General features: G+C 50.9%; 6 protein-coding genes and 1 pseudogene across 6 annotated transcripts in view; 5 read left to right on the top strand and 2 right to left on the bottom strand.

Annotated features, from left to right (window-relative positions):
* Window positions 1–9,958: 9,958 nt before the first annotated feature.
* On the top strand, window positions 9,959–10,900 carry LOC127206333 (olfactory receptor 13J1). Its single transcript, XM_051165621.1, has one exon. It carries the CDS (start codon window positions 9,959–9,961, stop codon window positions 10,898–10,900), a length of 942 nt encoding a protein of 313 aa, XP_051021578.1.
* An 8,095-nt stretch (window positions 10,901–18,995) lies between these two features.
* Window positions 18,996–19,943, top strand: LOC127206341 (olfactory receptor 13D1-like; annotated as a pseudogene).
* A 4,577-nt stretch (window positions 19,944–24,520) lies between these two features.
* Window positions 24,521–47,344, bottom strand: Tmem8b (transmembrane protein 8B). The gene is made up of 13 exons (XM_051157080.1): window positions 46,738–47,344; window positions 42,412–42,601; window positions 41,846–42,053; window positions 36,151–36,284; window positions 35,634–35,902; window positions 34,709–35,034; window positions 32,128–32,221; window positions 31,866–31,989; window positions 31,648–31,790; window positions 31,302–31,480; window positions 26,367–26,513; window positions 26,118–26,234; window positions 24,521–25,883 (listed from the first exon to the last, which is right to left on the bottom strand). Exons 1-13 carry the CDS (start codon window positions 47,243–47,245, stop codon window positions 25,548–25,550), a joined length of 2,775 nt encoding a protein of 924 aa, XP_051013037.1. The 5' UTR covers window positions 47,246–47,344; the 3' UTR covers window positions 24,521–25,547.
* A 2,425-nt stretch (window positions 47,345–49,769) lies between these two features.
* Window positions 49,770–56,766, top strand: Fam221b (family with sequence similarity 221 member B). Its single transcript, XM_051165052.1, is given in 7 exon segments — window positions 49,770–50,668; window positions 50,670–51,065; window positions 51,218–51,361; window positions 55,658–55,768; window positions 55,935–56,132; window positions 56,275–56,394; window positions 56,744–56,766. Coding segments are annotated over 7 exon segments (1,806 nt in total). The 5' UTR covers window positions 49,770–49,854.
* A 3,386-nt stretch (window positions 56,767–60,152) lies between these two features.
* Window positions 60,153–62,245, top strand: Hint2 (histidine triad nucleotide binding protein 2). Its single transcript, XM_051165640.1, has 5 exons — window positions 60,153–60,313; window positions 61,385–61,525; window positions 61,644–61,748; window positions 61,854–61,926; window positions 62,040–62,245. Exons 1-5 carry the CDS (start codon window positions 60,197–60,199, stop codon window positions 62,129–62,131), a joined length of 528 nt encoding a protein of 175 aa, XP_051021597.1. The 5' UTR covers window positions 60,153–60,196; the 3' UTR covers window positions 62,132–62,245.
* Window positions 62,246–63,141: 896 nt separating this feature from the next.
* Spag8 (sperm associated antigen 8) lies at window positions 63,142–65,422 on the top strand. Its single transcript, XM_051165063.1, has 8 exons — window positions 63,142–63,179; window positions 63,234–63,672; window positions 63,880–64,119; window positions 64,245–64,419; window positions 64,591–64,636; window positions 64,715–64,829; window positions 64,955–65,017; window positions 65,117–65,422. Exons 1-8 carry the CDS (start codon window positions 63,142–63,144, stop codon window positions 65,309–65,311), a joined length of 1,311 nt encoding a protein of 436 aa, XP_051021020.1. The 3' UTR covers window positions 65,312–65,422.
* A 314-nt stretch (window positions 65,423–65,736) lies between these two features.
* The window catches only part of Npr2 (natriuretic peptide receptor 2), a 19,598-nt gene continuing 16,565 nt past the window's right edge, over window positions 65,737–68,769 (bottom strand). The window contains exons 18-22 of the mRNA XM_051157091.1: window positions 68,624–68,692; window positions 66,501–66,675; window positions 66,332–66,430; window positions 65,984–66,075; window positions 65,737–65,869 (exon numbers count right to left, since the gene is read on the bottom strand). Coding sequence (XP_051013048.1) covers window positions 65,804–65,869; window positions 65,984–66,075; window positions 66,332–66,430; window positions 66,501–66,675; window positions 68,624–68,692 — 501 coding nt within the window. The 3' untranslated portion in view covers window positions 65,737–65,803. The remainder of the gene's footprint in view (window positions 65,870–65,983; window positions 66,076–66,331; window positions 66,431–66,500; window positions 66,676–68,623; window positions 68,693–68,769) is intronic.

The following is a 68,769-nucleotide window of genomic DNA, read 5'->3' on the forward strand; positions in this document are numbered from 1 at the left end:
TGTGTGTGTGTGTGTGTGTGTAGGTCAGAGAACTAGTAGGAGTCACGTCTGGCTGTTCACTGTGTGGGTCCCAGCAACAGAAATCAACACTCACTGCAGCCAGCGCTTTACCTGAGGAACAATGCCCCACTTTCTGTCTTCCTTTGTCTTTCTACCTGTCTCCTTCCCTCCCTTCCTCCCTCTCTCCTTTCCTCCCTCCTTCCTACCCTCCTTCCCTCCCCTCCACCCTCCCCCTCCACCCCTACCACCCACCACCACCCCACCCTCCCACCCCCCCCAACCCCCCACCCCCCCCTAGAAAGCCCAGCAATCCTCCTGCCTCACCTCCCAGGTGCTAAGATTATAGGCCTGGCCATTAGGGAGCCCTCCTCAAAGATGCCTTCTGACTTGGTAGCCACCTGTTTTCACATGAGCATTTAGCTGCCAGCAAACAGGGTCTCTCTGTGTAGCCTTGGCTGTCCTGGACTCCCATTGTAGATGAGGCTGGCCTCACATTCACAGAGATCCATCTGTCTCTGCCTCCCGAGTGCTGAGACACTCCCGAATCTGATTCTTTCACTGGCTTTTCTTTGTGCTGACTTATTATTGTTCTGTGGGTAAAAAAAATCTATTCTTATCCCTGTGCCGAATCATACATGTGTCAAATCTACTGTTTGTTTTGTCTCCATCAATGCTAACTCCTTGTTAGTCTGATTTCCCTCCTCTGTGATGCTGACTTCCTTGTGTTCTGCTTCTTATTGGTAGGGTGCTTTCTCATCTAAGGTTTCCAACCTCTGTGACCTTGTGACTTTGAGCCTTGTGACTGTGACTTGAAATTGCCTCAAGAAGTCCGGATGAGGGGCTGGAGGAAGTACTGGGGGTGGGGCCACCATCTGAGTTCTCCATTCCTTACAGAGACCCTCCAAGTCTCAGATGATAATGGCCAACTTGGATCAGGGTCTGCTTTCTTTGGAGTTAGTTACCTGCTGGCAGCCGAGGCCCTTCTTCCTAACCCTTCCTATCCCTTCCTCTTCTATCCCCTTCCTACCCTCCTTCCTACCCTCCTTCCATCCTTAGCCTCCTTCTATCCCTCTATCCCTTCCTATCCCTTCTATCCTCCTATCCCTTCTTATCCCTTCCTATCCCTTCCTTCCTATCCCCTCCTTCCTATCCCCTCCTTCCTATCCCTTCCTATCCCTTCCTATCCCTTCCTTCCTATCCCCTCCTTCCTATCCCCTCCTTCCTATCCCTTCCTATCCCTTCCTTCCTATCCCCTCCTTCCTATCCCTTCCTTCCTATCCCTTCCTATCCTGGCACAGCCACTCCCTCCTTCCCCCGCTGTGGTTTCTTCCAACAATCCCATGTCATCTGGTTGCCATTCCCCAGGAATTTCTCAGTATTTCAAGCTGGCTGGTGAGACTTCCTCTTGTTTTTCAGACTTTCTCTTTGTTCAAATGTGCACAAACTCTACCTTCTGCAGCTTTTCAGAGAGGTTTCCAAACAGTCTGCAGCCAGCAGACACAAGAGCTTATTTTCTGAACCAGAAGTTGGGACATAGTTTTCTAATTTCTGAGTTTATAATAGGAAAACCATCCTGGTTCATAAAAGTGAAATTCTATTTGAGCCTTTACTTTATTGAAGATGACATCTGGTGCAACTGGCTGTCTAGCACAGTGCCGGAGCACTCGCCTGGCACTCATGGGGCCTGGGTGGAGCATCAACTCTGCAAGACAAAGAGAAAATGATGGGGAGTCTCTATAAAGCTTGGAGAATGGGATCTGTTGGCGGGTACGCTGCTTGGTTTGGGAAATCTAGATATTATTATCTTTTATTTATTCTTTGGCAACTTCATACATATGAACAATGTATCTTTTGTTTGTTTGTTTGTTTTGGTTTTGGTTTTTTGAGACAGGGTTTCTCTGTGTAGCCCTGGCTGTCCTAGACTCACTTTGTAGACCAGGCTGGCCTCTAACTCACAGCAATCCTCCTGCCTCTGCCTCCCGAGTTCTGGGATTACAGGTGTGCACCAGCATGCCCGACTTGAACAGTGTATCTTGATCACAATCCCTTCCCACCCTTTCTGTTCTTTCTTTTTGCCCCCACCCCGCCCACTCTGACTGGTCTAGTTAGCCTGATCTTGCACAAGCAGGTAACAGCCACAGCTAGCGAGTGGGTGCAGCAGCCACGCCTTCTGGAAGACAGTGTTTTACATCCTCTGGCTCTTCCTGGAAGACTGGATTCTTTCGATGCAGATTTCAGACATGTCTTTCTTCAGGGTTTCCTAGTATTGAGAGACTAGTAGAGCCCCAGAGGCAATATACAAAATCACCGAATAACACCCAGATTTTATGCCTACCATATTCCTAGATCCAAGATTCCTGCTGCCATAGTAATCTGTCCCGGCCTGAGCGCCCTCCCCGGGGTCCAGGATTTTACATGGATTCCAAGCCCATCTCGAGCATTGGCTCAGTGGCCACCAGGGGGAGTCTAGGAGCTGGCCAGTTTGCCTCCGCTCCTCTCTAACTAATCCACAGGATGTGAGTGAGCACAGGGAACAAAAGGAAATAGAGAAATGTATATATATTTCTGTAAATCACTTTGTTGACATATCGGAAGAGCCATGTGATCACAACAAAGCCAAAGACATGTATTAATGAAAGCCAACGTTCATGCATGAGAAAATGTGATTTTGTAAAGCTATCAAGTACCGACCCAAACCGGCCAATCACTGGGAAGGTCTCAGAAGAGTTTTCATGAACTATGACAAACTTATTGCAAAATTTGTGTGGAAAAGAAATGTGCAAGAATAGCCTAAGGGGTGCTGGAGAAATGGCTCAGTGGTTAAGAGCACTGCCTGCTCTTCCAAAGGACCCAGGTTCAATTCCCAGCACCCACATAATAGCTCACAACTGTCTGTAACTCCAAGATCTGACACCCTCACACCAATGTACATAAATTAAAATTAAATAAAAATAAATAAATAAAAAGATAAGCCAAAGGATTGTTGAAAAAGCTAAAAGGTTTTGGCCTAGTTCAGAGCAGTTTAAAGCTGTCCATTTGCTGTAAGGTGACCACAGCAGTTAAAAGCAGGCTATTTGTAGCTGGGCGTGGTGGCCCACGCCTTTAATCCTAGCACTCGGCAGAGGCAGAAGCAGGTGGATCACTGTGAGTTCGAGGCCAGCCTGGTCTACAAATCGAGTCCAGGACAGCCAAGGCTACAAGAGAGACCCTTTCTCGGAGGGGGGAAAAAATCAGGGTACTTGTGAGGACAGTAAGAGATGTTTCTTTAGAATGGACTAGCATATCCAAAAAAAGACACGCAAGTATCTGTGAAATTAGTGGATGACAAAGGCAACTTAAAAACAAGCAAAAAAAAGACATGGTCTTGCTATGTAGCCCAGGCTGTCTTCAGACTGTCCAAAGGCGGCATTTTAAGGTCTACGATAAGATAGTCTTTGTAACACATTCTGTTATGGAAAGTAAATAAGCTTACCCAACTTTACTCAGTGCAGAGAAGAAGCAGTCTAAACAAGAGTCGAAGTTAAAAAACAAGTTGAAAAAGCTGAGGAAGAAAGATCCCCATGAGTTCCAGGCTAGCCTGGGCTACTGAGTCAGACTCAGTCTCAAAAGAGCAACAAGCCGGGCGTGGTGGCTCACGCCTTTAATCCCAGCACTCGGGAGGCAGAGGCAGGCGGATCTCTGTGAGTTCGAGGCCAGCCTGGTCTACAAAGTGAGTCCAGGATGGCCAAGGCTACACAGAGAAACCCTGTCTCGAAAAACCAAAAAAAAAAAAAAAAAAAGAGCAAGAAAAAAATTTTTTACATTGTCAGGAAAACTTATTGTTAAAATGTGTTTATAATTTGGGAACATGAAGAGACAAAAATAAGGAGAGAGAGAGAGAGAGAGAGAGAGAGAGAGAGCTGTGTGCTTCAAATAATTGAGCATTGACATAACAAAATATAGCAGTAAAAAGTTAAAATATTGATATGAAGAGATTAAGAGCACTGGCTGCTCTTCCAGAGAACTCCATGGGCTTACAGTGCCTGTAATTCTAGCTCCAGGGCAATGGATGACCTTCTTCTGGACAATTAGAACACCAGGATGCACATGGAACGCTTACATACACACAGGCAAACACCCACACACAGAGGAAAAGAAAGAGTTAGAAAGGTAGCTGACTTAACACTTTTGCTCCGAAAGCCAGGCATGGTGAGGCATGCCTGTCATCTCAACTGGGGCAGGAGCTTCCGGAGCTGAAGGTCAGTCTCAGCTACACAGCAAGTTGGAGGTCAGCTGAGTTAAGTGAGACCCTGTTTAAAAAAAAAAAATGAAACTTGCCACAATGTAACAGACGAAAGAATACTTTAAGGAATGAAGAGACTTGGAGGGGTAGGTTGGGGAGGCTCTGGGGGCTGAAGGGTAAGTACACTTTTACACTGTAAATTTCTATCTTCTTTGGAGCTTTTATTTGATTGCTCCACTCATTATTTACCTATCTTGCATTGCTAGATACTGAAACTGGAGTCATGTACACAGTAGGCAAGAGTCTCACCACTAAGCTAAAACCCTCGCCTGCTTCTCCCCGCTTCATTATTTCCAGACAATATGTCTCGTTAAATCGCCCAGGCTGGCCTTGAACTCTGTAGCTGAGGTAATCCTGAACTTTCCATCCTCCTGAATAGCTGGGGTTACCAGCCTGTACCACCAGATTCACTAGAAATTTTACAAGAATGATTTCTATATTACTTTATAAGTAAATTAATAAATATCATGTAACCCAGGCACAGGCTGGCCTTGGACTTCCGAGCCCCCTGCTTCCACCTGAAAAGTCCTGGGATCATGGGCGTGTGCCACCGTGCCCAATGTTTACACTCTGGCAATGGAGCCCAGGCTTTTATGCAAGCCAGGCAAGCGCTATACCAATTGGACCATATGCCTAGCTCCTATAGTTTTAAAATGGTTAAATGAAGCCAGGAGGTGGTGGCGCACGCCTTTAATCCCAGCACTCGGGAGGCAGAGGCAAGTGGATCTCTGTGAGTTCAAGGCCAGCCTGGTCTACAAAGCGAGTCCAGGACAGGCAAGGTTACACAGAGAAACCCTGTCTCAAAAAAAACAAAATATAAAATAAAATGGTTAGCCAGGCGTGGTGGTGCACACCTTTAATCCCAGCACTTGGGAGGCAGAGGCAGGTGGATCACTGTGAGTTCGAGGCCAGCCTGGTCTACATAGTGAGTCCAGGACAGTCAAGGCTACACAGAGAAACCCTGTCTCAAAAAACTAAAAATAAAATAAAATGGTTAAACAAAAGTTCAACAACAACAAACAATTCCAAGATAAAATGATATGATGTTTTGTTGCTGTTGTTGCTTGTCTGAGGCTGGGAATCAAGCCTGTGTAGGAAAGGAAGGCTGTACTTTTAGCTAACCCTCCCACACACCTTCTAACGCTGTATAAAGAGACCCTGAAGGGGCTGGAGAGATGGCTCAGAGGTTAAGAGCATTGACTGTTCTTCCCAAGGTCCTGAGTTCAATTCCCAGCAAGCACATGGTGGCTCACAACCATCTATAATGAGGCCTGGTGCCATCTTCTGGTGTACAGGTGTACATGAGAACACAGCACTGTATACATAATAATAAACCTTTAAAAAAAAAAAAGTAAAGAGACCCTAAGCCATCGGAGTTACGGGTTCTGGAAGCTGAAAGGAAGTTCAGTGAAGAAGTTCACCACCTGGATGCTGCGAGTTCGGGGAAGCAGGGCCAGGTGGAGGCAGGGAGAGCGGTCTCCAGCTACCTGGGCACACGAGTTCCACACTGACTGAGGAGATGTGCGATTAGGAGACAAAGTGCTACCCGGTGAAGCATGGCCGAGCTTCAGCCTCACTAAGTGACAGTGTGCTGTGGACCCTCTACAGCAGTCTCTTGCCCCCTGTACAGCTGGTCTTAGGCAAGATGGTCTTCAAGCACTGGCTTGCTCAGATAGCCCCCTCACACCCCACCTGGAAAGCAACATCTATCATTTCCCCCACTTGCTCTTTGATTTATTTGTAAACCTATCAAAGTTGCTCCGTATCCATTCATTAAGCATCTATCCACTCATTGATTTATTCATAAGTGTTCCTAGGCCGATTCTGGCTGGGGACTGACCTGCAAGCGTAGGTCCCTGAGCCACGAGTCACTTCTCCAATTTTTTCACACTAATTAAGCTCTCTAACTAGACTGTGTAATTGGGTCTTTGGGACATCCTCCCTGAAGCACCCCAAAGTTTGTAAGCTGGGCACATTTTGTCTCCTCACTTTAAGTTGCCTTGGGGGTTGTGCAATCCCTTGGGACATGGGGCACTTTGAATGGTGCCACCTCCGTTTGGCCCACCTGCTGCCTAGAAGGCTGTTGGCCAGGAGGGCATGGAGATCCTCCCAGAATGGGGAGCCCCTCCTGCCCTCAGTAAGCCACTGAGACCCACTCAACCTTGAGCTCCCCAGAATGTACTGATCAGACCTACTTCAGAGAAGCCTTGCAGAGTTCTGAGCCTTTAAAATAATTCTACCAAATTCTAAATGTTCCACTTAATTTTCTCAAGCTGCAAACTCTTCGTGAATTCCACAAAAAAATAGACATGTTTCCGTGGTTTGGAAAGTCAGGCTGGAGTGAAACTTCTTGCAGGGAGCCGGAGCACAGATCAGGAGGAGGCAGAAGGTAGGTGAGACACAGGGATGTGCGGAGAAAAGAAAATGTGGAGAGCCCCAGGCAATTAACAGGGCCTTGGCTTCCCACTCTAATTCACTGCCCTAGGAACCTTCTCTGGGCCTGTTTCCCCTAGTGAAAGGATTTGGCTGATGTGCAAGTTCTGCAAGGATGTCCCCCTAGGCTACAAGCAGTCCATAGCTGGCCAGTTGCCCTATTCCATTTACCTTAGTCCTAGGAGTTGCAGGAAGACAGCAAGAAGTTACCCTAACCTTGGCCTTCAGAACCCAAGGGAGGAGAACCCTGTGGTCTGGCAGGGATGTCAGCAGAGGCGAGGTGGGGGTCACCCTAAAGCTACAACACAAAGCCATGAAACACAACAGGAAAAAAGAATGTGGCTTGAGAGGTAAAGGAAAGCTTACTTTGTGAACTGGGCTTTTAGAGAGCAGAGGGTCAGGAGAAGAAGACAGAAGGGATGCTGCGGCTCTGAGGACAAATCTCCCTGGCCTGTCTCCTTCCCAGTTACAGGAGGGAAGACCGAACAGGAGAGACCTGGTACACAGTCTGGGGAGCAGACAGCGCATGCAGTGGGTTTCTGTCAGCTTGTCCCAGGCTCCTGGTTAATCCCACCCTCGGGGCTGCTCCTTCCTAATGGCTCCCCTTCAGCCCTCGCCAAGCTGGAGTCTCCACTAGAAATTCAGTCATCTTGCCTAGCTCAATAAAGCACATTGGCCATAGGTCCATAGGTCCAGTCCATGTGTGTGTGTGTGTGTGAGAGACAGACAGACAGACAGACAGACAGACAGACAGACACAGAAAGAGAGAAAGAGAGAGAGAGACAGACAGACAGACACAGAAAGAAAGAGAGACAGACAGACAGACACAAAAAGAGAGACAGACAGAAAGAGAGACAGACAGAAAGAGAGAAAGAGAGAGAGAGTCTATGCATATACACTCATGTGAATATGTGAATGGCCACACATGGCACATGAGCTCATGTGTAGGATGGACACTCACAGATGCATATGTACTGGTGTGGAAGGTGTTTGTGCACTCAGCTCCACGTGTGCACAGGGGGCAACCCCATGTGGGTATGTGTGTATTGCAGCGCGTAGCCCCTGGTCTCAGGTGCCATGTTCCCTATGGACTGAAGGGGTCAACTGCCATGTGTGTAACCACGCAAAGAAGGCTCTGAGACTTACGCCAGTCACTGGAGCATCAAGGAAAAGACGGTTCATCTCTGCACCTTGTCCCATTCCTGACACAGTGCTTATGTCTGGTAGCGCTCTGCTAAAAGAGATGCTCCACTGGTCTTTGTTCTTTTTGTGTGAGTTTGGGGTTTGTTTGTTGTTTTTTTTTTTTTTTGTTGGTTGGTTTTTTTTTTTTTTTTGAGACACGATTTCTCTGTGTAGCCTTGGCTGTTTGTAGACCAGGCCAGCCTCAAACTCACAGAGATCCTCCTGCCTCTGCCTGCCAGGTGCTGGGATTAAAGGTGTAGGTCACCACCACCCTGAGAGATACCGCCACCAAACACCCAGCCTCAGAGAATCCCCACCAAGTTTGGGTGGGGAGCTCACAGCTCATACTCCTCCTGGCCCCGTGGTGATGTGGACACAGTCACGTTGAGACCAGAGCTTCTTGAAGCCCAGGGACCAGATCAGAGCTGCAAAAGTGGCCCTTCATTCCCAGAGGTGGGGCTCAGTGTAGGGCTAAGCTCTGGGCTACCTAGCCTTGACACATGAGGTGTGGTCGAGATCCAGAGAGACACTTCAAGTGCCCCCTCCTCAAACAGAAGCTTGCATGCTTCTTAGGGCAGGCAGACAGAGGGAGCGGCCAGGCATGGAAGAGAGGAGATTTCTACCTGGAGTCAGTGCCTGGAAGCATCCGCATGCTCACTGTTCCCCCGATGCCTAGGCAGTATTTGGTAGTCCTAAGCCACTTCTTGTTTCTTGGACAGATTAAACAAAGAGCGAGCAGAAGGAAGAGACAGGCTCAAGCAGGAGAGGCAGAGAGGAGCCGGAGTTTGGCTTTGTGTTCTCTGTGATGGAGGCATCATCTCAGGTACTCTGAGACACTGAGGAGGGGATAAAAACTGGGGGCTTTGTTTTGTTGCTGTTATTGCTGCTGTTGTTATTGTTGTTGTTGCTTTGCTGGTGAGAGGATCATGGGGAGGAAGCCGGAGGGTGTCCGTCTAGGACAGCAGGTGTTTGGGGCTCCATATGGTAAGGTGTTACAATGCTGGGAAGCCGGCCCAACTGGAGACTCACCTCTCTGGGAGCCACTGTGTGAGCTCAGTTTCCCCATCTGCCACAAGAGATTTTACCAGTGAACCTGTCGGAGAGCTAATTCCTGTGCTCATCACCTTGGAGGCTTTGAAACCAAAGCATCCTTTGTTCTGGCCGGGAGAAAAGAAGACTGGGGGCTGGGCCTCGGGCTCCTAGAGAGCTCACTAAGGAAGCAACTTCTAGATCTTCAGCCCCAACAAAGCTGCTGGCTGGGCATCTTTCGGTCGTGGAGAGAGGCGTGTGCCCACTCACGGGCTTAGAAGCCAGCAGTGGCACACCAAGGCGTAAAGCTCAGGGTATGAAGAGACAAATCAGAGCTCTGCAGCTGAGGGATAAACGGGAAGGGCGTTCCAGACAGTGAGAACAGCACAAGCAAAGGCTCGGAGACTGCCTCAAAGCCAGGAGGGCCTTCAGAGACAGTCCCTCCTCCAGTGCGGTACCTGGGCCGGCAGAGCAGCTGCGGCAGCACACAGACCCTCCACCAAGCCAGAAACTCTGGGAGGAAAACAAGCCGGGTTTCAACAGCCTTCCAAGTGAGTCCAGCGTGTGTGCAAGGTTGAGGATGTCAGGCCCAACTCATCGGCTGGCTCCCAAACTCTTCATAGATCACTTGCCTGTGATCGATTAAGGGGTGAAAGGAAATCTAGGGTCAAACAAGTTTGGGGAGCACATGACCTACATTGTTTTTGGGGTGCTTCTGAAACTTAGTCTTTCAAAGGCTTTGGAGAGTCCTACAGTAAAGATCTCTATTTTTCACTCAACATGGCCTCATGGTAACTCCTCAGATGGCTTATTGACACTTTCTAGAACACGCATTTAGGGACACACTGCTCCAAATCATCCTCATTTTCTTACACAGATGAGCTAAAACCTACAGAGAGGGCGAGGAGACCGTCCCAAAGTCACAGGAAGTGTGTCCAAGCTAGAAAAGACCTTAACAGTCTCTCGGATCCCACTACCCGACTCCCTCTGCCTTTCCGCCCCATCTTTGTATCAGGCCGAAACCCCTGCCATATGGAGGCCAGCAATAATAGGACAGCGGTCTCTGAATTCATCCTGAAAGGATTTTCTGGCTACCCAGCCCTAGAACACCTACTCTTTCCTCTGTGCTCAGCTATGTACCTGGTGACCCTGATGGGGAACACGGCCATCGTGGCGGTGAGCATATTGGATGCCCGCCTCCACACGCCCATGTACTTTTTTCTGGGTAATCTTTCCATTTTGGACATCTGCTACACATCTACTTTCATACCCCTGATGCTGGTCCACCTCCTCTCGTCCCGGAAGAGCATCTCCTTCATTGGCTGTGCCGTCCAGATGTGCCTGAGCCTTTCCACAGGCTCCACGGAGTGCCTGCTGCTCGCCATCATGGCCTATGACCGGTACTTGGCCATTTGCCAGCCACTCAGGTACCCTGTGCTCATGAGCCACAGGCTCTGCCTGACCCTGGCAGGGGCTTCCTGGCTGCTCTGCCTCTTCAAGTCAGTGGCAGAAACGGTCATTGCCATGAGGCTGCCCTTCTGTGGCCACCACGTGGTCAGACACTTCACCTGCGAGATCCTGGCTGTGCTCAAGCTGGCTTGTGGCAACACGGCGGTCAGCGATGCCTTCCTGCTGGTGGGGGCCATCCTCCTGCTGCCTGTACCCCTGACCCTCATCTGCCTGTCATACATGCTAATCCTGGCCACCGTCCTGAGGGTGCCCTCCGCCACCGGGCGCCGCAAAGCCTTCTCCACCTGCTCAGCGCACCTGGCCGTGGTCCTGCTGTTCTACAGCACCATCATCTTCATGTACATGAAACCCAAGAGCAAAGAGGCCCGCATCTCTGACCAGGTCTTTACAGTCCTCTACGCTGTGGTGACCCCCATGCTGAACCCCATCATCTACAGCCTGAGGAACAAGGAGGTGAAGGAGGCTGCCAGGAAAGCTTGGGGCAGTAGATGGGCCTGTAGATGAGGGAGAGCAGGCCTTTGCATGGGTAGGGGCCTTGCCTCGTTGTATGGGTCATCATATAGGAGTGCAGGGCAGAGCATGGGGCTGTGGGGACCTATGCCAACACCAGGTCCATGACACGGAATCACTCACATGTCCCTTGTCCTGGCCCAGGCTGGTGTCTAGAATCTGTCCCTGGGCCTTCACAGTAGCCTTGGCTGGTGAGTGCAGTGGTTCACACCTATAGTACCAGCATTTGTGAAACTGAGGCAGGAGGATGGGAAATAAACACATAGATAATAGTCATTAGAATTGCCAGCTTCGGTCTCTCCTCAGTGGGCATTAGAAGCAGTATTTTGAGACCCATTTAAGGGGGCTGGAGAGATGGCTCAGAGGTTAAGATCACTGACTGATCTTCCAGAGGTGCTGAGTTCAATTCCCAGCAACTGCATGGTCACTCACAACCATCTAGAATGTGATTTGGTGCCCTCTTCTGGCCTGCAGGCATACATTTAAAAGATCTATTTATTCATGCATTTTCTGTCTCCATGCACACCCCCTGAGCCACCATGTGGTTGCTGGGAATTGAACTCAGGACCTCTGAAAGAGCAGTCAAGTGCTCTTAACCACTGAGCCATCCTCCAGGCCCTACTAAATAAATCTTTAAATGGCTCCTAAGTGCTCTCAGGAAGGAGTGTATGCTCTTCAGGGCCTCACTGCTGCCTGCCTGCCTGCCTGCCTAGCTCTCAGCCTGTTCCCATACTCTCCTGCCTCATAGCCCTACACACCAGCAGAATGTGAGCCTTCCCCTTCCCGACACTGCCCACCCCCAAGCTCTTCTGTTTTCTCCTGATGAGGCAGCTCTACCCAGCACACATCACACGGGCAGATGGACTGCCTGTCTTTTCAGGCCTATAACATTTGCTCCTTTCCTGTGTCCTTGGTTTCCAGTACCATGACATCACATCCAACTCAGCCCCAATATCCTACTCCAGACCCTGAAGTCCACGCAAGGACACAAAAATGTAGAAACACTCGTGGTAGCATAGGGTCCTTCTCAAATCTGAGCAGAGCTGAGACAAAGTCCATAGAGAGGCTAGGCAAGGCCAGGTCGTCTGGGAGATGACAGGAGAGGCAAAAGTTGGGTCCTGTCTAATCACAAGACACCAACCACCCAGGAGCTTCTCTCCAGCCCCCACCCAATAGCAGTTGCAGCCTCTGGTATTCCTGCCTCATCTGATTTGGGGGTGCTTGCTGGGTCCCTCACCACCTTATCGCTGGGCCCCCCACAGCTGTCTCCCCACAGTTTCCCTGACAGCTTATGAACACATCAAGCTACAGAGTCACAGAGTGTGTCCAGTCCCGCCCACCCGGGCATCAGTGCCAGGCCTCATCTGCACCATAGTGAGCTTGACCTCCAAGCAGCAGTCCCGCCCTCCTGCTAGTTGGCTGCAGGCCACCACAGTCCCACACAAGGCCTCCATTCCCCTACTGGGCCACCTCCTTCCTCTGGGACTCTCAGTGAGGCAAGCTAGAAAGAGAGAGGAAATTAAGGAGCAAGTCGAGGGCCAGAAGCCACTTCCCTGGGGATCTAGTTTGCATGTCCAGCTGGCTGAGAGTCAAGAAACTTCAACACAACTGATGAAACCTAGATTGCCTGCAGACATCTCAAACAGGATGTTCAAAACAATCAAGAACTCTGCTTACTTAGGGCCAGAATGTCCATGCCTTGGCCTTAACTGTTAGCATCCCTTTTTAATTTCTAAAGCTAAATAGCATACCTTTTTCTTGTTTTGTTCATTTGTTTGTTTGTTTTTCCCAAGACATGGTTTCTTTATGTAGCCTTGGCTGACCTGGACTTGCTTTGTAGACCAGGCTGGTCTCGAACTCTCCAGTGCTAGGATTAATGGCATGTGTCACTATGCCTGGCTTAAATAAAATGCCTTACCATTTCATTTGCAAAGGGAATACTTGAGAATGAGAACTAAGGGCTGGAGGGACAGCTCAGTAGTTAAGGGCACTTGCAGAGGAACCACACCCACATGACAGCTCACGGCTCGGCTGTCCGTAACTCTAGATCCAGGGAATCCGATGCCTTCTTCGGGCTTCCATGGACGCTACACACTAGTACACATACATATCGGGAGGCAAACATTCATATATATATATAGCAAAACCTCCCCCCCACACATACACAAAAGAAAAAGAAAGTTCACCATGGAAGCTGTAGTGTGTCACAGTGTATCACACAGTACACCCTTTCGCTCACACTTCCTTACTTGCAAATGTCCATTGCAATGAGTCATTGGCCTGGCTTGAGGCCTCTGGCTTCTACACCGTCAATACTGGATCCTCATGGGGACTCCTCTCAGATACCCTGCTGTTCCCCTGTGTCATGGAGATCCTGACAGCTTTGGATCTGCAGAACCAGCCCCTCTTGACGTGCTCCAGATAGGATAATTTTAGGGTGGACCAACTCAAAATCCCGGATCTGGGCCCAGGGGATAGCTGAGTTGGTCAGCCCACCAGCTCTTCAGCATCCACACCACCAGGGCAAGCTCTTCAGAACTGTAGACAAGTGGGGGTGGGGGGATGGGGACGGGGCAGCTCTCCTGAGCTCCTGCTGGCTTGCCTGCTTCCCTGGCACCAGGGCCAGCTCTGCTGTGCTGCCCAGGCAAGGTACAGCAGCCAGTGAGGGGGCATGCCTGTAATCTTAGCACTTAAAGAGCCGAAGGTAGAGTGATCAGAATTTAAAGGCAGTCCTCAACCACATGGCAAGTTTGAGATCAGCCTGGGTTGCATAAGATGCCTTCTCAAGGAAAAAAAACCAAAATAAGGGCACAGTTAAAAATTTGTATGCAAAAAAAAAAAAAAATTATAGCACAAAACACACTAATCCACAAAAATGGGTATAAAAATATATCAATCTCGATATCCAATTAGTAAACCCTGTTTAAAGAAACCTGAGTGGGCTGTGATGGTGTAATGTGATACAGACATGGGGAAACATTTCTTGAGAAATACTAAATGATAGGAAATTATCACAATATGATTGATGGGAGGGGGAAAGCAGACCAGGAAACATTGCATTTGGTGCCTCCCTAATCTTATTTTTTAATTATTTGTCTCATGGATATTTGATTAAGAAAATTCTGGAAAACTGTTAACAACAACAGTTGCTTCCTTTCTGGGCAATGAGGTTACAGGCCAGTACTGTTCTCTTGGTCTTTCCAATATTGTTCAACATTCCCAAATAAATATGATGTCGGGCCTAGAAAATGATGGTGTTCTTTATAAGAAGTGGGAGATGTCCTCGCTCCAGAGTAGAGGGTTCTGGATGGCAGAGAAGGGAAGCTGGTGCCACTGCCTCTGCCGCGGGGGCAGGGAGGGAGGGAGCGTGGAGCAGAAGTAGCTGGGAATACTGACATGCGTGATGTAGCTTGAGGAGAAGAAGGAGACAGCTAATGTATGCGATTCACCTGTGCTGTTTGGGGCTGCAGAAGTGGGTAAGGAAAAGGGAAGACCATGGGCTTCGGGGGATTTTGGGAGTGGGTAGAGATTCTATCACTATCTACCATGGTGCAGAAAACAGGTGCATCCAGGGGAGGTTAAAGGGCACTGATCTAGTCTCACACCTGTTGGGGCCAGGTGTCCCCCAGGGTGGCAAACAGGCCTAGACCATCCCAGAGGCCGACAGAAAATAAGAGCTAATCTTATAACTTTTTGAATTCCTCATAAAAATTCCAGAAGATTACTACGGTAGAGTGTGAAAAATTACAAATACTACTGTCTCATTACAGCTGTATTTTATATCTAAATTGTAAACAGTTATCTTTATTATAAAAGGCCAGGAAGGGAAGGGAGAAGATAAAACCAGTGAAAAGTCATGTGCCCAAGTTGAGCTCTGCCTTTAACCCACCCCTTCCATGCATTTGGGGGGCTCTCATACTCCTCTCAGTATGTAGCCTTCCTCAGAGGTGGGGGGCATGGATCCAGGACCACACAGCAATCATGGAAGGAGACAACTTGTCTTCCTGTGCAGGTGCCCAGGCCTTGTACAGGAGCACTCCTGCCCCAGAGCCTGTGGCATGCAAGGAGCAAGGCTCCAGCGAGGCCCAACCTTGGCATTCTCTGCCCACCTCACATGAGCAGGGACCTCCTGGGACAGGGCAAGGAATGTGGAGTCCCGGGAGCCCAAGTCCCTCAGCTGGCAAACCTGAAAGTTTGTGGGCTTGTAGAGTTTAACTTTAAATTGGGCAGGGACTATGTGGTCCCTGAAAAGGGAGCAGGCGGGCTATGTGACAGGGGACCTGGACACTGGGGCCCTTCAGCCTGACCCACCTTAGCACATTGTACCTGGTAGTTATGAACTCAGGACTACCCACCCCAGCCACTCCCACAATCCTCAGCTCAGCTAGTATGGCTCCAGATCCCCACGTTTTCTTACACCACTGGGTCCCAAGTGCATGGTAAGGAGCATTTATCTGGCACGTTGTTCTCAGACTATTTAAAGGCTAAAGTACTTATTAAATAGCAGCAACAGTATCTACACTGACTTGACTAGTCACCACAAGCCAGGCTCTGTACTAACAGCTTTACCGCACCCCTACTGCATTCCTTAAAATGTCACCCTTTCCAAGGAAGCACTACCATCTACCTGTGACAGGTAAGCAAACTGAGACTCAAAAGCTATTGGCCAACCGAGCGTGTCAGTGACACTTGCAATCCCAGCACATGGGAGGCAGCGGCAGGAGGATCACGATAAATTTGAGGCCAGCCTGGACTGTATAGCAAATTCCAGACTAGCCAATGGTCCTGTCTCTCTCTCTCTCTCTCTCTCTCTCTCTCTCTCTCTCTCTCTCTCTCTCCTCTCTCTCTCTCTCTCTCTCTCTCACGCACACACACACACACACACACACACACACACACACACACACACATACACACACACACACTGTTGGGGCAAGAGGATAGATGGATGGAAACCACACAGCAAGGCACCCAGGCCTAGCACAGGAGCACTCCTGCCTCAGAGCCTGTGGCATGCAAGGAGCGAGGCTACAGCAAGGCCCAGCCTTCGCATTCTTTGTCTGATGCTAGCAACAGGCAAGGCTGGGTGTGGCCCTGGTCAGCCTACTCCAAGGCCCCCTTCTTACTGCCCTCTCCCATGAGGCAAGTCTGTCCCAGGTCCCTCCCCTCCCATTCTAGGCCTCAACCATGCTTTCTTCTGCCTTGCGAGGTGCAGGTCAGTAGAAGGAAAGCAGAGACCTGGTTCTGGGAGACAGTTCCTCATAGCTCTTTGAATATGGTGTTTTTCTGGGACATAACAGTGTGTGACATCTAGGCAGATGCTAGAATCACTGGAAGGAAGGAAGGAAGGAAGGAAGGAAGGAAGGAAGGAAGGAAGGAAGGAAGGAAGAAAGCTGGGTGTGGTGGTGCACGCCTTTAATCCCAGCACTCGGGAGGCAGAGGCAGGTGGATCACTGTGAGTTCGAGGCCAGCCTGGTCTACAAAGTGAGTCCAGGACAGCTAATGCTACACAGAGAGACCCTGTCTCAAAAAAGCAAAACAAAAAAGAAAAAGAAAGAAAAAGAAAGAAGAGAAAGAAAGGAAGGAAGGAAGGAAGGAAGAAAACTCTGTGCTGGTTCTCTCCATGTACACCAGGCTGACTTCAAACTTGCAATGCCTTGGGCTCCTTCGTGGTGCTGTAGGCATGCACCACCATGCCTGGTTCAGAATGCATTTGTGTGTCCCATGAGATGCTAAGGTGCCCAAGTGGAGTGCTGGTAGCAGTAACCTTGCTGATTCTCTCTCTTCTGAACATGTGTTGGGACTCCACTGGCCCAGTGGTTTGTGGATATATGTACAGTTCGTCACTTCTGGGCCTGAGCATTTAAATGTTGGTGGAGATGTTCCAGTGTGTCCTTCCGCAGCCATAACTGGTGATGTCGCAAGTGGCACAGGCCCCCTTTAGCCGGTCTCTAAAGAGAGCCCTCTGGAATCCACAGTATGCGTGCATTAAGAAAGACATGTTTGTCATGTTAAGATAGCTGAAATTATGAGGCTTTGTGTTACCGCAGTGTAACCCAGCACATTCTGACTGATGCTCCCTAGTGTCCCATCATGTGGCCAGGTTGTGAGTCAAAGCTGCTGGTTGCCTGGCACCATGGCATTTTCTCCACACAGACTGGATTAGACCTCATTGCCCTAATGTGTTGTGAGTGTGCCCTAAAGCTGTGATAGACCCCACACTGCTCCTGATGTGGACCCCTGGAAAAAGCAACTGTTTCCAAGACAGGCCGCTGCCACTCCCCAACATCCTCTTCGATCAATCTCAGTGAAGGGGGAGGAGTGTCCATATCAGAGATCAGTATATGGAGCAGAGCGGAGGCAGCCATCTCAACACACGGTTTACTTGGAATGGGAATCACTGGCCATCTTGGGAACAGGACACTGGAGGACAACAGTGACAAATCCGATGTATCCCTTTCACGTCAACAACTCAGTCTTCAATAGTCTAGTCAAAGGGAGGGAAAAGGGGGGGAGATGGGGGAGAGAGAATAGAGGGGGGGAGGGAGAAGGGAGGAAAGGAGACAGAGAGGGACCATAACACAATGCAGTGAACTACTTCCGCCAATAGCCAGGTGTCACATTACGTCAGTCCAATCCAAGGACCTCTCACAGGAAGAGGAACGGGCCTGGATTGTGGGGACTTTATCTAACACCGGAAGTGCCCTGGCAAGACTGAAGCAGGTGCGTAGACCAGGTGGGTTCACTTGAGGTAGCAGAGAAGAGCAGAGTCTGTTCCCAGAAGTCTCAAGTGCCTGTGCTGGTCCCACTAGGTCTTCTTGTGACAGAGTCACAAAGAAAAGGAGAGAGAGAGAGAGAGAGAGAGAGAGAGAGAGAGAGAAAGAGAGGGAGGGAGAGAGGGAGGGAGGGAGGGAGGGAGGGAGAATCTATAGCTGTCAGGAGTCTAGCAGAACAGGATTTTTTCATAACCGCCAGCCCCCGGCAGCTAAGATAGCCAGTCTCTTCAGAGCTCAGATTTGGCTTACTGGAGCGACTGAGAGACTCTCAAAGGTCTAAAGCCCAGAGAGAGGACAGTTTGTATCTGAAATCCCCCAAAAGGGTGAGTGGTTTTGAACTTCAGGGAGCTGTTTCCACAGCACGTAGCTCAGGCTCACAGGCTGTCAGACCAGGTTAGAGCCATGACCAGCAGCAGCTTTCTTGTGTCTCCCCTTTAAAATCAGCAGACTGTCCCACAACTGCTTCAAGAGAGATGACTAGCAAGCAGATTTACACGTCCCATGCTAGGTGACAACATGCCTTCCAGGACTCCTCTTGCCTCAGACAGGAACTGACAGCTGTGAATTCTCCCCTCCCCCCTTGCCCCCATTTTGTTTGTTTTTTTGGAGCCCTGGCACCTCAAGTAACACCTAGCACAGATAAGTACTCAGGACATACGCAGTGAATGAAGGTGGCGTCATAGGAAGCAATAATCTAGAAAAGTCTTCCTTTGAACAGGCGAGGGCACTTGACAAGCTGGGTGTGACAGCACTTGCCTGCTAGACCAGTACTCAGGAGAATGGGGACTTAGAGGCCAGCCTGGGTTACATAGGGAGACCCCATCTCTTAAAAAAAAAATCACTATATTTCTTTTATTTTATTTGTTTGTTGTTTAGTGAGACAGGGTTTCTCTGTGTTAGCCTTGGCTGTCCTGGACTCCCTTTGTAGACCAGGCTGGCCTCAAACTCCCAGTGATCCACCTGCCTCTGCCTCCCGAGTGCTGGGATTAAAGGCGTGTGCCACTGCACCCAGCTACACTTTATATTTCTAAAGAAGATGTCAAACATGAGTCTCCTGTCTCCTCCGAGCACCACTGTGGAGAACAATGAGGCGTTCAGGGGACCAGAATGTGTCGTGTTCTCCCCTGGCTGTGTCAACAGAACTGAAGCCTGCCTGAGAGGCCAAGCTACAGACAGACCTAACGTCCAACTCTCTCATTACGCAGATGGTGGAACTAGAATCCAGAGGGAGACAACACGCTGCAGGTCCCGCGTCCATCTTGTTCACTTTCCATCCAGAGCTGTGTGGTCCAGGTGGCAAGAGGAGGAATGAGATGGAAGGGACAAACCGCACAGCCGTGACAGAGTATGTCCTGCTGGGACTCCAGGACCACCACAGCCTAGAGATAGGCCTGTTTGTGTTTTGTCTGGGCATCTACTGCGCAGCTCTGCTGGGGAACTCCTTCCTTCTGGGGCTGATCGTGCTGGACTCCCACCTGCATAACCCCATGTACTTCTTCCTCAGCAACCTCTCTCTCATCGACATCTGTGGCACCTCCTCCTTCACACCACTGATGCTACTCAACTTCCTGGATGCCCAAAGGACCATCTCCCTCCCGAGCTGTGCCCTGCAGATGTTCATGACTCTGGCACTTAGGTGCTACAGAGTGCCTGCTTCTGGCTGTGATGGCCTACGACCGGTACGTGGCTGTCATCCGCTTCAGTACTCCGAGATCATGAACGGGCAGCTGTGCATGCAGATGGCAGTGATAAGCTGGGGGACAGGCTTCACCAACTCTCTGCTGCATTCCATCCTTACCTGGCGCCTCCCCTTCTGCGGCCATAATATCATCAACCATTTCTTCTGTGAGATCTTGGCGGTGCTCAAACTGGCCTGTGGGGACATTTCCCTCAATGCACTGATATTGACAGTGGCCACAGCTGCTCTGACAATGACCCCACTTGTGCTCATCTGCCTCTTTTACGTGTGTATCCTGGCCACCATCCTTAGGGTGCCCTCAGCTGCAGGCCGGACCAAAGCTTTCTCCACCTGCTCTGCCCACCTCACAGTGGTGGTGATTTTCTATGGAGCCATCTCCTTCATGTACCTCAAGCCCAAAAGCAAAGACGCCAGCACAGATAAGATTATCACATTACTCTACGGGATTGAGGCGCCCTCGCTAAACTCTTTCATCTATAGTCTGAGGAACTCAGAGGTGAAAGCAGCTGCCATAGCCGTGGTGCGGGGAGGTCTCCTTGTCAGGAAAATGTCCCACTTTTAACACTCACCCTCTGCCTTTGTCAGTCAGCCCCTGTTGATCACCACGACCCAGGGAAAAGCAAAGCAAACAGGCCTGCATGGACTCTCACAGCACAGTCCACTCAGAAGTGGCGCAGGCACCTTCCACTCTTCATCTCAGTGGCCAATCCTCAGCCACATCTAACACAAGGGGTCTGGGGTGAAGCTCAGTCTGGCACATGCTTGGGAAAAAGAGGACTCAGGGGTTTCTGAAAACCTAGGGACCAACACACAAAGCTGGGGAGTCGGCCGAAGACAAAGTAGAGACCTGGTTTCCTGTGCCCTGATCTCTCCTTCCCAGACCTACACAGGGTTCTGCACCCCAACCAAGTTCCCTTAGCTTGCTACTGGCGGCTTTTTACCAGGACAGCCAGGCTAGGCTAGAAGTGTGCTTCTCAGAACTTCCTGTTCCTATGAGCTGCCCATGCGAGACATGCAAAAAAATTTGGAAGGCAGAATGAGCAACACCCGGCCCTGGAGGAGCACTCATGTCACTGACATGCCGGGCTCCCTTGTTAGCAGCCCCTTCCTATGCCAGCTAGATCCCCTCCAGAGCTCTCCTCAGGCCGAGCCAAGTGCAGCTACTTGTCAAAAGGTGCCCGCTTCTCCTCAGGCCCTGTGCATCATGAGGCTTGGAGAGAGCGAGCTGGACACAGTCTTCATTTTTCTCCTCAGCTCTAATCCACCTGTACTCTCCTTCCCTCACAAGCGTGCCCTGCCCGCCTGCCTGCCCACCTGCCTGCCATCAGGCCTGTAAAAGCTTCAGGCCCAGTGCCAAATGCAGAAACTTCAGCTTGTATGGAGCAAACTACTCTTATGATTGTGTAAGTCTAATCTTGATACAACCTTATGACAATAACCTCTTGTCTCCCAAAGACTGAAATAATATCCCTTGAGATTAGGACCATGTACTTTAACCTGCTGACCTGCTGTGCACCCAGCTTAAGTTTAACCTGTCTTTAAAACAATGTAAGCAGTCTTACTAAGCGTTGGATTCCCCGGGGCAATGAACTTTCCAAGCTGACCTAACGCACAGCTGTAGTCTTATTTGCTTGTCCACGCCCTCAATCCAGTGTGTATGCTGTAGTAATCATTTGCTAAGAACAGCTAGCAAGCTGGAAGCAACTTGAAAACAAATGCCCGACTTGAATGTTGACAGAAACGTGTGGGCGGTTGGGGGCAGTAAAGTTACTTCCTTTTTAAAACTCGAAGATTTTGGTAAGAATTCTCATTCCTGTCCTATGCCATATTGTCTGTGCTGTTCTACACATATGGTTCAAAGCCAGTTTGTACAGACAGACACAGGGACAGGCACACATTCAAAAACAGACAGAAGAGATAAGAAACAAGGACAGTAACCTACACACACAGACCAGACAGGCCGGTAACCACAAACTACCGACAAAAGACACAGGAAAACAATTAACGATTTCAAATGTTGGCTCATTGTTGGTCAAATTAATCCAAGAAAGTAGAGCATTGTGGTGCATTCCTTTAATACCAGCACTCAGGAGGAAGAGACGGGTAGATCTTCATGGGTTTGGGGTTAGCCTGATCTACACAGTGAGTTCCAGGCCAGCCACAGCTACACAGTGAGACCCTTTCTCAAAAAATAAGAAAAAATTTAAATGGAGAAACTGCTGTTGCCATTCCTTAATGGGACACATTCTAGTGCTCCCTGGGGTTGCCTTTGGTGTGTTAGCTACCCAGTCTCTACGGTGAGGCCCTTGCATCACCTTTCATGGATTACCACTATCACATCATTAAATCTAATGTGCTTTGCCTGAGACCTCAAGGCCCCTAGGAGCCTGGCTCCACCTACTTCCACAGCATGACTTCCCCTCCCCATGGGCCAAGCTCTAATTACGTCACCTGTACTTGCTGTACCCTCAAATCTTTGCTCATGCTATTCATGAATCATCAAGGTCAGGTTTTCAGGCCACTTTTTTTGGTGCACTTTGAGGTTGTCCTCTTCGTAGCCTGTGGCACTCTGGTTGGGACCCTGAATTGGGATTGGGCCCATCTTTATGCTCATGTCACCAACATGAGAGCTCCGACTCACCCCTGTGGTCCTTACAAGATTGGGGGACCGGATTGTCAGATGGAAGTTCTCACACCAGCACCTGGCGACACTGAGCTGGCGTCACTAGGTACACTCCTAGCAGCCTTACTAAGCGTTGCAGATACATGCAAGGAAGCAGCAACAACTAACGGCCACAGCGCTGTGTCCATGGCAGGCCAGGCTTGCTGCATCTGAGATACCCCCAGAGATGCAAGACAGCACACCAACTAAGGGCTCCGGGCCTGGTTCAGCTGCTATGTGCAGGCCTGTCTTATTACTAGCCCCCCAACCCCAGTACTCCAACAAGCCCCTCTAATCCAAAATGTCCCCAACTGTCATCATCCCCAGTCACAAGTACCATTGTTCAGGGAATGGCACCATAATCCAAGTCAAAAAGGGAGTGACCACCCTAGACTTCCCCACCCCAACCCTCCCCACCACATAGCCGGCAGCACTAAGTGCTCCCAAGTCCACCTCCTGGAGCTCTTAAACCAGTCTCCTGCTTCCACTGTACAGAAGCCTCGACTGGTTCCCTTTCAAATAGCATGGGGCTTTGTCACTGCACTCTCCTCACCCAAACACACCCTTCACACAGCCATCAAAACACCAGTGCTACTCTCCTGCTAAAATGCTTCCCTCTTCCCACAGGGTAAAGAGCAGAACCTCTCTGCCAGAAACATCATTAGCTGTTCACTTTCATCACCCCAACTCTCTCTTCTCTCCTCCCCCCTCTCCCCCTCCCCCAGGCCTACTTCACTCTCCACAGGCCTCCAGTTTTTACCACCTGTCTCTCCCATTCATCCATCATCATAACCATTTCCAAACATGCCATGGCCTTTGTCCACTGTATGTGCGATAGGCTGGGCACTATGTTACATGTCCTAAGTATGCTGGTGACTGGGGACAGTGGGAACAAGTGTCTCAGGAAAGCAATAAAAGATGGACACTCATAACCACAGAGAATATTCCCCAATGTCTTAGGTTATGGTGACCCATCTAATTCTCTCAGGAATTCACCGGAAGTCCCTTCCTCCCCCTCCCCTTGTCACTGCCTCTATCTTCTTGTCCAGTCAGGCCTGACCCTGGCTATTGAGTCTACTGTCCTCATATCTGGCTCTACCCAGCTCAGGGTAAGAATGGCTTATCTCTCATCCAAGCACTGACCAAGCCCAGCCCTGCTTAGCTTCCAAGATCAAACAAGTGCACATCTGTTGAGGGTGGTGCGGCCATAAATAAGGTTAAGGGTTAGCATTTCTTTCTTTAAAAAAAAAAAAAATTATAGCCGGAGCAGTGGTGCACACCTGTAATCCCAGCACTCGGGAGGCAGAGGCAGAGGCAGGCAGATCTCTGTGAGTTCAAGGCCAGGCTGGTCTACAAAGAGAGTCCAGAACAGCCAGAGCTACACAGCAACCCTGTCTCCAAAAAAAATAAATAAATAAATTTAAATTGTGTGTGAGTGTGTGAGTGTGTGTGTGTCTGTGTGTAGGCGTCCATGGACCCAGAAGTGCAGAATCCTCTGGAGCTGGAGCTGCAGGCGTGTTAGCCTGCAACTGTGTATAGAGAACTGAACTCAGGTCCTCTGGAAGAGCAATGATCCGCTTAGCTGCTGAGCCCCTGCTCCAGCCATCTTACTTTATTTTACTTAAGAGAGGGTCTCTGTGACCTTGGCTGGCTTCAACTCATGTAACCCACCAGCTCCTACCCCCAGAATGCTAGGATTAAAGGCATGGCCACCATATCTGGCCTAAGAACAGCACTTCTGATACAGGAATGAACACCCAGCCCATACACCTTCACCCCTGGCCACTCAGTAAGCTACTTATTCTGAACTAGGGGCCCCAGGGAAAAGATTTGATTGCAGAGAGTAAAGAATAAAGTGGTATCTTCTAGGCTTTGAGCTTCAAAGGCCTGGGCTGCAAAGAGAAAGGACTTAAGGCACAGAGGAAAGATTTGGTAGAAATGTGGGGCTGTCACCTCCAGACTGACAAGTAGGAGAGTGGGGAGGAAGGAAAGAGATGTGAGCACTGCCCCGGGTTCCCTGAAGAGACCAGAGCTGAGCCCTTGGCTTCAGCTAGAGTTTAAAAGAAAAAAATCACTCATCTCTTGTACTACCAAGTAAAACCCAGCACAGGAGCCCAGAAGCCTGGCTCCATGCTGTGCCTGGGTAACCAAGCAACATCTCATGTGGCACTAATCCAGGGGCAGAGACTCAGGGCCAGGCAGACAGGCAGACAGAACGAGACCCCTCCCATCATTCAGCAGCCTGTCTGACAGCTGACTAGGAGCCAGCTAGGATGGCTGAGCTGTCAGGTGAGTGAAGTATGGACACTGGGGACCAGAAAGAATGTTCTAGTATCTCAGCATAAGAGACATGATCCTCAAAATTCAACTATGAGCCCATGGAAAAAGAAGTCCAGCTGCCAGGCATGGCATCCATGTCTGTAATTCCAGGACCCAGAGGACACAATGAGAGGCTCACCACTACCTCTCTCTCTCTCTCTCTCTCTCTCTCTCTCTCTTCTTGCACGCAACCACACACACGATAAGAAAGGAACTCTCAATTCATACAAGATTATTTCTGGCATGCACAAAAAAAATGGAAGCTTAAAATAGTAGCTCCGTTCTTATGATGCCTTGTACATTTGAGATTTACTCTATTTCCTGGCACCTTGGCTTCCTTCTCTGTGGGTGTAGGCGTCATGGGGCAAGCCTGCCTCTGTATAGACACAGCAAGCACAGGCATGCACGCATGCACACACCTCTTCACTACTGCAGACTAGGAGCCATAGCAATAGGGAAATGGGCCTGAGGGAGTATTTGGAATTAAACATGGGACCAGCAGGGAGGATGCAGGGTGCAAACCATAGGGCATAGACAGTAGCTTCCAGCATCTTCAGGAATGTCCCCTTCTCGTTCACCATTTCCCCAGTATCCCTCTTTCCCTCCGTTTCCCCACACCCTGGCCCCACTAGGGAAACAAAGGCAGCAGAGAATCAGCACATACTTCATTGGAGACACCAGGCTCCACCTGTGCCACACCAGGACACCAGCCGCCTAGCGGTCCTAGCTTTGCCTCTCTTGCAGCCCTTCTGCCCAGCACAGCAGCCCAAGGCCAGTGTTGCTGAGCCACTGGGAAAACCTGGTGCCTTGTTTCTGCAATGGGGACTCCTTTTTCCCTCTGTACTGATGGCACGTTCCAAATGAAAACGTGTCTCCTTGGGGAGGATCTCGCATCTACAGAAGGGCTCCCTATCCCTGGGAAGGGCTCCACACCCTTGGGGACATCTTGGTCCTTAGGGGCTCAGTGGCCTGCATAGCTCAACCTTGAGAAGGACTCCATAAACACAGGAGGACTCTAGGCTCTCAAGAAATTCTCCTCCTGGTCCCTGAAAACAGTCATCCTTGAGAAAGATTGCGTGTCTTTAAGAAACACAACTTGTCCCTTGGTGCTAGGAGGGCTCCCCAGCCCCAGGAGGAGCCCCAAGTAGGGCTTACAACCCCTAGGAGCCTGGCCCAAAGCCCCTCTCAGCTAGCACAGATGCTGCTGACAGTGGCCCCTCCTGGGCCCACGAGGCCCAGCTCCTCCTGTTCGTTGATGCACAGCTGGTAACCGCAGCCCCGGGCCCGAGCTCCAGATGTCACCCGGCGGTCAGTCTTGGCACGAGGAGGCAGCAGGAAGCCCACACTGCCAGCAATGAGCATATGCCAGATACTATGGATGTAGAAGTAGTTGTTCCGGGTCTCCACGAAAGCATACAGTAGGACAGCACTGCCAGCAATAAGACTGCCCGGGCACAGGTAGAAGAGCCAGCGGCGCCATGTTGGCGGGTAACAGTGCCGGCGCCGGACGCTGCGAACTGTCTGGAGGAAGCAAAGAAGTGGGATTCAGGAATATGAGCCCTGAAATCCAAGCCAGAGACACTGCGGACTTTCCCTGAGCCCTAGGTGTGACCTAAAAGGCACCCACCAGGGCTGAGAGGCCACTGAACAGCAGGTGTTAACAACAGAATGCAAAGCTGCCTTAAATTGGGGCCCAAATAGCCTGTATTCACTCCTGCTCCCTCTTGTGCCCCTCACAGACCTCTCCACTCTTACCCAAGCTGTGGCCAAGATCCCGAGGGCAAAGAGACTGGGCCCAAGCAGGTTCCAAAGTCCATGGCGGTCAAGCTGCAGAGCCATGGACAGCAGCATAGCCCCCAGCAAATACAGCACCTACAGAGAGAGGACGCCAGACAGGGCTGGGCCAGGACGCTGCAGCACCGCGGCGCTGGGGAGGCCTGGAGAGCAGGCGACTTTAAATAGTGGTTAACTATGCGTGTCTCCCAGAACCCACCCTGGACTGACCTGCTTGATCACAGGCTGCAGACGAGCCATGGCGATGACTGTGACCCACACGGACATTAGGGAGCCCAGGAAATCACAGAACTGAAGGACATCGTAGTCCATGATGCAGAACACCACGATGCCTGGCTGGTCACAGGCATGGTAGAACTACAAGAAGAAACAGAAGGTGTTAAAAGGCCTCGAGGCCACAAATCTAAAGGTATGAGTTCAAAGAAAGAACCATGGGGACTACGTTGTCAGAGAACCTGAGGTCACAGGTCACAGGTCACAGGCAATGCTAGGAAACGCCCAACTCCTTCATTCTTTGTTAAGATTTATTTTATGTGTATGGGTGTTTTGCCTGCATGTATGTCTGTGCACCACATGCATGCAGTGCCCACAGAGGCACAAGAGGGCCTCGGATCCCCTAGAACTGTACAGCTGAGCCTCATGTGGGTGCTGGGAATCAAACCCCAGTCCACCACAAGAGCAGCCAGTGCCCTTAACCACTGAGCCACCTCTCCAGCCCTGATTTACTCATTCTTGAGAAGAATACTGCAGTGAGGTCTGGTCTGCATTCCAGCCTAATGTTACCTTGCAGCTCAGACACTGGTCCCTCCCCTTCCCCTCCCTGCTTCTGGGCTACACGATGGAGAGCACCCAGCCAGGGGCCCAGCTATCTCAAGCAGAGGCAGGCCCCATTTTCACCCTCTCGTGCTTACCGAGTCATCAACAATCCCCATCTCAGGCCTCACGGCATCTGGCTCTGGTTTCTTAGGCAACCTCAGACTCAGAACTGGGCTCCACCCTCTCTCATCACTTACCTCGGCAGACCCACTTCAACACCCCACCCATGCCAAGGGGTCAGGAAGCTCAGGAAGCAAAAGGACAGGGGGGCATGGTGTGGCCGTGGACAGGGGGGCATGGCGTGACCGTGGACAGGGGGGCATGGTGTGGCCATGGACAGCAGGCATGGTACAGCTATACAGAGTGGCACTATGACCATGAAGAGCAACATGGCCTCACACCAGGACACCATGTGATGATGGGACATGGCACCCCCTCCCCTACACTGTGAAGAATCAACATTTGAATTTGGATTCACTGGACATTGTTTCCTAAATATCTGTTCTGTGACCCAGTCTGAAACAGGGTCCGAATCCATTGCTTGGGCTGGCCTAGGAGCTGCTGGGCAGCTCAAGCTGACCTCAGACTTGCAGCGATCCTCCTGGCTTGGCAAGCTGAGTGCTGAGGTTACAGGTGGCTATTTGTCTGGTCTCTTTCAAAATCAGATGTAAAAACTATGAGCCACTAATTAAGCTAACAGACGCTGGTTTCTGACTTGGGTTTACTTTTCAAGCATTATTTTTATATTCCAGGCTTAATCAATGTCTTGTACCTGCCTTTGGAGCTCATAGAAGAGAAAGCTCAACAGACTCAGGAAGAAGGGATTAAATCAGAAAAAAGCAGACACAGATCCATGGGACATGCGTAAAGAGAGTCACTGGGGCCTTCTCCGGCACTGCTCTGCACTGATGGGCATGGGAGGTGGTCGCGTTAGGGAGGATTACAGCCTGACTCTGCTAACAGCATCCTAATCTGCACTATTTCCTCACTTCGGATGCTACACATAAGGTAGAAAATCTGGAAAAATTGGCTAACCTGTAGAATTTTACAGTTTTAGACTGTAAATATATAGCTCACCCAGTGGTTCAGAATAGGCCATCCAGACATCAATCTAGAAATGCAAATGTCTTTAATGCACACAGAGACCAGGGTATTTGCCCTCAGGACATGATTAGTGATCCACTTATTTTTCTGTTTCCTTAGTCATTTTGTTCTAAGACCAGTCATGGTCTTTACCAAGAGCCACTGAGATGGCTGAGGAACAGGAGAAGTAACACAGAAGCCGGAACATCAGCAACCACCAAGGACGGCTGGAGGCAGTGCAGGATGTGGGCTCTCCCTGGGCTTTTGGGGATCTGATCATAGAACTCAAGTAGCAGTAACGGTATGTGTGCAGTGAAAGTACTGCAATGTCTGTTTATTTATCTTAATTTGGTTAGATTCCCCAAGTGGCTCTTATCTTTTAAGAGTTTTGAGAGGTCTGGGATATGGCCCTGTGGTAGAGCACAGAGTCACTTTCCGGGGGCAGGAAGGAGGAAAACAGGGGACTGTTGGAGACACTTGGCCAGACAGTGCTACCCTTGAGCCCCAGATTGCTCTTCCCTAGCCAGGAGCTCTGAGAAAGTGAAGGCAGAGCAGAGGTGCCCTGGGACAGGTAGGGAAGTGAGGCTGGGCTGAGTGAGCAGCTAGGTTCCACCATTCATGTCCCTCCTTGGGCAATGCGCTCAACTTCCTCTGCTCTACAGAACACAAGAGTGAGCATGCCCACCTGTCATCTTAGTGCAATCACGAGGGTTAATTAGCAATGTCACACAGCACGCGCTCAGTCACCGTCAGTGTCTGATCTTATTATCTGAATGCTCAACTACATACAGAATCAAGTGCTATGTTTCTGGCCTGGTTTGATATCCCTGGTCTAAAGCCTTGCGTGCTGCAGATAAGCTCCACCATGCACTTCCAGAGTGACTGTCGGAGGTGGACACTCATCTACTGAGCCAGTCCTGCCAACCACAAAGGAATCAGCGGGTCCTTCAGCAGGCACACTGGGAAATGAAAGAAGGCCGAGCTCTCGGTTTAGATGGGAAAGGAAAAACAACAGGGACCCTGTGCCCAGAAAGCTGGACAAAGCTGGTTCTAGGGTTTGGGGACATGAAAAAGAGCAGAGCTACTGTAGGACTTTCGGTCGAAGCTTTAAAGCCAGCGAGCGGCTCCTTCTCATTCTCACGCTCCCTGACTTTTCTAAGAAAGCGGGGGTTGGGGCTGGAGAGACAGTCTGGCAGCTAAGCGTACAGGCTGCTGGTGCGAAAGGCCCTAGTTCAGTTCCCAGCAGCCACAGGTGGCTCAAAACTTCTTCTAATCAGTTCTAGGGAGTCAACACCCTCTCCAGCCTCCATGGGCACCACGTGCTCACAGTGCACAAACATTCACGTACACAAAATAAAAGCAATAAATCTTTAAAAGGAAAGTAGGGGTTCTGTGTGTGATGTGACAGGGAGCAAGGCTCTCCAGTTCCTACTAGGACAAAGGTCTCTTTCCAGGATGACAGGCCACTGCGTCCAGTGAAAAGGCATCTGGCCTAGAACATTCCAGGACAGGATGCTTGTGCAAAGTCCAGGGAATGAACATTTTCTCTTACAGCTTCTGCTGCACTAAGGTGCTCTTACTAATTCTGAGTCACGTTAGATCTCCATGACCCACGAGCGGGCTGGGAGAACAGCTGCTGGAAGATTCCGTGAGCAACAGGAGACAGGGCACCTGGCAGTAAGGAGGAACAGAATCAAATATAAAAACAGAGACTCTATCAGACCAGGCCTGAAAAGGAGCCAGCTAAACTGGGGTACACTGGTCCATCTAACATGGCTACAGCCTCCTCTGTAATTGAGTACCTAGGAGAACCTCACACCCCTCACTGGGACACACAAGCCCTCTATTTCCTCTTAGGCCTTCACTATTTCTGAGATCTGGATACTAGGGTAGCAATATTCAGCTTTTTAATTACATTTTACAGTGGTTCGTGTGTGCGTGGGTGCGTGCACACACTTATGTCACAGTATGTATGTCAGGTCAAATGACAGGTTGAGGTAATCACTCCTCCTTCCTCTATGTAGGTCACAGGGTTGAGCTCGCATGGGCAGGCAGGTGGCAGTGCCTTTGTTCACTGAGTTAACGCATGGATATGGTCTTTTGTGATATTCTTGTTGCCAAAACACATGGAGAATCAAAATCCATCTAAGATGTTTGCAGTGCTCACAGGAAGACCGTGTGTCACAATCTGCCAAGGACATGCAGATGAGATGACAAGATCCATGATGTTAGATCCTGGTAGGGAGCAAACGGGTTAGGTAGCACTTCTGCCTTTCCTATCAGAGGCTTGCTTGTGGCATGCACCTCTCTGGCCACAGAGAAGCTGGACATCACAGGGAAGAAACTGATGGCATGACAGGAACAGGAAGACTTAAAACTATAAACCTGGCTGGGCATAGTGGCCCACACCTTTAATCTCAGGACTCAGAGGCAGAGGCATCTTGAGGCTAGCCTGGTCTACTCAGTGACACCTTCTTTCAAAAACAAACAAACCAACAAACAAAAACACTATAATTCTACATCAGAATTATTCCTTTGAACTGAGATTTTATATCACGTTGCAATTTCCCATGATGCCTCAGAACAAAGTTTTTCAAGACTTTAAATCAGATTTTTGATAAACTGCCGAAGAGAAAGATCCTCTCCGCATCCAAAAGCTCTCACGACAAGAAATTAAGAAGGCCAGGGTGACTGAATGCGGACAGAGGGTCATTTTTATGCATGCTACAGACAGGAATCACTAGAACACATCTGTAAGCCTAGCTCAGAAACCTTGAGGTAGGAGTTCTAAGAGTTTCAGGGCTCCCTTGTACACAGATTAAACTATCTCAAGGGGGGAAAAGAGGGAGAATGAGGTGAGGCAGTAGGAAAGAGAACACTAGAGACCACTGAGCAGAGCACCCTCACAGGGTGAAGTGAGGACTGAGCAGAGCACCCTCACTGTGGAAAGGCTCCATGCAGAGACTCCGTGATGGTCACAGAGCAAAGATAAGGTGGAAACCCAACCCCACATTTAAGAGTTTCATCTGGTGTGTTCAGCCAATATTTCTTCTACCTTCCATGTGGGCGGAGTTGGGGTGGGGATGCAAAACCCCACACTTGTTAGGTTAATGTACAAGGTGCCTGACAAAAAAAAAGTCACTTTCTACACCTGTCATAGGGGTGGTGGGGAGGTGTGTGTGACAGAAATGTAGACCCTCTCCCCACCCTGTGGTGACACGATGAAACAGAGGTGCCCCTGCATACCGTGGAGAAGAACATGGTGAAGGTGTAGACGGCGGCTTCTAGAACATATCGGCTCCGAATGGCCAAGACCACAGGTGGCAGGAACATGAGGTTGCTCAGGCAGAGGAGAAGTGTGGACAGCAGCTGGAATCCATAGGTGAGCGCATCCGAGCTGTCCGTACAGCCCCAGCCCCGCCACCCTGCGGGCAGGGAGGGTTAGAGTGGGGGAGGGGAAAAGGCACTGTGGGTTCAACAGACAATTATGCTCACCCTGTCCCCTCATCCAGCTTCTCACGGTGCCCTTACTGGCCACCCTGACACCGAAGAAAGCCCCAGTCTGGCCTGCTCCCCACCCCAGCCCGCTCACCAGCCTTGCACTCGCAGGCCGCGTACAGGTAGTTGTGGGTGCGCAGCAGCTTGCACTGGCCATAGGGCCCACAGTCATCCACACATGGGGACAGGAAGGTGCGCAGCCGCACTTCAGCCGTCGCATTGCGGCACCGCACAAACCTGCAAGCATACGCACTCCTGGTTATTTGAGGCTAGGGCTGCCCCAACTGTGCCCCGCATTGCTCAGATGCTCACCGAGGTCCTACCCCGCACAGAGAGCGAAGAGTCAGGAACCAGGTCCCCGTCTGTGGGAATGGGATTCGCAGCCTGGCCACTCTGGAGGTGACGCTGACTGAGAGGAGGAAACCTGCCAGGGACTCTAAAGTGAGAAGACCCCAGGAGACAGAAGTGGTTAGCACTGAGTCAGGACCCACTTCTGGGAATCCCTAAGCCTCTCCCACCACTTCCCCGTTGTGAGGGCACCCAGCCTCCCCTTACTCCCCACTCTTCTCCCCACCTTTGGAACAGGTCATGGCAGCGTCCCCCAGGCTCAAGGGCACCTCGTGAGTCAGGCATCCGAACACTGTTACATTTTCCTGGCGCAGTGAGCTCTGAGTAGGGTGAGTATGCAAATGAGGCTGTCAGACCCTTGGGGTGGGTGACCCAAGACCTGTCAGTTTTCCTACTCCCTGTGGTGGGACAACCGGGGAGTCCTCAGGCTTGGCCCACTCCTCCAGGGACCAATCCATCCAAGCAGTGTTCTTACTTAGTAGGAGCATGGAAACCATCAGATCCTCACAGCCAGACTCTTTCAAAGCGTAATGAGAGAGCAAGACTCTGAATCTCCCCTTTGGAGGACAAGGCAGCCTGGTTCATGCTGTCTAGGAGGAACTGGGCACCTGATGCCAGATGTAGAAACTAGCTGTGGACAAAGGTAATTAAAGGCTCTTAGTCCCACTCCAGGTTCGGAGAGTTGGCTCAGTGGTTAAGATCACTTAACCGTGTTCTTGAGAAGGACTTGGGTTCGATTCCCAAAACCCACATGGAGGCTCACCACTTCCTCAGACAGCAGGCATGTATGTGATGCAGATACATGTGCAGGCAAAAAATCTTGACTAAAATAAATCTTAAAAAGTGAGGCCAAGACATCAAATGTAGTACACCCCAAGTGTGGACACAGGGGTTGTCTACCAGGAAGAAGTAGGAAAGCTCGTCTCATTCCAGAAGGACTTGAGGCAGCTTGATACATTAAATCAGGATAAGAATAAATGCATATGAGAAATTTTAAATCAGGATAGAAAAATAAGTCTGTCCCTAGAGCGGAGTTATGTAGTTGGTGGCTCCCAATGACCCAACTTAAGGAGGAATCTCGGTGATCTCCACATCTGTGTGTACACCGCAGTCACTGTCTCCAGGAACAGCTAGATTCTTACCGCTGCTTTTGGTATTTCTGAGACAGCACTGTACGGAACACAGGCTGGCCTGGCCTGAAGCTCACTATGTAGCCTCCTTGTGCTGGGATTACGTGCATGCACCAGCACACGTGCCCTTCTCCAGCTAAATTCTCACCAAACAATGCTGTGTGTGTGTGCACCTGGCCTCAGCATCAAGAGTGAGCCTCCTGTGACTGGTTTCTCACTCCCTTCAGTGGAGGCTGGGGAGGGCATTATGCAGAATTATTGCTCAGCAAGAGTTATTATGGGAATAGCCAAAGGCAGGCTCCAGGAACTCAGCCCTTGATCCAGGGCTCCCCATCTACCAGTCCCCAGATGAGCCAGTGCGATGCGACAAGTCAAACACAGGCTTGTCCTCAAGATGCATGAATGCAAGGCCTTGGCTGGGTGGAGCTACACCTTTAAGCACAAGGCTTAGGAGGCAGAAGTGGCAGCTTTTTGTGAGTTTGAAGCCAGAATGGTCTATATATAGCAAGTTCCAGGCCAGCAGGGTTACACAGTGAGACTCTGCATGAAAGATGGATGGATGGATGAGTGGACGGACGGACGGACAGACAGCCTGCCACACTGGTCAGACCAGCTCAGATCATCAATTTCAGAGCCATGATACTCAAAATATAAGCTGAGGAATGAGGGTCAGGTGGGAAGAAGTGTAAACACAAGGGCCCAAGACACTGAGGTGGGTTCAGCTGTTGGGAGAATGATGGGAAATATCTGAAAGGTTGTTAAATTAGTATAGAGTTGTAACCAATGTACAGCATTAAGGTAATACGTTAGTGATACGGGACACTGCATGGAGAAAGGAGACTATGTGGAGACTGTCTTTGTGTGTGTGTGTGTGTGTGAGAGAGAGAGAGAGAGAGAGAGAGAGAGAGAGAGAGAGAGAGAGAGAGAGAAAGAGAGAGAGAGAGCGCGCGCGCGCATGGGCGCGCATGTGCAGTTACATGTATGAGCACGTGGAGGCCAGAGGTCAATGTTAGGTATCATTCTTCAAATGCTATCTATCTTGTTTTTGAAACATGGCCTCTCATTTGACCTGGAAATCACCAAGTAGGCCAGGTTAGCCCAGGGCCCACTCTGTCTCTATCTCCTCAGTACTGAGATCATAGGCGTGTGCTGCAGTCAGGTCCTCGTGCTTGGAGGGCAAGCACTGTATCCACTGACTGTATCCCAGACCCAAGCGGCTGCTCGCTGCTCACTTTCTTCTACACATCTAAAACTACTGTAAAAGAATCTATTAAAAACAAGGGCACACATGGCTTTGCCAGATACAGCTTCTAGACAAAACAAAGATGAGTGCTGGAGGCTCGTGAGAGCAGCTCTGCTGATGGCCTGTCAGGAATGCGATTGGCTGCAGGCACTGTCTGAATCCAGGCTGCATGGCCTCAAGAGGCAGTGATCCCCAACACAGAACAGCCACTGAGCTCAGCCTATAGACTGGCCACGCTGAGCCCAGCGCAGCGAGAGCACAGAACACATTTGTTGACCAGAGCTGTGCTGAGCATAGGAGGAAAGACTTCCTGAAGCAGACAAGGGCCCTACACTCCTGCATCTTTCCCCTTCACCCACCGTCCTCCCTAGGCCCCCACCTCCACCCCACCCCACCCCCACCCTGCTGCAAGGGAACACCCCTCCAGGAATTACCACATTGAGCTGCAGCTCCAGACTAAGGGTGCCTCCACTGTCCAGCACTGGCAACAGCCTCAGGGCAAACACAGCCGGGCGCTCAGGTGGAAGGGCCACACTGGGGCCAAAGAAGATGTAGAAGTGGACAGAGAAGGTATCCAGCTCATTGCGCAGAGTTGGGCGCACGGGCCAGCAGTGCTCAGGTGGCAATACAGCTCCAGAGCCTTCCACAGGAGTCCCCAGGGATGGTGGCTCCGGGGGCACCGGCTGGCTGCCCAGGGACTGGGGCATGTTCATGGCAGCCCCAGGGACCAAGGCACGGGACAGGCTGGGTTGTGGACACTCTGTGAAACAGAGGAAACCGAAGGTAAGACACATGGCCCGCACTGCCCTGCAGCCCAGCATGCACAAAGAGGAGGAAGAAATATAAACTAGAACGTGACAGGCCTGGGGCGGGAGGTGTCAGGGTCGCATGACTCCAGATGTTTCCTAGTTGTGACCATTATTCAACTGCCGAGATGGCAGGGGGTATAAAGGTCATCTGTCCTTCCCCAAGGTCATACTTTAAGGAATTAAGATCATATGTCTCCCTCAAAACAGTGAAAACACTGCGATGTGAGTTAATGTGACATGCGGTGTTGTGGCAAGGGCAGTTCCAAAAGACCTGGCTGGCCGTGTCCACCCCAGAACACTGAAAATGAGACTAAGCCAAGAAAAATGATGAGAGCCTTTAGTCGCCCCAAGTCAGGTACAAAGGCACACAGGAAGGCAGCCATGCGACCTGACGCTCCAGGGAGGTGGGAGCTCAGGAGGTGAAGATGCCTGGGTGGAGAAGGGAGGTGCAGGGATGATGCCAAGGGTCACAGAACACAGCCATCCAGATTACCCCCAACTATGGACTGCTGCACAGGTTGGGGAGTTGAGGCAGATGAAGGGGTCTGACCTTGTAACCTTACACACAGCTGGAAGCGGATGGTCCGGCCAGAGCCACGGGATGGTGTCTCCACGCGCACATAGACCCAGTGCCCCCAAGGGGGCAAGGCCAACTCCAGCTGGCATTCTGAGGCACCTCCACAGGCCACAGAGCTTGAGTTGTGTAGGGGTGGCGCCTTGGGACGTAGGCGCAGTGTCAGGGGGCAGACAGATGTCCCTCGGCCCCCTACACACACCAGCTGTGCCGAAACCCTGTAAGTAAAGCTGGGCACAAAGACCCTGGGCAGAGGACAGGTTGGGAGCAAGAAAAGACAGGACATGTGATATAAGAGGAGGGAAACATAAGGAAGAAAGGGAAGGGACACAGAGGCCTGGTCAGGTCTTCCTCTCTGAGCTCAGAGAGTGGATGCTGGGATGGGACCCACCCTGGGGATTCTGGGTCACTTTAGCAAGAGAGAGAGCAAGACTGCCCCTGTGTAAGATCCGAGGAGAAAGGGCCATGGACCAGACTTGGTGAGTTTACTTACTTGTACAAGGCTGAACGGTTGTGGGAGGAGAGAGTTTGCTCTGAGGGACGGCCAGGAACCAGTACAGCCACATCCAGCAGACGTCGGACTATCAGCTGTGGCTGAAGGAGGTACTGACATTCATCCTGGAGACCCTGAAACATTGACAGGGGTGAGAGAGAGTGAGAGGGAGCGAGAGAAGGGGGAGGAGGAGAGAGAGAGAGAGAGAAAGAGAGAGAGGGAGAGGAAGAGGGAGGGAGAGAGAAGGGAGAGAGAAAGAGCAAGAGAGAGCGAGAGCCAGAGAGACAGAAAAAGAGCTACCAAACCAAGGCACATGACCCACCAGAAGGGTCCTGGAGAAACCCCTTTAGCCTCTGCCTCCCAGAGCTCCTACTCTGGTCCCTAAGCTCTGAACTTTTCCAACCTGAGTAGTTTAATTAAAGGTTGTATTTAAAAGCTTTTTTAAAGCAGGCTTAACTACAAGAGTTAGGAGAGAAAGAGGCACTCAGAAGAAAGAAATACCCAATTATGGGTCCAGGCTCTTTGGGGGGAGAACTGCCTTTTTTATTTGTGTATGTTCATGTATCTGAGTGCAAAAACATGCCATAAAATACAATCCCTCTCTTGGACATTGTGGGATGGAACGGTTTGCTGTTAGGGTGATGCACCTTATCGCAATCCAATCCCTCCTCTTGGACGTTCCATCCCACAACCCAACGCTGGCTCTGCTAGGGGAGTCGGAAAGCTCCTTCTAGGCCTCTGGTCCAACCTTTCCTAGTCTGAGCAATTAATTGCTCCAGCTTCCCCGGCTGCCCTCATGATACATGCCTACCTGATCCCTGTTTCATCATGACAGCGAGGACTATTTACTGCCTCCCAAGCAACCTCCAGACTATTTGGAACTTGAGAGGAGAACTTGGCTCTCCAGGCGCAGGCCCAATACAGCGTGCGCAACTTGCCATGAGTGTTTGCCAAACCCATGAGTCAGCACAGCTGCAGACAGCACTGACCTTCAGGAAGCCAAAACATGTCCCCTCACAACCACCTGCCCTGACCCTCGGCCTCGCAGACACTGAAGGAGCTACCACCATGCTTCCCAAGGCTTCTCCCGTACTAAACAAACACCTGGAACCCTTCTGTTCTACTGAGACCGCACTCCCAGCAGCGCCATCACTTCAGGGTCACATTCCCCTTCCACAGCGTGCACAGCGTGCAAGCCCTACAGACCACCAGTTAAGGAGTGCGAGGGCCTCCTAACGAGGCTTCTCTAACCTTCTAGATAAATGGCCTTTTGTTGGCTCAATAAACTAGAGACTACAGCTCATTGTAGTGGTTACCCTGATGGAGATGTGCCTGCAAAGCCTTGTTCTGGGGGGGAAGTCCCAGGCCCTGACATTGTACCACGGTTTACACAATGGAAGAAGCCAGCCGAGCCACAGACTTTAGACTAAGTCCACAGTGCTGTGAGGAGGCCTCGGTCTGTGTCAGGTCAGAAGACTCGGTTAACAGGTGCCTAGCACTTTTCTGTGCCATCTCACTGTTGCACTCTCAATGTTTAGCCCCGTCCACAGTGAGCTGGGCCCACCTGGCACATCTGAAGTGTTGAAAAAAAAATAGCTGTCAAGTTGAAAGATGGGTGCCAAAAGGGCGTTCTTCAAGTGACTTAGTTGTCCAGAATTTTCCATCTCTGACATCCAAAGTAGATGCTCCTCACTTTTGATGTAAAACCCTATGGAGCTGAAATACTCTGGCAGACATTTGAGAGGACTCCTGCCCCAGTGCAGGGATCTGTAACAATCTGCAGGGCAGGATGTGGCCCCATTTCCCCACTTCGCAGTCAGGGAAAGGAGCGCTGCTCCCGTTTTCTGCTGTTAGTTTTAGGAAAGGAGCAGGACCTGTGTGTTCTCTGGCTGTGTTCCTTCAGTACCCAGACTCTGCTCCAACAGGAAGCCAAGACCAAGAGCAGCAGAGGGCCTGGTGGCTGGACTCTGGACTACAGGAAAACCCTCAGGGTTTGTGGGGCACAGAGAATGTTTTTTCTTTTTTGTTTTGTTTTGTTTAATAGAGAATACAGGGTCTTATTCTGTAGTCTAGGCTAGCCTTGAACTCACCCTGTGATCTAGGCTAGTTAGAACTCATGGCAATCCTCCTGTCTCAGCCTCTCACGTACAGATATGAGGCACCATGCCCAACTGGGCTAGGTTTCTTTAAGAAACTCCAGGCCCTGAGTGGGGCTTTGTATTGGCGGGTTTTGTGTCAACTTGACACAAGGTAGAGTCACCTTGGAAGAAGAAACTTCAATTGATAAAATGCTCTGACTAGGCGGGCAAACCCATGGTGCATTTTCTTGATTGATGATTAACATGGGAAGGTGCTGCCCATGTGGTCCACCCCTGGGCCAGTGGTCCTGGGCTCTGTAAGAGGGCAGGTGGGGTCAGCTATAAAAAGCAAGCCAGGAAGCAGCACCCTCCATGGCCTCTGCCTCAGCTCCTGCCTCCAGGTTCCTGGCCTGACTTCTCTCAGCAATGGAGTCTGTCCTGAGAGTTGTAACCCTTTCCTCTCCACACTGCTTTTGGTCATGGTGCTCTATCATGGCAATAGAAACTCTAACTAAGAAAGGCTCGAAGACTGAGGTGTTCAAGGACAGGTTCCTTCCTCTGTGCCCAGCACAGCTTCCCTGTCCTCGGTCAGTCAATGTGGAAGTGAATAGGGGCAGGAGATGGGGCAGAGCGACCATTTAGAGGTTACTGTAGTGGTACAGGAAAACACCAGAGAAGATGTGCTAAGTGCAGAAGTGGAGACTCAGCTGCAGAGCACGTTGAAAGCTGAGAGACAAGACTTTAGGACTGGTCATGGGGAAGTAAGAGAAGAGTAAGACTCAAGTGTGACACACACAAGACGTGACCAAGCAGCAGGTGGCGACTGTTAGCTACGAGGAAGAAGCCTAGACTGGGAACAAGAGGAATGGATGTGTTTTGGACTTCACTCTGCTTTGTACATATTAAGCTTGAGACTGTTCTTGGACGAGCAGTTGACGGTATCAAGGATGATAGACATAAAGTTTTTTAAGATTCAAAGAATACAGGACTGGCTGTCTACTCTTATCAGCATCAGCTCCTACATGGTATGTAGAACAACTGTGCCACAGACGCCAAGCAAGAGGATAAAAATACAAAGAGTTCTCCCAGGACCAAGCATCAGGTCAGGACAGCACTCATAGATCAAGCAGAGACATCAGAAAAACAAAAAACAAAACCCAGAGGAGTGGACAACGGTCAGGAGGAGCAGAACAGTGGAGTCCTAACTGCCGAGAGAAGGTGGTCAAGAAGCGGAGGGTAATATACACAAGTGGGTGAAATCTGGGTACGCATTACCTGGGGAGAGAAACTCAAAACTAGCAGGCGGGAAGGAAGACTTACTTTTCACTGTGGGCCTGTTGTGCCTTTCAAAGGCTGTACCAGGTACATATGTCACCTATTTGAAATATAAATAAGATAACTTGAGGGGAGAGAACATGGGAGGCGCTGTTGGCAGATGCTACCTACTGTGGCAGAGCCACCAACAGGCCTGGCTATCATCAGCGGGCTGCCTTCTAACCGCTGGCTTCTGTGTTTTCTATCTAGTCACTTTCATTATCAGCCCAATTTTATCAACACCCCTATCTTGGGCTGGAAAGAGAAGGCCTTCAAGGCCTGCGCCCAGCTATTTGGTAAAAGCTCTCATTAGGGGCTCTCGGGTGCTCACTGGTTCCACAACCTCAAAGCCAGCATGGCAGATGGTCAGCCTTTGGATGAGCACCTGCTAAGACATGGAAGACAGTGAGCTGAGAGGCTGAAGAAGGCGACAAGACAAGAGTCGTGAGGCCAGCTTAGGGCAATAGGAGTTTAAGAAGGTTGCCACAAAAAACTTGCAGAGCCCCACCATAAGCCAGCTCTATGCTGGGTACTGGAACATGAGGGTCAGGACTGGAGAAAGGCAGCCTTCTGAGGCCCTGTCACTCTCAGAGTACAGTTCAAACTTCTAGGCCCTCTTTGGTCTGGCTGCGGCCCACCATTCCACCTCCTTTACCCAACTCACACTGACCTCTGTCAGAGCTCTGGTGCCTGCTACTCCCACTGGCTGGAACACTTTCTCTGTCTCCTCCCTGTCAGGCCTCACTGCTTAACAGCCTCCAAATACAACTTCCACCTCTCTGTCCATCCAACCTCTAAGACAGGCACACCCGAAGAGCTATGCCTCTTGGTGCTCAGACGTGCAGCCTCCAGTGACTATGCCCTTTTCTCCCTGGTCTCTCTCTGCATGCTGCTAGGCGCATGGCTAGCCAGGCCTCCAGCTGAAGTTCCAAGTCTTCACAGGACTGCCTACTCTCTCTACACAGAAACACGTATGCCAGGCCTGACTCTTTTCTCACTGCCCAGTGGTTGGGACACTTTGAATCAGGCACTGGATTCTGAGAAGCCTTGCACTTGTACTGCTAGTCTCAAGCAACTATGGCCACTCCCTCCCAGACCTCAGCTCCATAATCCCTAGCCAGGTCTAAGCTCCAGGACTTCCTGTGCACTTGGAGAGGTGGGCAGGCAGAACTGGGCTGGAGGATCCCTCCATCAGTTCTTACAGAGGGAGGCAAGATGGTGGCTGGGCTAAGAGGCAGGTTTTTGAGATTTGGCCAAAGACTAATAAGGACGTTCCTTCTAGGAGAAAAATCCTTAGTTCTGACATGAGCCAAGAGCTCCCAGCATGCTCTCATCCAGGGGCCACCAGACCCTCCTGGGCTTCACAAAACTCAGTCTAGACTGTTCTGGACATTTTGCCAATGCAGACCCATTTTCCACCTGGTTGGGAACTCCCGATCTCGCTTTGTAGCGCTCCTGTTTTATACTCTCTATAAAGCTCTCGTTCTGTTCGCGTTCTGCCCATCACTTTTTACCAAAGCCCACAGCACACATGGCTACTAGAGTTAAGAATGGCCATCCCATCATACCATCCCTCTCCTGCGATGGACACATGTAGGAAGCCCACATATCTCCTTACTACACGGAGGAATCCCAACTTGTCCAACATACAAGGGCAGTGGGGAAATACTGTGCTAGTTTCTTTCACTCCAAACTGAAGAAGCATCCTGACCTTTGAACCTGTCCTGCAGTCTGACAACCTCCACTGTGTTAGAAGTATCCTGACCTTTGAACCCGCCCTGCAGTCTGACAACCTCAGATGAAAGGAAGGATATCAGCTACCAAAGCCCCTTTTATTAGGAAAAGCTTCTCTCAAGAATTCTCACAGGGCAAGGGAAAGACCTGAAACCATGACACATGGGCTAGAGACGAGGACGCGGCCTGAGAGAAGTTTCAGGGCTGTTATCAGCCAATATATAAAACAAGATCAGTGCTGGGTTTGTACAGCAGGTTCCACCAGGCCCAGATAGCTGTGACCATCTTTATCAACCTTAGTGCCCTCCAACAGGGAAGGATGCAGCTGCCCCGCCCCATCCAGGGCTTCACTTGGGAATCTGTCCTTTCTCTCCAGCTCTCCTGGAATCACTGTGTCCCAGATGCCGACTGCAGACCATCCCTCTAGATAATCTGCTGGCCTCTACTGTGGCCACCACAGCCCTCTGGTGCTGACGCCCATCCTGGTAACAAGGCTTGAGGCCAGTAAGCATTCATCAGGGGTGGAGGGGACGATATGACCCCTCCTGTCTCAGCCAGCATCAACCCACCTTGACAGAGATGTGGCCATGGGCTTGGGGGAGGTGGGCAGCCAAGAACCAGTCCCCAGGTAAGGGGCTGCTGACGTTAAAGATGCCTGAGGTTCTGTTGGGCAGTGTCCAGCTGAGGGTCAGAGAGAAGACCCCAGGCACGACTGTATCTGCTGGGAAGTGTGTGCGCAGGGGATTGATGACAGGAGGCGCTCCAGACCGGAAATACCTGAGGGACAAGAATTAGGATGAGAGAAAAAACATGGGGTAGGAACTGGGAAGTGGGAATTAACAATGAGCTATCACTCATCACTAGTAAAACAAACTTCTTCCCTACACTGGTATATATCACAAAACAGTTCCGGGTCAAGGGCCAAGTCCACAAGGGGCAATGGGTCAACTCAGGCACTCACAGTAGCTGCAAATGCTCAAGTGGCAGAGGTCATGGCCCCCAAGTGACACTTCGTCCTGGATAAGGGTCAAGGTCAGGGTCAAGAGGCTCGTTTAGTACTCCAGAAGTCATACTTCAGTTTGAAAAGCGACTAGGGTTGGAAATCAGGGTTACAGAGGGTAATTCAAACACTCACACAGTCACACTTTGATCTGGGCAGTGGTCCCCAAAGGTCCCTCCCTGCTCCTTGAAGATGATGAGGTTCCAAACAGCCAGGAGGGTGTCTTCGGGGACGTGGAAGTGGAAGAGCTCGGTGCTGGCAAAGGAGCGAAATGGGCTGAGCTTGCGAGGTGAGCAGGTAGAGTAGTCAGTCAGGAAAAGGCCTCCTGGGAAGCAGATGTCAGGAGAGGGGAGGGACAGAGGCATTTCTGTTAGGTAGCAGGCACGCTCATTTTTCTCACTAACAATGCCAAGTCAACAGCAGCACTCTCAGCCAGTTTATTCCTCACAAAAACCTTCTTCTTAAAAGATTCATCTTGCAGCCGGGCGTGGTGGCGCACGCCTTTAATCCTAGCACTTGGGAGGCAGAGGCAGGAGGATCGATGTGAGTTCGAGGCCAGCCTGGTCTACAAAGTAAGTCCAGGACAGCCAAGGCTACACAGGGAAACCCTGTCGCAAAAAAAAAAAAAAAAAAAAAAAAAAAAAAGATTCATCTTGCAAAAATGAAAACCTGAGGATTTAAACCCAGGACCCTTCATAAGGCCTCACAGCAGCTCACTTCCTCAGGGAAAACTGTTCTCTACCCACCAAACCTAACAGACAGAGTGTGTGTGTGTGTGTGTGTGTGTGTGTGTGTGTGTGTGTGTGTGTGTGTGAAGGCGTGTGTGTTTGTGTGTGCGTGTGTTCACCCATGCATGCATGTGTGTGTGTGCCTGTGTGAGTTGGCATATGCTCTTAAGCCACTGAGCAAGCTAGAACCCCACCTGTGGGGCTTGGGAGTCAGCACAGAACTGTGTAACTTGTTTGTTTTCTGCCCTGTTTCTATTCCCCAGTGGTTAGGGGCAGTAAAAATTCTCAGAAGCGTCACAAGAGCTGTCTGTATACCAGCCCAGGGCACAAGAAGGGAGGGGAGGTGTGGTGAGGCTGCAAGGGAGCTGCTTGGGTGGCAGAGTCAAGAAAAGGAGCTGGCGGGCCACCACGACAGTGCCCAAGAGAGGAGAGCGATCAGACTCTCCAGGGTCAAAAAGAGGAGCCAGGGGTGTCCTCCCAGAGGGAGGTCCTGTAGGGCAGTCATTCAGTGACCCAGGTCTCCAGGTGGAGAGGAGATGGCTCTATAGCTGAAATGCTGAGATCCCTGCTGTCAAGAGCAGAGCCAGGGTGGGCAGGCAAGTCACTAGCCAGGCAAGCACATGGGGATACAAGTACCACAGCGGTGAAGGTGAACCATAGCTCAGATGATAGGAGAGGGTGGCTCAAACAGGCAGGCAAAGTGTCCCCACATAAAACACTCTCCCCAGCCTCTCCTTCAGAATGGTTCCACAGAAGCCCAGGGACATGTCCCTGGGCAGGTGAAAATACGGAGAAACTCAAGCGTCTTCAAGGTAGAGTGGAGATTGGAGGGAAGACTCTGGACGGGAGTTTGCAGCTACACAAGAAATACCCATAGGGCTTACCTAGCCTGAAGGAGATAGGACACATGACTCCAAACATGAGGCATTTAAAGTAACAGGGAGGTAGGCCTCAGGAAGAGGGCAGCTGTGGAAGGAGGGCAGGTTGGCCCCACTAAACAGACACAACTTAAAGAGTCACACACACACTCAAGATATGACTTATACGAGTGGAACACACTGACTCATGGCTCAGAGGCCATGACAGCGCCAAAGGACTAGACTCTGCTGTGCCAACCAGATAATCAATTTCAACAAGAAAAACTGCCAACTTGCAAGCTGAGCACTGCCCAGGAACCTAGAGAGGCTCAGAACTGCAGTCAGACAGCAGCGGGGAGGTACTCAAGGTGGAGCGCAGTGGGACTAATAAGAAGACAGCTTCCTAGGAGGCCTGCCTCTCACAACTGGGACCCAGAGGCCCAACACTGAATAGCCTTGAATACTATTGTTACAGGAAAGGAGAGCTCCGGAGTGCCCTCTGCTGGGGACTAGGAACAGATGCGCCTCCTAAATACAACATCGGACAAGCACACGGAGCTTGCTTGGTCTGGAGAATCAGGGACCTGCCTGAGCCAACCCCCGACAAAGCCAGCTGCTATGGGCTCACAGGGTGTACTTACTGGGAAAGGGTTTCGTATCAGCTTGGAGCTCTGCCACGAGCTTAGAAGGAGTCTGGAGGCAGAATGGATCCTTGGGAAACACCCCTATTAACCACAAGCTTTCATTCGGGTTTTGAACAGGACCTACCAGAACCATGTCCCAGAGAAGGCATAAGCAAGGCCCTCCCCAAGTCTAAATGAGCTTGTCCTGATGTCCGTTCTACAATAATGTGAAGGGGCTTCTCCACCACCCAAATCGTGGGGTGTGTGTGTGTGTGTGTGTGTGTGTGTGTGTGTGTGTGTGTGTGAACTCCCCACATCAAAACCAAAAGCTGATTGCCAGCCGCTTCTCCAAGCACCAAACCTGCACTGCAGTCAACAAGGAATGTCCACCCCTCTGCCCTGACCCCTTCCTTCCAGAAGACTGGATGGAGGACGAATAAGATGCTCTCAGGGTCTAGGGAGATGATTCTGTGGTTAAGGATACCTGCTATCGAAGTATGAGGACCTGAGGTGAAGTCGTCTTTGCCCACATTAAATAATAATAATAATAATAAGCGAGAAAAAGCCAAGCATGGCCGTGCATGCCTGTGACCCAACACTGAGCCACGAGGGTAAATGGTTAAGAGGGGCCTCAGGCTCATACACATCGGTGTGTAAATTCACACACACACACACACACACACACACACACACACACACACAGAGACACACTTCCTTCAAGCCTAGGAATAACCTGCTTCCAAAAGCAGCACTTTAGTGATAAGCTCCTAAGAGGAGTGAGCCAAGCTGAGGAATGTGTGGGCCACACACATCAGCTCATGTATGTTTTGATAAAATACATGCCACCAACCTACAAGCAGGAACGTATGGCGCCCATGAGCCATCCCCACAGGTCCCTGGTAGACACACAAGTGCGCAGTGCCCACACATCTCTGCAGGACTGTGACCTTAGGAATGCATTGATCTCAAGCTGCCCACTGAGATCAACTCACCTCCACCCACGGCTGCTGACAGTTGTCACTGCCAAAGACTGCTGAGGCAATCTCCGTTCTCAGAGTGCCGCTCAGTGGCTTGGAGCTGAGGCCGCGAACCCTAGCCATTTCGTGATGGGGGCCGTCTCTGCCCCTTAGGACCCTCACTGCTTTGCTCGCTCCAACCACTAAGAAGCTGGACCACTCTAACCAAGTGGCTTCCTAGGCTGGCAGATGAGAAACAGTCTGTGAATTAAGCCTCCTTGCAGTCAGACTGGGGAGAAAAGAGATTATGCTTTGGGCCAATGGAGGAATATTTTGATCTGGTTCTGTGCTCAGTGGGAGGAAGGGAGGGAGGGAGGGAGGGAGGGAGGGGAGGGGAGGGAAACAATCAGTATTTCACAGGAATTAGGAAACTTCTCTAGGCCCACTACTGCCTTTCATACACAATACAACTTTGAACAGGTTGCCACCTCTCTGAGCCTCAGTTCACCCATTTGTAGAATGCTGCTGAGGTTCAGCTGTGCTTTAAAAGTATCAAGAACCATCCGTAGCCCAGTGACACTTGCTTGAGGAAGGACCCAGCACAAGAAGAAAGCTCACTGTAATAGCAGCCAAGCCATGCCCATCTACTTAATGCAACATATTGTCTCAAGACTTCTTTTTAGCCCTTTTTCGGACTTTGAGGGTTGGTTTCAAAGCACGGTTTCTCTGTGTAACAGAGCTCTAGCCATCCTGGACTCCATTTGCAGACCTGGCTGGCCTTGAACTCACAAAGATACTCCTACCTGAGAGCTGGGACTAAAGGTACATGCTACCACGCCCAGCCTTTAGCCCTTTTTCAACCTGTGTTTGCTATCTCCAAGGTTTAGGCCACGTCTCAGACTAGAATAGAAGCTTCTACTGTAGAACTGTGTCATCTCCTTAAAACTTTGGAAACAGAAGGACTAAAATCCCAAAGACTTCGTAGGGAAAGCCAGACTTGAGGAGTCCGGGTGGACACCGGGAAAGGAGGTCTCCCAGAGTCCCCTGAGGGCTATTAGCCACCTGCTGAACCAGCTGAGTAGCACCTCCTCCACTCTTGAAGGCTGCCAACCCATCTCTTGTGTAAGCCCCTTTTCTCCCTTAACCCCCCAACCCCCTCCAAACACACACACACACACACACACACACACACACACACACACACACACGCCACACTTTCCCCCAGTGACCGAGCTCACCAAGTCACCCCTCCCTGGAACCCCATCTCTGTCTCAATTCTTTCTGCTTCTGCACTCACCAGCCACTGGACCAAGGACAGAAAACAGCAACAGCAGCAGTAGGGCTGGCGGCAGCTGGAGCCCAGACCTGAGTCGAGGCTGGGAGAGGGGCAGAGTATGAGAGAGGCGGGGGGCCAGTGGAATAGACTTGGGCAAACACAGAGACGGGGGCAGGGGCTGAAATGTTGAGTTGCGCTGGACTGAGCACTGGGGCTCACACAAGGGCAGGAGGTGTGATGGAGGGAGTGGATGGGATGGGGACGGGTACAAAGGCTGGGGTTGGGCTAAGGGTTTGAGCAAACGCTGGGAACCGGACAGGGTCAGATGCTGGGCTGGGAACAAGGGCCAAGGCGGAGACAGCGGCCAGGCCAGGGACTGGGACTGGGGTTGGAGCGGGGACCTGGACCTGGGCATTCGTTGGGACACTGGCCGGGGCTTGGGCAGGTTTGGGGACCCGGGCGAGGGCGTGACCGGAGACCAAGGCTGAGATTGGGATAGGATGAGGGGCCGGGACAAGGGCTGGGCCATGGCCCGGGGCGGGGGCGGGGCCGGCCAGGCCAGCACGGGGCGCTCGCAGAGCTGACCCGCGGCTCCGCTCCCCACCCCCGGGGGTGACCTCCGGCGTCCTCGCGGCCCGGGGCCGGGGCCGGGGGCCGGGACCTGGGTTAGGAGTTCAGGCCTGGGCGACTCCGGGCTGCGCTGAACCGGCGATAAGCAGGCCCCGCGGCGGCCTCGGTGTGACGCTCGCCCGGCGCTCCGCCCCGCGCCCCATTCGATTGGTCCCTCTCCGCAAAGCCCGCCCCTTCCCAGTTCTATTGGCCTCTAACTTAAGGCTGCTGGGCTTCCTACCTAAGAGCCTCGGGCTGGCCCTCACCACCACCAGAGCGGCTTGACCTCTCAACGTGCTCACACGTGGTACAAGGAACCTTCCAGAGATTCACAAAACCAGGCTCCTCTCGGATCATGTTTCTCCCGCTCCTATGCGCCAACTAGATTCAAAGCAACCCCCTCAGGAAAACTCACGCAGAAGATGACCAAAAGACTTCTGTTGCCCTGGAGACCGCTGGGCATTCCGGCTGCCCTGGTGACCGATGCCTGCTCGCCCACTCCCCTACCCCAGCCTAGGGTTCTCAAGCGCATCCTTCAGCGGGCCCCAGACCTCTCTTGTCCCTTCCCCCTTACTTCCCTTCCTCAACTCGGGCCAGAGTCCCTTTGCGAAGGACTGCAGATGCCCGAGTCTCCCCAAACAAACCACAACAAGGCCTCTCACTTAGCACATACAGCCCGGCTCATCAACAGCAAAACCATTCCCTCAGTCAGGACCAACGCTCCCCTCTCCAACCCAGGTAAAGGTCTTGCAACCAGCAAGCCTAAGCCCTCCACTCCAACCTTTTACTCCTTTCTGTCTCCTGATGCCTTCTGCCCCTCCCCCACTCATTCTCTACTTTTCATCCTTATCCCCTCTCTAAGTTCGAGGCCAGCCTGGTCTACAGAGTGAGTCCAGGACAGCCAAGGCTACACAGAAAAACTCTGTCTCGAAAAGCAAAAAACCAAAACCATTTTGTTTTCACTATACCTCTGCCCCTGTCCTAATTTGCCCTTCAGAAGGACTCCAGTGGAATTAATTACCTTTTTTTTTTTTAACCTTTAATTTTAATTTATGTGTATGGGTGTTTTTGCCTGCATGGTCATCTGTTCACCACTTATGTACACTGCCTGCACAGGCCAGGCGAGAGCATCAGATCCCTGGGGACTGGAGTTACAGACCACTGTGGGCCGCCACGTGGGTGTCGGGAATTAGGCTCAGGTCCTCTGCTTCGAGATTGCTCTAATGAGCTTAAGATGCAGTGTCTAGAGATGTCTACTTCGGTCTCTGAAGCATGAGAGAGCTGCAGAGCGGTGAAACACAAGATTTCTCAAGTAGCATTTAGAAATGATGATGGACTTACAGGTGACAGAGTCTGTTCCGGAAGCCCAAATGGTGGCACTGGCCTGTAATCCCAGTACGCGGGAGGCAAAAGCAAGGGAACTGTTGGCCAGTTCAAAGCCACATTGGGCTACACAGCAAATTCTAGACCAGCCAGGGCTATATAGTGAGACCCCGTCTCAAACAAACAAGCAAACAAAACAAAAGAAAAAACAGAACAGAACAGAGCAGAGGTTGAGGTTGTAGCCCCATGATAGAGCGCTTGCCAGCATACAAAGGTCCTTAGTTTAATCCTCAGCACCTGAAGAGGGTCCAGGGTGGGGACAACAGACCTTGCAAGTCAGGACCAAGAAAACTTGGGTGTGACCCTTTAGGCTGAATCAGAATAGATCTTGTTGAAAGGGGAATGAGAGCTTCCCTCTTGGATCTCTCTTCCTACGGTAAGTTTGGTAGCCTCCTTTTCACAGCATCCTGGAAATAAGCCGCCATGCCTTTGTATTGTCCCTGTGTGTTACATTGTCTCTCCCAAGCTCGCCTGGTCCCAGTGTGTAGCAAGCATGGTGCTGGTCAGAGGTAGCCAGGCATGGTGATGTGCCTTTATAATGCTATCAAGAGGCTAAGAAAGGAGTGTCCTCTAAGTTCAGACCAGCCTGGGCTATGTAGTAAGACCTTGCCTCAAAAGAAACAGAAGGAGAGAGAGGTGCGAGGAGCATGTGCACACACAGAATGTAGCTGGAAGTAGTTGCACAGGAGTGAGATCAAGGGAGGAGGCATGTGGTCTATGGACAAAAGCAGAGTCCTGCTGAGTGCACTGTGTCCTGCGCTCGTGGCAGCCAACCCCAACTCTGGCTTCATGTTCAGACTCTGGCAACGCCATAGCTACAATTCCAGGGTCCTAAGCTAAGAGCCCCATACTCTCTGCACTTGGACTGGCTCCCGGTGAGGACTGGGGCCTGGGCCTCTACTACCATCCACTGATGGGGTTCTGAACCACCTTCTGTCTCTCCATCTTTAAATCCCAGCTCCCTGCCAAACTACGATAGTATGCCGTATTGGGGTACTTGAGAGACCCTCCTGGCATTGCACCCTGACACTCAGACCTCTTTCTTCCTTCTAATGTCTTGGGGACCTCTAATAATTGTTAACATCTGGAAACCCTGGGGCCCTGCAGCCTCAGCCTGATGAAGCCGGTACCCGACTCTACCACTAGATGGAAGCAAATGAGACCACAGAGAGTCCTCAGACCACCGCAGACGCAAAGGAACAGCCCTACTTAGAGAGCCCCTCCGCTGGAGATGAGCAGGAGCCCGAAACTCCCAGCTTGCAGACGTCTTTACAGCCTCCTGCCTCTGAAGCCTTTTTTGAAACATCTGCTTCCCCGAATCGTGAGGTGGAGAGCTCTGAGGACCTCGAGGAGCCTTCTGTTTCTGAAACTCCTTTAGAGTCCCATGGCGATAAGCTTCCTTCCTCGCAATCCCCAGTTTCCTTATCGGCCCAAGGCTATGAAAACCTTTCAAAGTCTCCCCAGTCTGTGCTCTCTCTAGAAAACACCATCACCGAGATCTCTTTGGAAGAGCCTGCATATGAGACTCCTGTCTCTAAAGTTCCTGAAAACTCTCTTCAGCTCTCGCCAACAACCAACAGCCTGGAATCGCCCCAAAAGCTTTCTTCTGAGCAAGTCCCACAGACCCAGGTCGAGTCTGAGCACTTTCCAAAGCACTCCCTTTCAGGACCTTCAACCCAGACCAAGGAGGACACATCTGCCAACCAAGAGGAAGCAGGAAAAGATGAGCCGGTGGTGGATACCAGTCATGTCACTGCCCACGCAGCCACGCCTGAGCCTAGTGTGGCCAAGAAGAAGGAGAAGAAAGTTCATGGTAATTGTCCCTGCCTTTCCCCCTATTCTTGTAACTTTGGCACTGTCCTGGACTTAGCCAGAAGTAGAGGACTGGCCTACTCTTACACATGGCTCCTCTCAGTTAACTCAGCCCCTCCCTTCCCAGGTTATACAAACTGCCCAGTGGTCCTTAAAGGCCCAAGACTCTGAAAGTCTTTCAAAGTCTTTCCAGTCTGTGGCCTCTCTAGAAAAAGCCATCACGGAGATCCCTTTGCAGCAGCCTACAATTGAGACTCTTATCTCTACAGCTCCCAAAAACTCTCTTCAGCTCTCGCCAACAACTAACAGCTTGGAATCTCCCCATAAGCTTTCTTCTGAGCAAGTCCCACAGACCCAGGTCCCCGAATCTGAGCACTTTCCAAAGCACCCTCTTTCAGGACCTTCAACCCAGACCAAGGAGGACACATCTGCCAACCAAGAGGAAGCAGGGAAAAATGAGCCGGTGGTGGATACCAGTCATGTCACTGCCCACGCAGCCACGCCTGAGCCTTGTGTGGCCAAGAAGAAGGAGAAGAGAGTTAATGGTAATTGTCGCTGCCTTTTCCCCTATTCCTGTGACTTTGGCACTGTCCTGGGCTTACCCAGAAGTGGGGGACTGGCCTACTCTTGCACATGGCTCCTCTTAGTTTTAAGGCCCTTCCACTCCTCTCTGGTTACTCAGCCCCTCCCTTCCCAGGTTATAGAAGCCGCCCAGTGGTCCCTGCTAAGCGGGAGGAGCTGGTGGAGGTGGCTAAGACAATGCACAGAGAGCAATTTGGTGCTCAGGTGAACAATCTTTTCCAGTGGGAGAAGGACTCAGCCCTGCAGGTCATCCAGACAGGTGAGCCCAGGTGGCCTTCCAGAGGAGGTGGCTTCCAACCCAACCGATTTGGGAACCCGCCCCTTCAGTGTGGAAATGGCTGTGCCACCTGCCTGGAATCTGGAAGGGGACCCTGTGGGGCGGCCTGAGGAGAAAGTGGAGATTTCATATGAAGTCCAAGTCGCGATAGATAGATGTGCTAACGCACCAACAGAAGATTTGGGGGCCAGCCCCAGATATAGGACCCAGATAGTCTATACCAGAACAACCCTAAGGCAGAGGTGACCCCAGAACCTTGGACAGTCTCTAAGAACCTTGTTCTCATATGAATATGACAAAAGATTTCAGTCCTTTTACTCCAGTGAGGACTATCACTTCTGCATGGCAGATTCATGACCATCTAGGTACACAAAACCCCTGAAGGTCCTGATATGTCTTATAACCCTGTTGAGTTCGAGTCCCAGCTCATAATTAGTACACCCACCCCAACCCACTCTTGAGACAAGGCCTCATGTAGTCTAGGCTAGCCTCAAACTTCCTATGTAGTCAACAATGGCCTTTAAGGCTAACCTTGAACTTCCGATCCTACTTCTGCCTCCTGAGTGCTGGGGTTACATGCATGTGCCCCCCCCCACCGCTGGTTATACATGGTGCTGGGGTTACATGTGTGTGCCCCCCCACCACTGGTTATATATGATGCTGGGGTTACATGCGTGTCCCCCACACACAGCTGGTTATACATGGTGCTGGGGTTACATGCATGTGACCCCCACACCACTGGTTATACATGGTGCTGGGGTTGCATGCGTGTGCCCCCCCCCACCGCTGGTTATACATGGTGCTGGGGTTACATGCATGTGCCCCCCCCACCGCTGGTTATACATGGTGCTGGGGTTACATGTGTGTGCCCCCCCCCACAGCTGGTTATACATGGTGCTGGGGTTACATGCGTGTCCCCCACACACAGCTGGTTATACATGGTGCTGGGGTTACATGCATGTGACCCCCCCACCGCTGGTTATACATGGTGCTGGGGTTGCATGCGTGTGCCCCCCCCCACCGCTGGTTATACATGGTGCTGGGGTTACAGGTGTGTGCCCCCCCACCACTGGTTATACATGGTGCTGGGGTTGCATGCGTGTGCCCCCCCACCGCTGGTTATACATGGTGCTGGGGGCGTTGTGTGTATTTTGTGTACTTGGATCATTTGCACTCCAGTTATAGTTTAGGCTAACAAATTGCTCTGCTCAGAGTCCTGAAGAAACAGAGGAAAGAGGCACCAATTTTGGGTGCTAGACTACTAATAAGCACGGGAAGGAAAGACTGCAGAAGCTAATTACCTGTAAGAGGGTAAGGAGAGAGAGTCAAGCTGGGTGTGCCGGGGCATAACTACGACCCCAGCACTTGGAAGACTGAGGCAAGAAGATGACAAGTTTGAGGCCATCACAGTTTAGATGATGAGTTCCAGGTCGGCCTGGACTGCATAGTAAAAAAAGAGCCTGCCAAAATAAAAGTTTAAGTAAATAAAAGAGATATAAGAAGACAAGGAATCCTAGAAAACTATAGTGTTTTGTCTAGTGCAAGGGTGTTGGTGGGAGCATTGGCTCCGCTCTGGAGACACAGAGCTGTGTGCACAGGCATTTTTGTGCCAATGTGAAGAGTCACTGTTGTATCCCAAGGGCACCTGAGAGTCACCAACACATTTAAAAGAAGGCAACAAACAGCATAAGTTGTGCTTTTAAATGATCACCTCTGGCAGTAGAGCAGACTAGAGAAGGCAAGGTTGGACATGGGACGACTACACTGAAACACTAGTAGTCATTAAGAAGGTATTGCTGCCAGGCATGGTGGCGCACGCCTTTAATCCCAGCACTCAGGAGGCAGAGGCAGGCGGATCGACCTGAGTTCAAGGCCAGCCTGGTCTACAAAGGGAGTCCAGGATAGCCACGGCTACACAGAGAAACCCTGTCTCAAAAAACCAAAAATAAGAAAAAAAAAAGTTGTGGCTGTGTGAAGGCAGAGACAAGTGGAAAGGTTCACAAGACACTGTTGGGTCATTGGATGTGTAGAACAAGTTGGGAAATGTTAAATAGCAGGGTGTGGTGGCAGCAGGAAGGCAAAGGCAGGCAAATCTCGGAGAGTTCGAGGCCAGCCTGGTCTACAAAGAGAATTCCAGGACAGCCAGGGCAGTTACACAGAGAACAACTGTCTCAAAAAAAAAAAAAAAAAAAAAAAGTTAAATAACTGGAGTGACACTTGGCTTAAGTGTCTGGTTGAATGAATAAAACAGAGCAGATAGATGCAGGGCGCACACAAACTTGCTGAGCTGAGGGCAAAAGCTGAGTAACAGGTTTTGAGATGAAAACTAAGGTAAGTGCTTAATAGAACATGCAGGTACGAAAGTGATCGGCAGATGTCCCCGTGGGTCTGAAGTCCAGGAGAGGGTTAAGATAGAGGCTTCCCTCATGTAAAGATAGCTGTATGCTGTGTGGAAACCTCGGAGGAGTCAGGAGCCGATAAACAAGCTACAGCGTGCAGAGGCAGAACAGAGGCCAAAATAATGTCTCCTCTGCCTGCCTAGTCCACATCTAACAGGAAGAGAGTCTGGAATCAGAGGGTGGAATCCAGAGCCAGCTTCCAGCTTCCCCACTTGTAAGGGCACTAAGGAGAGTAGAGAAGAGGAGAATAGAATCTGAGGGAATTCTTTCCAGCCTCTTTATTCAAACTCTTCCTCTGAATGTTAAATACCGATTCCCGTGTCCACGCTTAGACTGGCCAAGCTTTGATCTTCAGGCGGACTCCTTGACTCACCTGCTCCGCCACAGCTTAGCCTTTGTAGAGTTCAGAATTCCTCCAGCAGAGTGCTGCCTCCCACGCACCCATTGTGACCCTGCCCTCTCCCGGTGTTCTCAGCCAGTCATTCTGCGTACGGTAGGGGCCTGGCACTGCAGACTGTATCAGTCCAGAAGCAGCCAAGCCAAAAAAGCCACACCTGAACAGGTTTTTAGAACCTCAGGAACTATGGGTAAGATAAAAACGCCTGGGCCGAGGCACAGAATGGTGGATTGTGCCACTGAAGGAATTTATTCCTTCACTCAGTCAGGCAGTCCAGCCTCTCTGGCATCTCTTTCATGGCTGGATTTGGGACAGAGATGAAAATACAGACCCTTCTCTTGTGGGGAATCTGGGGACAACTCTTAGAAGAGGTGACATTGTCCTTGAGACCTTATAACAGGTAGAGCCCGACAGCCTCAGGTTCCCCGCCCCCTGAGAGGAGGGGGGGTTCAGGCAAGATCTGAAGTAAAGTTGGGATAGACTCTGCCCTCATGGAGAAGCAGGAGGCACTGCTCTCTTGTCACCTCTCCTAGCCCTGCCCTTGCCATGAGCTGAGTTCTTCCAGACCGCACTGCTAAAAACGGGGATCTTGTAGCTAGCTACCCGCCAGTGGCTGCATTCGCAGATCCTAGGCCCCCCTTTCCTCCCCATGCCTCACCCCTGGCCTGCCCCTTTCTCCTGACCTCAGGAGAGTCATCAATCAGCCTTCTCAGGATCACAGAGGGCATTAGTTACATAACACCAGAGCTCAGGAGGCATTGCAGAGATGCCAACCTGCAGAGTGAGGAGGCAGGCTTTCTCTCATCACTTGATACCAGGTCTGTCCAACTCCCACCTTTTTCTCTGGGGTCTGTCACTAACAGTTCTCCTCGGGAACCTCTCCCCATCGCCTACTGTCCTCTTTGCCAGTTAGCTTCCCTCTTGCTCAGCATAAACACTTTAGAAAGGTCAGACTCTTGTGTGGTCTAGGGAGGAGGTAAGAAATCCTCTAGTCACAGGGGCCTCATGTTCATCTTCAGTGTTATCTGCAATCTCCCTGCTCCAAAACTGAAGACTGCCTTCAGTTGTCTCGGATAGGCTGGCAGGCGTGGAGCAGATCCTGGGATGGCAAGGAAACCAATGGAACGTTGAGATAATAATAAAAAATAAAAATAAAATAAAAAACGTTAAAGAAAAACAGTCTTAAGAGCCAGAAGTGAGGGCTCCCCAATGGGAGACAGGTACAGCAGAGTATGGTGATGACTTACCCCACCCCCACTCCAGAGGACCCACTAGAACACTTGTAGGAAGTTTAGGGTTTTTTGGGGGGTGGGTTGGACAGGGTTTCTCTGTAGCCTTGGCTGTCCTTGATTCACTTTGTAGAGCAGTCTAGCCTCGAACTCACAGCGATCTGCCTGCCTCTGCCTCCCAAGTGCTGGGATTAAAGGCATGCGCCACCACCGCCCGGCTTTTACTCACTCTGATTAATCCCTTCATGTGCAGGCCTCTACATTGGCTGGCGCTGCCCCCACTACTTATGGGACTGTTTCCGTATTGGAGATGAGTCCAAGTGCTTTTGTGGACATTTGCTGAAAGAACACCAGATCATCTCAGGTAGGAAAGGAGTTACCAGATTCTTGTCAGATATAGAAGGGCTACTGGATTCTGTCAGGTCTTGGTGGGAGAGGGGGAGATGAACCGCAAGTCAGGGATGGATTTGCATAGAAAGTCGGGTCCTTCCGAGTGCTGCTTCCATGTGCCACCATCTCCATCCTCCCAGATTTGTCAGTGCCCTGCAGTGTGAGCCAGTGCAGGTGCCTCATGTTCTGTTTCATCCCATCACGCCCGGAGGAGGTGGGTGAGTTCTGGCTTAAAAGACGGGCCACCTTTGACCCCAAGGCCTGGAGAGCCCAGTGTCGCTGCAAACATACTCATGAAGAACATGCAGCCACCGGAGCGCATCCCTGCAGGCACCGAGGTAACTTCTGGTGCAAAGGGGTGTTTGGGTGGGGAGAAGGGGATATGAGGTGCCCGGCGGGCGTGTGGTACGGACGAGGTGAGAGTGAGTCAGCTCGTGAGGATGCCGTGATTTCTTCCATTCTTCTTGGGTACTCTTCTAGGCTGTGCTTGCAACTGTTTCGAGTCTAATTTCCTCTGCTCTGCCTGTGACCGGCGCTGGGAGGAGCACGAGACTTTCTTTGAGACCAAAGAGACCAGGCGAAGAGGAGGGAGACCTTATGGTGAGGGAACAGCGTGGGGGCGGGACCATGCCAGCGTCTGTAGAGGCTGGGCAGAAAGGTGCTCCCACCCTTTGCCCCATCCTCTCCCGGTCTCGCATCCCCAGCCCACCCCGCCGCATTCCATGCTGCACTACTTTCCATCCCCAGGAGCAGACTATGTGCCCTTTGCAGAGATGCCTGCCCTCTGAGATGCCATCCTCACCAACTCTGACCTTGGGGCCCTCCAGAGGCAGGGTGTCTCTGACCACCCCAGTTCCCACTCTAGATCCCTAGCCCAAGCAGCCTTTGGCCTGACCCCACATCTGATCCCCATGCCTGACCCTTTCGCCTCTCTTCTTCCCTTTTCCAGGGACAGACACTGCCAACAACTGACACAGGCCCTTCTGAGCCTGGCCAAGATCAACAATAAAGTGAAAGCCAATAGAACCTGACCCGGCTCTATATGGGGCAGGTAGCGTTAAGACTCAATTTGCCGTCAGCTCAGTCTCCAGGCAAGAGGCAGCATCAAGCAGCCATCATCTTCCTCTATCGCGACACATTCGAGCTCTCCTGGCCCTGAAAGCCGAAGGGAGAGTTTGAGCAATAGAATAGGTGGTGGTTTCTGATGTAGTGGAGTTCCGTTGGCAAAGACACTGCAACCAGTAGGTCTCTGGAGACTTTGAGCAGTGTGGTTTCACACCACCTTTGTGGGGGCCAAATAGCAAAGATCCATTCATTTGAAGGAGTTTTTTCAAGGTTGGGTAAGAAGGAGAGGAAAGAAATCAGGCAATATCCAAAGTGGGCTGTAGATCAAAGAAGCAGCTTTTTTAAAAGGAAAGGGGGGGCAGGTATGGTGGCGCACGCCTGTAATCCCAGCACTCAGGGAGGCAGAAGCAGGTGGATCTTTGTGAGTTCGAGGCCAACCTTGTCTACAAAGCAAGTCCAGAAGTCCAGGACAGCCAAGAAAGACTACACAAAGAAACCCTGCCTAGAAAATCCAAAACCAAACCAAAACAAAACAAAAAAGGTGGGGGGTGGAGGGCATCCATATACAAAAAGATCTCCAAGGATGCAGAAGAGAGGAGGAATGCTTGGTCAGATGAGATCTCAGATGTGGAAGAAAGAGGATGAGGTCAAGGCAGCGGTGAAGGCGTTTCCTCTGGTGAAGAGAAACTTCATTTCAGAGAAGGAGGTGTGAGTTGTGGGGAGTAGGAACTCCTAGAAGGCCCCCTTTGGTGACATCTGTATTCCCTGTGATGCAAGAAAGGAGTTAGTGGAGAGCAGAAAACGCTGGGGAAGACTGGCATAGGGAATGGGAGCAAAGCATGGAGCAAGCATAGAGGAGGATCCGGCATGGTTGGAGGTGAGCATGAGAGGAAAATAGCTAGACCAATGGGTGCTCATGGGTTGGTGTCGGGGCAGTGAGGAAAAGGCAGCTAAAGAAATGGGCCTGGGGGCTGGAGAGATGGCTCAGGGGTTAAGAGCACTGGCTGTTCTCCCAAAGGTCCTGAGTTCAATTCCCGGCAACCACATAGTGGCTCACAACCATCTATACATGAGATCCGGTCCTTTTCTGACATTCAGGCAGAATACTGAATAAATAGTAATTAAATATTTAAAAAAGAAACAATGGGCCTGAAGAAGTGAGGGGAGCAGGTGTCGCAAATGAGAAGTGATGTCAGGAAACAACTGCTGGATGACGGGAGCCAAAAAAGGAGCACGAGGTCTCTAGTGAGCTCCAGGAGCAGGTGTGTTGGCACGCGCTGCCGTGCAGGGCCTGCAGAGCATGCAGGTTTCAGGGAGCAGCTGCAGGTGATAGCAGGTGTTGGGATAAGGAGTCCAGGTCAGGGTCAGGTTTGAGTCAGGGTCAAAATTATGAATGTCTGGGGGGTGACAGAACTCCATAGGTGATTTTAGGGCCGTAGGACAGTCAGACACTGGTGGGCTTTGGGATGCTAGGTTGCCTCCTTGGGCCTCAGTTGCTAGGTCTATAAAACAGAAATAACCTGTGTTGCCTGTTTTCCACAGAAACCCAAAGAAATACCCGGCTTCAAAGCTTGGCACTCTCTAGATTCCTACCCTTCCTCCCATCCCAGCTCCCCCTGCCTCGTGCCTTCAAGTCTCACATCTAAGGCTCAGGGGCAAAGTGAGCCTACATTTCTCATATTTAGAAAGGTCGTCTGTCTTTGCAAAGGAAGGGATGTAGCCCAGACTGCTAAGACCCCAGGGCAAAAAAAACATATCAACCCTCCAAAGAAGACAGGGCTTTCTAACAATAATATCTGTGTAAAACAGAGCATGCTAATTCCAGAAGGTTCTCAACATTGGTTGAGCTGTGATGATCATATAAAACTAATTCAGTTAATAGAAGAGTTATTATGATTAGGTCACTGTGGTCACAGTATGTTGCCACTGCAAAGTGTATAAATTATAGTAATTTGAAAAAACATGAGAATAATAAACACACTGTCTATTTCTATATATAAAAAGCAGAACAGTGAAACACCAAATTAAAAAAAAAACAGCATTTATATATCAGGCCACGTGCAAAAGCAAAACAGTCTCTAGAGGTACAATAGTAACTTACATTACTGTGCCAGACTAGAACTCACCAGGTGGTAAGTACTGGAGGTAGTAGAGGGGATGCTAATGATTTTTGAGTCCTAGTCTTCCTATGTAGACCAGACTAGCCTGGAACTCGTGAGTAGCTCTCCTGCCTCGGTGTCTCACGTGGAATTTCGTGTTTCTTGTTTCAAGATATAAAGTGGGGATGGGGAGATGGTACAGTGCTTGAGTGTTGGCTGTCTTGCAGGGGACTGATACTTGGTTCACATCTGGCTGCTCACTCCAGCTAGAAATTGCTGACACCCTCGCTGGCCTCCGCAGGCACCCACATGGACTTGTACATAAACCCACACATATACATATAAACCCTTAGGGGCGAGAGAGATGGCTAAGCAGTTCATGGCACATACTGCACTTGGAGAGCACTGGGACTCAGCTGCCGGCAATCATATTAGGTGGCTCCCAACAGCCTGTAACCTCCAGTTCTAGGGCACCTTATAGCGTCCCATGGGCACCTGTACACATAGGCACACAACCCACACGCAGACACACACATAATTTTTGTGGGGAAAAAATGGTATGTATACAAGCAGAACTGGCTCGCTGAAGATGCTGGCCACAGAGCTAACAGCACCACACGCCACTTATGAAGTGAAAAAAAAAAAAAATGTACAGCATACATAGGATGCTCCCATCCTCACCAGTTTATGAGAAAAAAAAAACATGCCGGAAAAACTGCGTGATATCGATGTAAGTGGGAGCACGAACATAAAGAAGCTGACCTTAAGTTTTTTTAAAAAATTTTTTCCATACAATATATCTCGCATCTTTGAAGTGATCAAAGGACTGGACTTGATGAGACCAGGTACCTACCCTACAGATTAAAAAAGGCCTGGCTCCCAGTTCACCTTTAGTCCCGCCCACATGACTTCTGGAACCAATAAGCGCCGAATGTCCTTGGCCAGGGGCTGCACTACATTTAGCCTTTTGTGCGGCAGGTGTCAAGGCTCCCCTCCCCTCCTCCCCCCACCATTAGTGGCCAGAGCTAAAAGGGACTAGCCTAGCACGAGGAAAGTCCCACCCACTCAGGAGCCACAACCTAAGCTTGGTCGAAGTGGTAAACCTGAGCCCATTAAGAAAAGATCCCATCCCCCGAGGTTCAGTCCTTCCAATGGAATGGGAAAGAACCTCAAAACGAAACTGCGTAGGGATCCAATGAGATGCACCGCGGGGCCCGCCCCGCAGCCGCACGGGGCCAATGGCGCTGTGGCTGCACGCGGCAGGCTCCGGGAAGATGGCTGCTGCAGTGCTGCTGGCACTGGGTTTGCGCTGTGCGCGCAGAACTCTGGCGGCCGCGGGGCCCCGGGGGGCGCAGGTGAGACGCAGCCGGAGGGACGAGGGGGTCTTGCAGGCACCGGTGCATCCCGGGGCCGGCACGCGTGCCGCACATCCCCACGGAGCCACTGCCTCTCCCAAGGGTCAGATTCAGGGACTCTCTCTGCGGCGTCCGGGTCGGGACGGAACGGGTGCTGCTGGCTGGGCGCCTGCTCCAGGCTGCCTCTGTCGTGCACTTGCAGGAATTGAGTTCTCTTTTCTGGGAGTTAGCCGGCTGTTCTCCTCGGACCTCTGACCCCTAATGTAGACCAGTTTTTGCTCTTTCATCTTCCACACTTTGCGGCAGCGATTTAATTTATCCCACTGTTTCCCCTCAGTGCAACGCGCTCACTCTGGTCTTCCCTGAATCGGTGGGAAACTGGAATATTCCTACCTCCTATCGAGTTCACTTAGCTGGACTCTTACGTAACTCAGATATCAAGTTTGACACCCAAATGAGAGATCAGCCAAGTGTCCGATAGGACAAATATATTAAAAACCTAAAAGCAAGCAACAAAGCCTAAAGATCGGAGAACGCATAGTAGAAATAAGCGGGAACACAGTAAAGAGCTTCACGTCCAATTAGGACAGGATTTCCATCACTCTTCGAAGCGGTCAGAGGGGGTATTCAAGGGTAGCATAGGAACTCAGATCCCAACGTTGTTTTGTTTGCTTTTGGGGACAGTGTCTTATGCATCCCACACTGCCTCCCCATCCTAGGGCCTGCAACTCCACACGCAGGTGGAGACAAGTCTTGAAACTGCCGTTCTGGGTCCTTTTACATGCACAGCGCTAGATTTCTTAGGCACATTTACAGGCATGAATTGCACTCCTAAGTCCTACACAGTAATTACTGCGTGTTCTGTAAGCGGGCACCATCGTCTGTTGCACCCGTTGCTGCTCAGGCCCTGAGATTCGGGAACTTTTCCCTTGAGTGGAACCACTAATGAGTTCTTAGAAGAAGGAAGGAGGTTAGTGAAGCTCTCGGAGCCCAGCCTCTCCCATCCCCAACTAAGTGCGAGGGGAAATCACTGCCAGCTCTCTCCTTTGGATTCACACGCCCCACCTTCAGGCTCGAGGAAACGCAGGTGTGACTGATGGGAGTGAAGTGACCAAGGCCCAGACAGCAGCTCCTGGAGGAGCTGCACCAACCATCTTCTCCCGGATCTTGGACCGGAGCCTTCCAGCTGACATTCTGTATGAAGATCAGCAGGTGAGGGCCCCCCGTTAGGGCCCAACCCTCTTGAGAATTTCATAGGTGCCATTGGCCTGATGAAGTAACAGTGATCTCTTACCCGTCACTGCCCCCTCCCCGCCCCCCCCCCCAACAGTGCCTAGTGTTCCGGGATGTGGCGCCTCAGGCTCCTGTGCACTTTCTGGTCATTCCTAAGAAACCCATTCCTCGAATTAGCCAGGCTGAAGAAGAAGACCAGCAGGTGGGGAGACCAGGGACAGGGACCTGTCTGGGAGAGCCCTGGATTAAGCTAGAGGTTTGACTCTGATGGAGTTGGTCACCTCTGTCCCTCCCCTCTTCCTGGTAGCTTCTAGGACACTTACTTCTTGTGGCCAAGAAGATAGCAAAGGCTGAGGGTCTGAAAGACGGGTATCGGCTTGGTGAGTGATTTTTTTTTTTTTTTTTTGTCCACGAGAGTCCCCGTTTCTTGATGCAGTCTCTATTCTTTGGCCACTCCCGTGGTCATGATCCCTAACCTCAAGCTCTGTTTCAGTGGTCAACGATGGGAAGATGGGCGCGCAGTCCGTATATCACCTTCACATTCACGTGCTTGGAGGACGACAGCTACAGTGGCCACCTGGCTAACCCTGACAGCTGCCCAAGGACCACAGACCTGGATGCTTGGGTAGAGAGAGTTGGAAAAGGAATCCTGTGCTGTTAATAAAATCTATTCTCCCTCAATATTGCATCTTTGTCTAAAATATGTGACAAATTTATACCACAAAGGTGAAAAAAGAAAATGGGTCCAAGGCTATGAACTTTCTTAGCCATGGTCAGAATAAGACCCAGTCAGTGGCTGGGCGTGGTGGCACACGCCTTTAATCCCAACACTCGGGAGCCAGAGGCAGGCAGATCGCTGAGTTTGAGGCCAGCCTGGTCTACAAAGCAAGTGCAGGACAGCCAAGGCTACACAGAAACCCTGTCTCGAAAAACAAAACAAACAAAAAGAACCTGCTCAGTGGTTAAAAGAACGTATAGCACAGATCTGCTAGTGTCTAATGGTCCATTCTAGGTCTGGCTTCTAGGGAAAATAATAATAATAACAGTAGAAATTTGCCCTAATGACTACACAGAGACCTGTGTACTGTACCATATTCCCTTCCATTTTGCAGTTATCTGTATCACTGAGGAGGATCGAACCCAGGACCCCAGTTGGGCATGCTGGGCAAACACTACTACCACTGAGCTGCATTATCAGATCCTATTTCATATATTTTTCATCCCTAAACTGTTAAAAAGGAAGGGGGAAAAAGTGCTTTGCTCTCCCAACTTAGGAAATAAACCAAATGGGAGTTCATATTGATGCCCATCCTGTTCTTGTCTCCGATGCATGCCCGCCCCCATGAATCACCTTAGTCACTACAATCAAGTTGGGCGTGGAGGCGAGAGGCCAGACTAGTGGAACCTTGAAAGCCCAGGTGAAGCAGAACGGAGCCGGGACTATTGAAGAGCACCGAGTCCAAGACTTCCGCCCCTGGAGAGCGTTTGTTTATCTCCTCCTACCGGCTACAGCCGGATCTGTCCAGCTCTAGTTGTGCGCAGTCTCCTGGAGTTGTTTGCCGTCTCTATGGCAACCGAGGAGGTGGAGTCTGAAAATGGAGACCTCCAAGTCTACGGAGGAATCTCAATCGCGGTAAGCGCCCGTGGGTATAAGAGAACAAGGAAGGTCTACGAACTAACTTTGAAGCGATTTTGACAGCTTTGATGTATCCGTTTCTTTCAGATCTTTAGATGTACAGCCCAGCTCGGAAGAACTGGAGACCACTTCAGAACCCATTCCTTCCAGTGACAGTCCTAGGTCTGCCCTAGAGTTTATAACTGCCCCAGTTGTACTACCTACAAGGGTTCCTGGGCTCACAGAGCTCTCCGAGGCCGCCTGCTTTGCTTCCCATCAGATGGGCCATGGGAGTTTGGGCTATCAGCCCCTCTATGTTTCTTACGTTCCTCGGAATCCCTGTAACACCGCAGACTTCAGCTCAGGCCCTGCAACTGCCTCTTCTTATCCTGCCCATAGCTCTGGTCACAGCTCTGAGTCTGACCCTTGCTGTGGTCTTGGCCAGAGCTTTGAGCCTTGCCAGGGCTCTGGGCCTGGGCCTGCCCCTACACCTGTCCCTGCCCCTACACCTGTCCCTGTCCCTGCCTCTGCACCTGTCCCTGCCTCTGCACCTGTCCCTGCTTCTGCACCTGTCCCTGCCTCTGCACCTGTCCCTGCCTCTGCCCCTGTCCCTGCCTCTGCACCTGTCCCTGCCTCTGCACCTGTCCCTGCCTCTGCCCCTGTCCCTGCCTCTGCACCTGTCCCTGCCTCTGCACCTGGTCCTGCCTCTGCACCTGTCCCTGCCTCTGCACCTGGTCCTGCCCACTCTGTGTTCAGAAGCACGGCACCATGTCTGTTCCCTATATGGAATCCTCCGCCCTGCCACTGGGAGCCACACCAACAGCCCTGGGAAGCTCTGCAAGTCTCAGAACCTGGGGCGCGGGGCCCACATAAGCCACCAGAGGTTGAAAAGGAACCTGGGTTTCTCTGTAAAACCCTGCCACGTGGCCAATGTCTCCTCTACAACTGGGAGGAAGAGGTATGAAAGTTTGGCCTGCTCTCTTTTCCTGAAAGCTGACCTCAGTGTCCTAAGGGAGCCAATAGTTTGTGGTGAAGGTCCATGTTAGAAGGGAACTCATAGTCACTTTACCATGGGGTCCACAGAGAGCCACCAACCACCTGGATCAACTGCCAGGATTCCAAGATGGCTCTGAGAGTTACTTCTTCCGACACGGACACCAGGGGCTGCTGACTATGCAACTTCAATCACCCATGCCTTCTAGCACCACCCAGAAAGACTCGTACCAGCCCCCAAGAAAAGCCTGCCACCCGCTTCGAGGTGTGAAGCATGGAAGGCAGGGGACCAGAAAGAGCCCGGTGGGCAGAAAAACAAGAGACAGGGCTTTCTGGTGGGACTGGGGCTTACTTGGTGGCTATAAAGACATACCCCAAGCCTTCCCTTCTTTTCCCTGAAGCTGCTTGGCGACCCTCCTCTTCTGCCCTCCCACAGGGAAGCGTGAAGGCATGTTGGAGCTGCTCCTGCACCACCAAATCTGGTGAGAGCCTGGGAATGGGGAAGGGGAAGGGGAGGAGAAAAATGGGGATTGGCCTTGACCTCTCCCAGGGCTGTGCAGTAAAGAGGTGCAGGCAGAACAAGAACCTCCAAGGAAGCTCGTTGAGCCTGAGTCGGTAACACACCATGACTACAAAGTGGAGCTGGTACTAAGAGGGCCTCCAGCCCCAACGAAGGTGAGAGAACCCAGCCCGTCCTGCTTGTACAGCTGGGCGCTACCCAACAGTGGGAAAGCAACAAAGCCACAAGTTTTGAGAGGGAACCAAAGGCCAGGGGTTACTCAATATGTTTCCCCTCACAGCCTCATGATTACCGCCAGGAACAGCCTGAGAGCTTCTGGATACAGCGAGCGCCACAGCTACCGGTGTGTGCAGTTGACTAGGTGTTGGGATGCAGGGAGAGGGGCTCTTCTGTTCTAGCTCGGGAAAGGGTGGCATCTGTCCTTCTCTTGGGACTCTTCCAGGGTGTCAGTAACATCAAGACGCTGGACACGCCATTCCGGAAGAACTGCGCCTTCTCGACACCGGTGCCCTTGTCTCTGGGGCAGCCTTTGCCCTATGAACTTGACAGTGGCCCCCAGCAAATGGGGACAGTGTCTTCCCTTGCCTGTCAGGGAGGAGGGCAAGGGTGTGGAAGAGAGAGAACAGCTCTACTCTAAGATTCAGGGGGCAAGGGGACATGGAAATTGGAGTCTATTTCTGTTGTTTATACTACAGAGGTGGAGTTAATTCTCTGTACTTGGCAAGGGAGTTTTACATAAAGCACTCCTACCCGGAAGCCGCTAATGATTGATTCTGTGAGTCACTGTGTCCGCACCCAGTATTCTCCTCTTGAGATGGCCTGGACCCCAGACAATGACACCATGATTTATTGTTGTTGTTGTTGTTGTTGTTGTTGTTGTTTTATACTTGGACAAAATATTCTGGTCTAGATGCAGATATTTACAGAAGGCAGGAAGAGGACCAAGCCAGGGAGGGGGCGTGTATAATATATACAAGGCTGAGCTGCAGTGGGCTATGACTCCATATAAGGCAGAGGGCTTTTGTGCATGTTTTCCATCTCATATGGCAATATCTGTTTTTGTTGTGTAGAGAGACGGCGTCCATTGCCCATCCAAGTACCAGCAGCAGGAGATTGTCTGGCTTGGGGTTTACAGGAGTCCAGGAGGTCCTTTTCGCTCTCCTAAGAGCCAATAAGTTCTCATTTTTCCTTTTCCCTGGAGGCAGGGGAGTGGACATAGTTCAGATTCTTCTGTGTTAATGCCTTCATCTCCCTCTCTTCCCCCACCTTCCACCCTTCCACAAGCCACTCCCCCACGGCCTGCTGTCACCTTCATCTCCACATCCCCACGGAGCTCTAGCTGAAAGCATCCTAGCTCGTCCAGGGCATCCTTGGTGGTTGAGGAAACATGAATCTTTAGAGCTGGGGTGGCATAGACCAGGAGCAGAGGGAGAAGGAAGAGTCAGAACTGACATTGCTGGAGAATGCAGTCAGCCACCCCTCAGGAAGACACACACATACCCCCTGCCCTCCCAGTGCATGTTTATGATAATCAATATATGCCCAAGGATGGAGCACCTCAGAACTATCCAACCAAGAGACCCGGAGGAGCTCTGGAAAGAAGAAAAGAGCCAGGCAGATCCAGGTCAAGGTTGGAGTTAAAGGCTGATGTCCTCACCTTGACCATTGGACTCCATTCTAGAAGCAGTGTTTACTGTGTCTCCAAAAAGGCAGTACCGGGGCATCTTCAGGCCAACAACCCCAGCACAGACTGGCCCTATTAAAACAAACTGGTTGGTAGAGACCCAGAAACGTAGGACCTAGGGCTAGGTGAGAATCAGCCTTACCAGTATGGACGCCGATGCGTAACCTCAGCTGGTCATGGGGTCGGTGACGGATGCGGAAGGAAGAGACTGCATCTAGTAATGCTAGGGCCATTCGTGCAATCTCTGGTGCATGCCGCTGACCATTTCGGCCTGGAAGGCCAGATACCACCATGTAGGCATCCCCAATGGTTTCCACCTGATTTAAAGGGAAGGTTGAAAGGTCATCTGTCGGCTCAGTAGTAAAAACAATGGCTGCTCCTCCAGAGGACCTGAGTTCAGTGCCCAGCACCCACGTAACAGCACAAGCCTCCTGTAACTCCAGCGCCAGGGAATATGACACCCTCTTGTGGTCTCCACGGGCAACCACACACAGGTGTCACATTCACACAGATGCATGCACGCGCGCCCGCGCGCGCGCGCGCGCGCGCGCACACACACACACACACACACACACACGAATAAAATAATAAAGCTAGTTTGAAGAGGCCATCTCTAGCTGTGTCACCGGGAATGAGATAGGAAGACAAGCTGGACACCAGGAGTGGCCCTGCCAGGCTGCAAGGCCATGATTGAGTAGGTAGACTGGGAACTCCATGGCCCTAGGCTGTGGTCCTGAGAACCTGGAGATAAGATGGGGAACCCACAACTCCTCCTGGAGACCCCAGCACCCAGTGAATACTCAGCAGCAACATTTGCTGAGCAAGTAGAAAGGGTCACCATCCTAGTCCAAAGAACCCCAAGGCTCAAAGAAGATCAAGCAGCCTCCGCAGTGTGGACCAGAGGCAGCCCCTGAGCAGATGCCTGTACCGAACCCATGGCATGCCGTGAAGTTGGTAGGGTGCCCACTCGGGGCACTTAGAGATAGAGGGGCACTGTGTCTAAAACTTACTCTCAACTGGTCCAGAAAATAATTAAATGAACTTCAAAAAATAAATAAATAAAATAAGACCAGCAATGTACAAGCAGTGGAATGGATTAGCATGGGAAAAGCAATGGGTTTGATTCCCAAACACTCCAGGGATAGGTGAAGTCATCTGAAGTAAATAGGAAATAAAGCAATTGATGGATTTGAGTAAAAGGGTTTGTGGGAGTTTTGTTAGGGAAGCATCAGACAGAGTGGCTTTAAAAGAACCTTGTTTACGTTTAGATAGGGTCTCCGTGTGTAGCCAAGGCTGACCTTAAACTCATGATCCATCTGTCCCAGCCTCCTAAATACTGGGATGATAGGGAAGACATCACCACACCCAACATAATTATCTGCCACTTACCACACTCAATGTTAGGCACTTAAAAAAACAGAACAAAAAACAAAAACAGAAAGTTCTCTCTGGATGCGGTGGAGCACACCTGTAATCCCAGCACTCAGGGAGGTGGAGGCAGGTAGATTTCTGTCCAGCCTGGTCTACAAAGTGAGTCTAGGACAGCCAAGGCTACACAGAGAAACCCTGTCTAGAAAAAAAAATAGTTCTCACATTTATTTATGTGTACATGCACATGAGTGCACATGCACACACACACACACACACACACACACACACACACACACACACAACTGTGGAAGTCAGAAGACAACCTGCAGGAGTCAGTTCTCTCCTTCCATCAGATAGACTCCAAGGAGTGAGCCTAAGTCGTCAGGTTTGGCACCTTTACCCCTAAGCCGTCTCACCAGCCCATCAGTTCTTATATAACTAATCTATTCCTGCGACAAATTAGGCTCAGAGGACTCCTGTTGCTTGCCTGAGTCCACATAGTTGGCTGTAAAGTCGATATTCAAATGCAGCATATTTTTACTCCCGAGGACAATTCGGCCAGCTCAGTGACTTGAACAAAGAGCTTTATACCATATACTCATGTCTTTCCCCTCACCACACCCCATAGTCAGTCTTCTTCTGGAAGGAAAGACCAGTTGTCTATAGTAATGCCCCAGAGAGAGGGAGACTAACCCAGGTGATGGCTGTGATTAGGGAAGCTGAGAGTCACAGGTGTTAGCCCAGTGACCGCATTGCTAGAACCACATCCACTAAAAAGCACCAGGGTGCTGGAGGACCTTGGGGGAGCATCAGCTGTGGAGTAGATCTGGTATGTAGGGTTCAGGAAACTGGGTTTCAAATGGGTCTTAGAAGGAGGTTGGCTCTGGCTCTCACCTTGTAGACATCAAAGTTGTCGATTATGGCATCAAAGCAGGTATAAAGGTCATTAAGGAGTGTCACCACCTAACAGGACGGGAAAGCAGAGGCTCTGAAGTTTACACCCAAGTGTCTAATAGCTCTCAACCCTCAAGCCGAAAGAT

The sequence above is a fragment of the Acomys russatus genome, chromosome 2 (assembly GCF_903995435.1).
Source record: "Acomys russatus chromosome 2, mAcoRus1.1, whole genome shotgun sequence".
NCBI lineage: Eukaryota > Metazoa > Chordata > Mammalia > Rodentia > Muridae > Acomys > Acomys russatus.

Bases quoted from the DNA above. Each gene is read 5' to 3' on its own strand.
- LOC127206333 (XM_051165621.1), top strand. From the start codon at position 9,959: ATGGAGGCCAGCAATAATAGGACAGCGGTCTCTGAATTCATCCTGAAA.
- Tmem8b (XM_051157080.1), bottom strand. From the start codon at position 47,245: ATGGCCCAGCCCTTGTCCCGGCCCCTCATCCTATCCCAATCTCAGCCT. The intron at 31,791-31,865 runs GTGAGCATCTGA...GTATGCTTGCAG, and splicing joins CTGTGCGGGGTAGGACCTCG to GTTTGTGCGGTGCCGCAATG. The intron at 31,481-31,647 runs GTGAGCGGGCTG...CCCTGCCCGCAG, and splicing joins GGCCTGCGAGTGCAAGGCTG to GGTGGCGGGGCTGGGGCTGT.
- Hint2 (XM_051165640.1), top strand. From the start codon at position 60,197: ATGGCGCTGTGGCTGCACGCGGCAGGCTCCGGGAAGATGGCTGCTGCA. The intron at 61,749-61,853 runs GTGGGGAGACCA...TCTTCCTGGTAG, and splicing joins CTGAAGAAGAAGACCAGCAG to CTTCTAGGACACTTACTTCT. The intron at 61,927-62,039 runs GTGAGTGATTTT...GCTCTGTTTCAG, and splicing joins GAAAGACGGGTATCGGCTTG to TGGTCAACGATGGGAAGATG.
- Spag8 (XM_051165063.1), top strand. From the start codon at position 63,142: ATGGAGACCTCCAAGTCTACGGAGGAATCTCAATCGCG. The intron at 63,673-63,879 runs GTCCCTGTCCCT...TCTGCACCTGTC, and splicing joins CTGTCCCTGCCCCTACACCT to CCTGCCTCTGCACCTGGTCC. The intron at 64,637-64,714 runs GTGAGAGCCTGG...AGGGCTGTGCAG, and splicing joins CTCCTGCACCACCAAATCTG to TAAAGAGGTGCAGGCAGAAC.